The sequence below is a fragment of the Rhinolophus sinicus genome, linkage group LG15 (genome assembly GCF_036562045.2).
Source record: "Rhinolophus sinicus isolate RSC01 linkage group LG15, ASM3656204v1, whole genome shotgun sequence".
Classification (NCBI taxonomy): domain Eukaryota; kingdom Metazoa; phylum Chordata; class Mammalia; order Chiroptera; family Rhinolophidae; genus Rhinolophus; species Rhinolophus sinicus.
In genome coordinates this window covers 48,831,016-48,888,441 of record NC_133764.1, presented here as the reverse complement: position 1 = coordinate 48,888,441, position 57,426 = coordinate 48,831,016, and the positions used below count along the sequence as shown (strand labels likewise).

Genomic DNA, 57,426 nt, shown 5'->3' with positions numbered 1-57,426 from the left:
TGGACACTTTATAAGTCTCCCCAACTTCTCTGGACTCCTGACCAACCCAAGATAAAGTGCCTTCCTTCTACAAAGGGAAAACATAGGTACACAGAAACTAAATGATTTGTTTAGAGAAATAGAGAAAGAGCTAGAAATTTAGTTGAACCAGAATTAGAACCTTCAGATCCCATTGCATCTAAAATACAGTAATCAACATGACTTCATTCTTAAATAAAATGTTTTAATAAAATACTGCACACATATGTTTTTCTCTTCAAAGATGTTATGACCAGGATGTTTGGTGTGAATGATAATATATGGTGAACTGTATAATTAGTAGCAAAAACAAAGACTCTCAAATAAATAGGCTTCAGCATATTTTTTTAAGGACATATTCTGCAAATCCACTGAGACTAGAGAACAGGCAAGGAGGCTTTCCCTCCAAGAATGTGCTCCTGGTTGACTTGGGCTAGAGAGAGAAGTCATGGTTACCCTCCAGGCATCAAAAGTAACATTGGAGTGACCTTCTGGAGAGCGGAATCCTTGCTTCCTCTCCTTTCCTTCCCCTTGCTTTTTGCCCAAGATTTCAGATCTTAACTAAAACATACAAAAGCACCACCACAGCATTGCCCTCAGGCATCTCAGTACCCAACAGGGTGGGCATGGAGCCAGTGGAAAATTCTGGGGAAAGCAGAGCTGGGCTAGTAAAGAGGAAGATCTAGTGTGATAGAGGAGAAGCTGACTATGCCTGAATATTCAGACTTTAGCACAAATCTAGGTCACTGCAGCCCTTCTGAAATCCTAGTAAATAAAATGACTATAGGTATATAGTAGAAAAATACAAGAAGCAGAATTATCCCCACTTATTACCTATCAATTATACTTTAAGTTGGTGCACCACTATTGAGAGTCCCTTACCTAAAGATTTTAATAAAAGCCACTTAGGTATTATTTAACATAATTTTCATGATATGCAAGATACTGAAAAATCCTCCTTAATCCATCCTTCTTTCCCTATCAAATCCACTTCTCCTTTCTCCTTTGCTGGGTAAGTATAAGCATAGGTAGAAAATTCTCAGGTCAATCCCCAGCCTGGGGTTGTGCACTGAGCCTACCTGGGAGTCTGGCTTTTGTATCTGACAGAAGAACAAATAAGTCTTCAGGGAAAAAATCCAGAACTACCCAACTTCTAACAGACAAGTCTTTTTCAAATAGCCTTATTAGCTTTTCACAAAAACATCACGCAGTACAATTAGAATTGCAAAGGAAGAAGGAGGGTCACCTGAGCTGACTCTGGCACTTCTGGCCTCAAAGTGGGCTGGCAGACGTCGCTAGTTGCCCTTGCTAGTTGCCCTCACTCGTCATCACAGTTATTGACTTTAAATACTGAAGACTCCACATGCCTTACAAAGACTTCTTGTCTGGCTGGCCCAGGACCCGGGCAAGGCAGTAGGGGATGAGACTGACAGATGCCAGGGGCACTGCTGCACTCTTGCAGAAGGATAGAACATAGAAGATCAGCTCGTTTTGGGATGGGGGTTTCAAAGAGTCAAAGAGGTGCAGGAGGACAAGGGAGGCCACGATGCAGCTGAGGCGGAAAGGGAACCACTTGCTAAGCTTGCCCTTGCAGCTCTCCTTGTACATGTTGGAGTTGAGAGCCAGCCCCAGGCCAAAGAGGGTCCCCAGGTTCTTCAGGAGGCTGGCAAAGGGTGTGGTGTCGATGTGGACCCATTCTGGCCGCTCGCACCATCTCTTGGCTTTCTCTAGAGTCCACAGGAGGTCTACACCGAGCCCCTTCAGCAGCAGGTAAAATCCAATGGCAAAACTGAACAGGAAGAAGGTAATGAGAAAATATTTCTTGAGACTGGCATTGTAGATACTCTGGATGTGGCAGAAAGTTTCAGCAACAGCAATGCCTGAGTGGAAGAACAAATGACTGTGAGAAATAGGGAAGACTTTGGACCTTCAACTAGAAGCCAGTTTGGAGCCTGCGGGTCATCTATCCTGCTATTGTGGAATTAATCACAAATGCTAGTTTAAAGGGTCACCTGGTTTATTCCCATCTGTGACTCCAGCCTGTCCTCAGCCATAGACTCTTTCAGATGGAAGTCATGTCACATACATCCTCCTATTGTTTGCATATTTCCTGTCAGGGGGGGTCCTCATGTCTCCACTTCAATACCCTTTGGGGTGGACAGCTCACTTGGGCTAACTTGGAGAGCTAACTTGGGCAGCCCATTTAATCTTTGAATGGATTTGATTATTTAAAAGTTTTTTATTGTGCTGAGCTGAAATCTGTCCTCCTCTAATGCCATCCGTTGATCTCAATTCTTTCTACAGGAGTCAAGTTGTAAATCTAGAGTCTCTTTAACACATTTGAAGATAGTTATTCTCCTCTCTAACCTACACATTCCCAGGTCTTTCGTGTAACATGGGTTCCAGACTCTTTCTCAAACATGGAACCCAGTACTGAATGCTGTGTTACTTTCGTGGTTGCCATGAAAGCATCATCTGCCTTGTTCTCAGCACTGTGTTCTCTTCTGACAGATTTCCAGGGGGAAAATTCCACAATTCCCCTAAAGTTTTATACTCTGGTGCCTCCAACAAAGTAAAAAAATTCTTTCTTATACTTTACCTAAATCTTTTTAACCTAGACCTTATTAACTGGATCTAAGAAAATGCAAATATTCAAAATTCTGAACCTATGAAAAGACCAACTGTGGGTATCTATTAGGTTTGCAAAAGAATTTATTTAAATTAAGAGTTTTCCTAGGACACTGTGTTAATTTGTTAAATTTGGTAGAGCCCCTTAAAACAAAACTAGGGGCCACTTCGATTGAAGACCAGTAAGAAATAAAGAATGTAAAAAGCTCAGAGATTTCAAGCTAATTCAATTGGGCAAGTTAATTTGATGTCTTGCCAACATTTCTGGAACATACTTAATTGTGTAGATCTGGGCACACCTATAGAAAGTAATCATTTCAAATCGTCCATCCTTGACTTTCAACCCACTAAAATGCAACAGCATTGATAACCACAGAACGTGGTGGGAATGCTGGGATTTTGTCCTGATTAAGGAGAAATAGGATAGAAAGGGAAGAGGGGGAGAGAGCCACAGCAGCTGATACCTGACAAGACTCCAGCAACAACCTGATGGGGAAAATGAGCAGCAAGGTAGATGCGTGACAGACAGACGTTCAGCTGCACAGCCCAGAATCCCAACCACAAAATGACGTTCAAGCACCTGCAATGGAAGAGGCAACCATAACAGAACCCAGATCCAGATCCTTCAGCAAAGAGAACAGTCCTGGCAGGAATGTTGGAGCCTGGATTCCTGCCATCAGTGGAATTTTTGTAAATTGAAGCCCATACTCAAAAGCTCAGAGATGCCTGTGGCTCATGATGAAGCCTTGCATATGTGAATTTTAACCTCCCTGTTTTATATGTTTGAAAATTAAGGATTTGCACAGTGGCTGCATACCCAGAATTCCCTGTAGTAGGAATGTCCTATGTTTCTCTCTCTCTCTCTTTTTTAAACCTGGATGGGACAACTCTATGGTCGATATAGAAATGGGTCTTTATTTACACCCTGCCACTACCTCACTACCTGATCTCAAGAAGCCCCTTTCCTGTGTTAGGGCTTGTTTCCTTATCTGTAAAATTAAGGGTTGCACTAGTGGGTCTCTTCCAGCCCTAACATTCTGTGTTCACCCTCAGCAGAAATGCCACAACTCTTATCAGTATCAACCAAAGTGTGGGATGGGCGAGGGGAATGTGAGGAAGAGCCAGTGGTGTGTCAGCTACAGAGAGAGCCACCTCCTGTCCTCTACCACCCACACCCCATCTCTGAGTTCTTACCGATATCTGTAGGTCGGCTTTTTCTTTCCCCGAAAGATAGAGAGGATGGAAGTGACCATCACGTAGTACACACCTGCTGTACCCATGGCATGGCCGGAGGGACTCCCTAAAGGGCAGGAAAGAGATTAATAAATGGATTAAAGGTGAAAAGTCTCCATCTGGGAGACTGCTAGGGGGTGTCATCTTCCCATCCAGCCATCCATGCATTCATCCATACGTCCATCCATTCGTTTATCCATTTAGTCTTCTATTTTAACAAATGTCTATTGAGCTCCTATTACACGCCTGGCACTGGGCTCTGGGAGTAAGTGGTGAGCAAAACCAGAGAAGGCCCAGCTCTTGTCTAGAGATTACACAAAGAGCCAGTGTACTGGATGCATAATTACAAACCAATCTGCCCCCCAACACTTCTCTTCCACTCTCTCCTTGCTCCCTGTGCTCCGGCCATGCTGGCTTCCTTGCTCTCCTTTGAACATGCTCCCACCTCAGCGTCTTGGCATTGTTAGTCTTTCTGGTCAGACAGCTCTTCCTCCAGAAATTTACTGGCTAATTCCCTTGCCTCCTTCAAGTTTTTGCTCAACTCGCACCTTCTCTCCCTGACCACCCTCTTTGATTCTTCAACCAGCTCCCATTCCTGATCCCTCTACCCTGAGACATAGAGGGTCTTGAGCTGCTCACCTAGATCCCTTTCTGGACTGAAGGACTTATTTTCTCAGCTCTTGAGAGTGTGGTCACAGAAACTCTCAACTCTCAGCCTTCTCTGGGCATTGCCCTGGACCCTGGACTGAAGACAGCTGTCTTGAGCAGGGTTACCTTTTCTCTGGGCGTAGCCCACAGCCAATCACTGGTCTATACAGGGGTGTAAGGACCTGGTCCTCTTGATCCAATTCAGGGCAACTCTGCAGGGCCATCTCCAGCGTCAGAGCTCCCTGTGGGGTTGGCCGAGACTGAATGGCAACTGGACTTCTCCTTCTGCCCAGTGGCTTCTGATCCTTCCCTCATAAGTGTTGCTCCTACGAGTAACTAAACTCCTGCATGCTAATCTCCATCTGAGTCTGCTTTCCAGGGAGTCCCATAGGTAAAGCCTTGCCTTTGCTTTTTCTCTTTCCCTTTCCTCCTCCTCTCTCCTCCTCTTCCTCCCCCTCCATTTCCTCTTCCTCTTCCTTCTTTTTCTAAATTGTCATCTTTTAATATCCTACACATTTTACTTGTCTGTTATGATTTGGTACATTGTACACATGTACACACACACACACCATTCAAATTTCAGCTCCACGAGGGCAGGGATCTTGGTCCATTTTATTCACTGAGGTATTCCAAGTTACTAGAACAGTGTCTGGCACATAGTAGACATTCTGTGATTCGATAAATCACATCTGAATTAATGAACATCGTCCTAAGTGAACAAAGGGTTTGTGAGAGCAAATAATTACGGGCTATGCCCTAGCTTGGGGGTCAGGGACAGGGTTCTTGATGAAGGGATGCCAGCACTGAGACCCAGGGGAGAGCAAAAGGGTTGGATATTCTGATTATTTACTGAAAAACAAAATCTGTCACTTGGTTAAACAATACCTGTCTGGCTGTAACTAATAAAATACAGGCAGGATGTGGGCTTGGATGGTCGGCTCAGGAGGACACATCAGCTGGGCCAGGCCTCCGGGAAGGACAGTAGGGGGCTCAGGCCTCTAGCCCTTTCCCTTTCTTGGACCAAGAGCCATAGCACAATCACTCTCATGAGCCCTAAGAGTATGCCCTTGCCTCTCTGGACTAGCAATTTAGGATCCGGCAACATTAGGCAGATTTCCAAAGCAACATGCTATTCAGGAAGGCCTTCCTGAAGTGAATTAGAATGGAATTGGACCAAATCGAAGACCATGACAAAAAACTTGAAGGAGTAGCTCTCATGTAACCTCAAAGACAGCTTCATCTATAACACATGTTAATAGGTGTCCATAGGGAGCAAAGTCCACCCAGCTTCTGTCTCTACAGGGGCTGGGACTCACCTGGTCCAGTCTCACAGGTGACCGGGAACTGCTTTATCACAGGCACAGAGGTGGTCTTGTAGTAGTCAGTGTCCAGGACCCACCAGTAGGGGCGCTGTCCAAAGAGAATCCTGTGGAAAAACAGAATCCGTGTCTGGAGTTATTGAATGAACCCTCGGGCCTGAAGTCCACACCTTTGAGATGAGAGAGTAATGTGAAAAGAAGATCCATGTCACCCTAAACAGAAAACCGGTAGCACTGGCGCCTCCCAGAAGAGGGACTGGGTGGCTGGGGAAAGGCAGGGGAAGGAGACTCTTTCTGGTACATCCTTTATATGAGTTTTGCATTTTTAACTTTTTGAATATATTATTTATGCAAATATAAATAAGTAAATCCCAAATCCTAAAATTCATATTCATGGCAGCTATGTGACCTTTTTCTTTCTTTCTTTTTTTTTAATTGGGGAAGGGGAACAGGACTTTATTGGGGAACAGCGTGTACTTCCAGGACTTTTTTCCAAGTCAAGTTGTTGTCCTTTCAGTCTTAGTTGTGGAGGGCGCAGCTCTGCTCCAGGTACAGTTGCCATTACTAGTTGCAGGGGTCGCAGCCCACCATCCCTTGCGGGAGTCCAACCGGCAACCTTGTGGTTGAGAGCCCACTGGCCCATGTGGGAATCAAATCGGCAGCTTTCGGAGTTAGGAGCATGGAGCTCTAAATGCCTGAGCCACCGGGCCGGCCCCTATGTGACCTTTTTTAAACTCCAAGAAAAATTTATCCTGGAAGGATGAATATGGGACTATAGTTTGCAACTTGGACTTGCATATCCTATCAGGTGCCTTTTCTCTTTCTTCAGGCCTCAGGGATCAGAGAATGAGCCCCAACCCCAAGGACAAGCCCCATCAGAAGACGTGGCCTCTGTTGCCATCAGAATCACTTTCTGTAAGGACATACATAGCTTCAGATGCTTGCTCTGTAACCTCTCTGCTTTGTAACAAAATATCTAAGAGCAACCACTTCCCCTTTAAAAGGGCTAGATATCTTTTTATTGTGGAAACAGGTGTCAAAGTTCTGTCTGGATGCCTCCTTTTCCCTACAGGGGTAGAATCATGATTTCTCATGAGAATCAGGGACAGCCACTCACTCTGACCTCTACCAACTCAGAGAAAATCCATCATTCCTAAACTGAGGTCAGATGTTTGGAATAACCCTTTATCTTTTTATATTTTAGGGTCAGGCTGTTGAATAGGAATGTTACAGACAAAACTTAGTAGATTTTTCAATAGAAGTTTCAGCATCCCATCAATATGCCTTGGGCTTCTGAGCCCAATATTTTTTTTCTTCTCTAAAGGATTTTTATTGTTCATGGCCAAAGAATATTAGAGTTGGAAGAGATCTTAAGAATCACCTGACAGTAGACATAGATAGCTTTAGGGATGGTAAAGGTCGTAGAGGGCAGCTGGTCCAATTCATTTTCTAGATGAGGAAATACAGGCCAAACCAGCAATGTGTTAGCGTCAGCTGGTACTGGCTGACAATTGTAAACTATTCAGGATTTTTGCAAGCTGGACCCATTGGTAGCTTGAAAGTGACCATAATGGGAATATATAAACAGTAGAAATTGGCAAATGCTAAAATCGGGGTCCCCCCCCAAGAGTCTGATTATCAGCACTGAATATAACATAGTTCTTAAAGAGCCTTGCCTCCAAAACCAGCCTGCGTGACCTTAAATCCTGCCTCTGACATTTACTGCCCACGTTGGCCTAATCACAGTCTCTTCACCTATAATACAGTAAGTACCCACAGAAAAGCACTTAGCACATACTAAATGTTCAATAAATACGAACTATAATTATCATTAAGGTCCCAGAGATAACCTAAGTTCACAGATTATAAACAGCAACTCAGAGAGTTGCTATGACTTGCTCAGGACATACAGCTGGTAGGAGCCTGAACGAAGGCTGGACCCCAGTTCTCTGGATTACTTCTCATTACCCCACACAAAAGGTTTTAAAATTATCTACGTGTTTCCTTTTTCATACATCATTTTTCTTCCTTCATACATCTATTTTTATGTTACCTATTCTGCTTTAAAGTAATAAAACTGTTTCTTTGCTTATATTCAGTTTTCATTCAGTCCACCTGGACTTCCATCCACATGAAATAGCCTTTCCTATATCTCCAACTCACTGACAGGGTTTTCTCTGTCTTCTCTTTATGACCCAAAGTCAGAAGGGGAGTAACCTGTTGCTTCCTGAATAGCATGGAGAAGGCAATTTCTGATGGACAGACATTTCCAGAGAGAATGCCAGCCTCCTTCCTTTCTTGCCGATCTCCTCTCTGTCTGGCTCTTACTCACCACTTAAAGATGAGGTTAAGCCAGTCTCCAATCACAGCTACCCAAAGGAGTTTGATGCCCACAGCTTCTCGAAGATGGAACCAGATGGGGAAGAGGACATAGAAGGCATTCCTGAGGTCTGCAATCACGGACACCAAGATGAACCAATCCTGGGAGTCCTGGTAATTCACCTGGAGGTAGTGTGTTGACTGGATCCCAAAGTCATGGAGAATGTTCATTGCTTCCTCCATCCTCACTGCCTGGCCCCTCGGGAAGCCGTCAGCTGAGTTCTTGCAGTTATTTCAGACTTAGTGGTAATTGCTCTGCTATCAGCCTGCGCCTTGCCCATTTTATATGCCCTGTAACCAGTCTGCAGGTCAACCCAGCCCTGATCTTTGGACTAAAAAAACACTTTTGTCTAAAATCTATTGATCAAAGGTGCATCATCAGTAGGTTGATGTAAACACGTTCAGGGTGATTTACGTAAAATAGAAAAACAGGCACATGAAAACTGCCTGATCGGCCATGGACTCGGCAGGGCCAATTATTAACTTTGGCATGCTGCTTGACAGTGCCAGGGGCTGCCCTCCCGGCTCTGAAACCCAGCCAGAGACACGGGACAGAGTCTAAATTGCTCACCATGAGTCTTACACAGATGCCTCATATCTTAAGTCTGCGAGTGCACTTATTTGGGGACACAGAAAAGTCTTGGTGCTCTAGCTAGTCAAGTTTTAAGTCATTAATTTAGAAGATAATAAGTTCAATTGTACTGGGTACTGTCACCTTGCTGGGCCTTTCTTAACTGCGTTAGCTAGGAAATGCCTCTGGTTTGGGAGATCAAACCCTCTTCCCATATGGCTTCATAGCACAGGGCCAGAAAATAATCACCTTCAAATGCACTAATTAAGTCATTGATTTCTTGAAAATTAAGACCTTTGGGATTTTAACACGTAAGTTTAAGCAATGGAATGAATGTGTGTTCGTGCAAAAACAGTATGAGGCCTATGTGGGTCTAAATGAAAACGCCAGCAAATTGGTGATTAGGGGACTCTGGAAAGGGCTTTTGTAGTTTGAGTTTTCTTTAATTTATACTGGGAGAATATATATATATATATATATATATATATATATATATATATATATATATATATAGAGAGAGAGAGAGAGAGAGAGAGAGAGAGAGAGAGCCAAAACATGTATACACATTTTAAGAAAGGAAAAAAACTGTATTAAAATTGTAATACTCAATATATACCAATAATAACAGATGAATACAAGTCATGTTTGACTTCTGCAATTAAAAAAAGTACTCAAAGTGTAATTTTAAGTTTAATACACTTTAATTTTAATACACGGCATAATTTTAATACAGTTTTTTCCTTTCTTAAAAGGTGTATATTTTTTTTTTGGCACCCTATATGTCTCTCTCCATATAAATATATATATTCATATTCACCAGAAAGTCAATACAATTTGATTATAGTCATGGATGTAGAAAAAGAACAAATAAAAGTAACAAATGCTCAGTCATGAGAAGCAATGCTGCCTTCTCACTTGCACAAGACCAAAACCTCACACTTGGATCACTTAGGACCCTGAAGGAAGCAGGGAGCTGAATTGGGTAATAAATTGATGCATTTTCAAGGATAAGAGCCAGTGGCAATAAAACTTTTTAAAACCCACCTAAATTTCCCATTGGTAAGTTCATATTGCCTTGTAAGGGGTAGGTTGGGGACAGGGAAAAGAAACTCAGAGCTAATGAGTCTGTAGCAAAGGTTGACAACATTCCATGTTGGAAACGATTAAAACATCATCTAGGAGGTATTATCTGGAGTCTTATCCCAAACCCCCTGAGCTCCCACCCACCTCAAGCAGATGCCAACTGCCTTTGACCACATAGTCCCTGCTGGTCCAAGCAATCCTGTCCTACTGTGAGTAGCCTGGAGAGCAGGTAATGGTGGTGTTGGCTGTGGGCGGTCGGTACAGGAAGCATGTACCCGGCAGTGTTGTGGGGAAGCCTGTTCTGTGTTGTCAGGACTGCTAGGCCACAGGTAGTAGGCTCCACCAGAAGAGACAGTCCCTTCCCTCCACTCACATAAGCCTTCCTTGAAAGTATTGAGTAACTATCGTAGTGATCCCTGGGGACTGAATTTTCTATGATCTGAGGTGAGTCAAGGGCAAATAGGGCAAATCCTTTGACAAAATATTCAAAGGCCACTGTCTGGTTTTCCACAGGGCTGCTAGGAGCCAGCCAGAGTCTCTGAGTCCACTGGGGTTCCATCATGTTCTCAGCATATGGGGGTCGGGGGTGCGGGTGGGGAGGTGGTGGAAATAGAGATCCCTGTCTTCTGGAGGAACCTCAGGGAGAATGCTTATATTGATAAGAAGGTGTGATGTAGCTGATATCTGCACACAGGGCAGAGGAGGAATCTCTCTCTGGAAGGCTGCCTCCCTGGCAGGGGACCTCTTGGTCAGATCAATTGTGTATCATCATGAGACTGTTTGCTAGTTTTTACCTTCCTACCTTCCAGACCCTTCTGCTGCCTCCAGCAACTTTTTATCATGTGCAGGAAGAGGTGAGACCCTGAAGGACCTGAGCCCGCTAGAAAGTTGACTGAAGAGAGGAATCGTGGCGTACTCAAAAGCTCAAAGGACTTGTGGCTATTTGAGGTGAATAATGTGAGCGAAGTATTTGAGTTGCTAGAGGTTTTGATGAGCATTCACTCATTTAAAGAACTCTCTCCAGGGAGGGGATTCCATCATCCTCTAACCCCCGTTGTCTTCCCTTTCAAGAAGTTCTTCAGTTTAATTCAATGAACATTTTCTGAGCAAAGCGCCACGCCTGGTTCTATGAGGAACTCAAAGTTAAATCTTGGTTGTCCTCTGGGACCTTGACATTCTAGTGGGGCAGGGAGGTTAGATATTTGCACGACTAACTTTGTCAACTGGGGAATCCTTAAATCAAAACTGAATCCATTTGTACAAATATCAGTCAGCTCCTTGTTATTTTGTCCCTCGTGAAGATGACTCAAGACTTAATGATGGCCTCTGGGTAAAGGATCAGCCGAGTCTGTGAGGCAATGGGGATGGAAAGTTAGATGGGCCGCTCTTCGACAGGAACACGAGCTGGGCACTCCTGAGGCACTTTCTCCACAAACAAATTCAGAGGCTTGGGAAATCTTGGTTTGGGAGGAACATGAAGGAAAGGGGCCAGAAAGTACAGTCTGGTTTGCCGTTAATAAGTTCAGCTGGTTCCAGAGTCCTGGCACGTTCTAATCCCAGAGCAAGGTTGACTCAAACAAGTTTACACGCTGACAGGAAAGCGAAGAGGGGAAGGAGTCCTGATTTATCCTACACCTCAACCCAAAATGACATTTATTACCAAGAAGAAATGCTGACTTTTCCTGTAGCCAAATCCTTTATTCTGGCTGGGGCTCTGGGTTCTACTGAGAGAGGAGCTGCTTTTTGGCTAAGTTATGGTCACTAGAATGGGTCTTGTCTGCACATTGTATCGGGGATGCAAAACCCAGCTTCAAGCCAAGGCTTGTCTGAGCAGCAGGGGAGATTCCTTCTAAGGGTTAAAGCCCAAACTGCAAGATGTACAGTCTTTTTTTCTTTATTTCTTTTTAGGTACCTTTTTTCCCCCCCACCAAGTGATCAGTGGGGGAGGTGTTTAGGGGGTAGACAGTGAAAACTGGCTAAATCAATTGCTGTCACCTTTAAGTGAGTGACCTCGTTCATTTTTTGCAAAAATATGTTGGGGAAAGCAAGTGAAGGGAGAGGTGGATTAATTATTGTTAGCCAGTGAAAATGGCTAACTAATCTCCGGCATGGTGAGAAAGTTCAGCTTTAGGACCTTGAACTGTGCACTTCTTGTCCAGGTGAGGGGAGCATGCTGCCTGTCTCAGAATGGGCTGGACACTTTGTCCACAGAAAAATACCAGAGTGCATTTGCTTGCTTGTAAACAGTCAAAAACTCCCCGCTCACTCCCTTTTCCCTGCCACTCCAGGATCTGCCTTCTACCAAAATCAAATGAATCATCGGAACATTTACAGGAAGCACAGACTGACCAACCTCTCGGCTTTCTCCATCTTCTTTAACTCCCATCCCCCCAAAAGCTCTTGTTTCCTCCAGAGAATATCCTGTTTTCCACAAATGGTCAACCAGTTCCCTCACAACCAGATGGTGACACTTCTCCAACTTTTGGCAGTGCCAAACTACCCTAGCAGCTAGGAAACATTCTTGCTGTTAAGTTCAATCCCTCCTGCTAGGCGTTAAATTTTGTTGATGATGCACAGCAGAGGCAGGGGCAAGGGAAGTAAGCCTACAAAACAGTGGCTGGGACTATTTGGAAAAAGCTCATTGCCCCTTCTTCCTGGTCTGTACCCCAGAGGCAAAGAGGGGTTGTCCGAGGAGAGACAGGAAGTGTGAGCTAAGGACCCAGCCCCAACATGCTTTCCCTTCTTGCTTCAACTCACGATTCTTTGGAAGAATTGGGGCCAATTAAAGGAAAAGGGGAGGGAATATGTCATCAATCTCTCAGTCATAGCTCAGCCTGGTTGGGTGTGGAATCGAGGTAGGGATTGTGGGTGGGGGAAGGTAGTAGCTTGGTGTGTTTTTCCTTAGAAGACCCTCAAGAAACATCCTCAAGCTTCCTGCAGGCAGCCCATGAGACTTCTCCTCCCCCGCTGCCATCACTAGAATTTATAAGGTAAAAAGAAAAAGAATAGGAAGATTAAAGAGCTGTGTGACCTTAGCCAAGTCCCTAGAGTTCTGTGGGTTTTACTTTTGTCAACTGTAAAATGAGACTTGGTGACTTTCACCCTCCTTTCAGTTCTAACATTGTCTAACTCTGGGGTACCCCTTTGAAAGTAGCTCCAATGAGGTGGTGCCTGAGTTTTAATGACGAAACAGAAATACTTCATTACTACCAGAAGGAAAATTTGGTTTTTTTAACTAAAATATTTTCAAAAGAGTAAGAGTTTGAATGAGTATTCATTGAAGTCAGTTTTTCCTACCTCTGGACACCTTCCAAACACTGGTGCTGCCTGAAACCAGCTGAGACCTGAGGTGCACCCAGAGTCAGAGAAGCCCCCTACAATTCTCAATCAGAAGTCAGCTCCCTGCGTAGAATCTGGCATCCAGCTGAGATCTAGATTGGGGGTGGGGTCATGCCTTCCACTCTCTTCTCTCCCTACCCATTTTTTCTCCCCCAGCTCTGCCCTCTAGTCCTTTAATCAACTCTTTCTTTAATAGCTGTGGAATTTTCATCCCAACCAAAATTCGCATGTTGTACAGTCAGTTATTATCCTTCCCTCTTCTGGAGTCCAGTTAGGGGGGACATAATTAGGAAATTAGTAGTCTTGGACCCTCTTAACCCACAACTTACTCCTTCTGAGAGTTCTCAAATGGGGACCATGATGCAGAGAAAGAGGAAGAGGTGAGGCCCTGAATTGTCCTGAAAACACACAGTGAGGTTTTCCCCACCCCCCAGGCCTGGAGAGGGCCAAGGAACTATTCTGAGCTATGAAAACACAGCAGAGCTCTGCCTGGAAGTAAACAGCCGTCTATCCGCCAACGCCTGTCTCCCTGGACACCAGTCTTCACAGTGCCTGATCTCCAGCCAGTGGGTGGGAGAGAGAGGGAGACGGGCAAGGAGAGTCTCGCATGCCTCCGTCCTTTAGGATAGAAAGAAAAGCCAGTGTTTGTTTTCAGATTTTAAATATTTTCTTCACTTTAGTAGGTTTGGAGTGGAAGGAGGGCAGCCCTGGAATCATGTAAGTCCAGGGGATCTCTCCAACCTTGAATTCCAGAGATCAGGATGCCCATTGCTGTCTTCAACTCTGTGCAACTTCTGCCTCCTCTGCTCTTCTGGGAAGTCATCATGACCTTCTCACTGTCAAATCTGCGGGTTGGCCTTTTCTCATCCTTCTTTTTCCTTAATCTTTTGGCTACATCTGTAACTTTTGACAGATAACTGCTTTGAAATGCTTGCCCTCACTGTGCTCAGCAAGCTCTCTTCTCCTTTCTTCTCTTCCTCCTCCCATAGTCACCGTGATGTTAGACCCCACTTGGGTACCACCTGAATGTCCCATGCATTCCCCAAATGTACAAGTTCCTTCCAGACCTGTTCTTTCTCCAGACTTCTGCTTTGTAAATACATCTCCTCCTCCACTGCCATCCCATAGTCAATGAGCCTGGCAACCCTTGAATCATCCTTGATCAGGTTCTGACTTTTGCTTGATTTTCTACTCTTGCTGCCCTTTGTCAATCCCTCTGCCCTCCTACTCCTCTTCTCATGCCCCAACCCAAGCCATACTACGGACTGCTGGCAAAGGAGCCTCATAATACTGTTCTTTTCACTTAACACATAAAACATATCCAGTGGCTCCCCATTGCACACAGAATGAAGTTCAAACTCACCTACAGTCGAACCCCAGGTTATCTTTCCAGCCTTATCACTTGTAACTCCCCTTCGTGGACCCCTCACTCCAGATATACTAATGGATTTGGATTTCCCAACCATGCCTTGGTTTGCCTAACTTGTTCTTCCTTCCACCTGGAATATCATTTTCTCCATCTCCACATGTCCAGATTTTAAACATATGTCAAGGCCAAGCTAATAAAGCCTTCCCAACCCACTGATGCTTACCCAGCATCAGCTATAAGGAATCACTCTGACCTGAACTCCCCTAGCACTTAACCATTCTTAGGGCACTCAGCATGTTCAACCCTTGTATTACAATTATTTTACATATGCCTTAACCCTTTTTCTGCCATCCTGAACCCTGAGGGCCAAGAAAGCATCCCTTCCAGCATCCAGAACTGAGCTCTGCTTACACACTTGGTGCCAGTGTGGTAAATTGTTTAGGTGGCTGTGATGGTTTCTCCCAGTGCTGCCACATGCCCCTTTGCATTGTGATTTTGCCTCTCTTCCCATCAAGACAGGAAGTTTATGTCTCCATCCTTTGAATCTGGGCTTGATCTTGTGCCTTGGCCAATGAGACATTAGCAGATATGATACAAGCAGAGGCTTGTAGAGCATTCACTCACTGAGGGCTTGCCCTCTTTGGGCTACCATTGGAACCCTGGACCACAAAGGGGAGAAGTCCAGGCTGGCCTGCTGGAGACAGTTTGCTGTAACATGTGGCCTGTCTGACAGCCAGCCCCACCAGTCAGACGTGAGTGAGGCCATCTTAGACCATTCAGCCCCAGTCTCTCTGCCAGATATCTGCCATGAGTGATCCCAGGCAACTCCAACAGAGGAACTGCCCAACTAAGCCGAGCTCAAAGAGCCAACCTACAGAATAATGAGCAAATAAAATGGTTTATTGCTTTAAGCCACTATTTTTTATGGCGGTTTGTTATGCAGTAACACCCAGTAGATGTTGGTTAATAAAATACTAAATAATAGCTAGCATTCATTGACCATTTACTATATGCCAATAACTAGTCTTGGAAAATTACACAGATTAACTCACTTAATCCTCATAAAAATCCTGGTATAGATTTTATTACTGTCCCCATTTTCAGGGGATGAAAGTGAGGCCCAGAAAAGTTAAATACGTTGCCAGGTCCAAACCTCAGCAATCTGGCTCCAGAAGCTGCACTATAAACCATTATACCATGTTGCAGAATGAGGAAAACATTAACTCATTGATTTGCTGCCTCAGATACATACATGCTGAATTCTATAGCATTTGGGGGTCCAATGCCCAGCCGATGCTTCTAACCTTCCCACACCATGTCATCTTAGGTTTGCTCCAGGTACTGGGCCCCTCCTGCCTGCTTCAGGGAAAGCCCAGCATGGGGAACTGATTTACAGACATGCCATCTGTCTGTCTGTCACATCTCCTTCTTACAACCTTTGTTGGGTTGCTGGTTCCAGCGGTACAGGTTTCATCTGGAGAGGAAATGCTCGGGCTCAACATGTCAGTGTTGCCCTTTTGCGCTGTGTCCTAGCTTAACCTGTGCAACCAGGGATATTTTTCACTCGGAATCTTTGTATTTCCTTAGATCTCCTTTTTTAGAGGTAATCAAAGGAGAAACTGGATATGAAATGACTTTTTACAAGACAAAGAATTACTTGACTATAACAACTGTTATTGTTTGTTTAGATTTTAACAAAGATGTATTTAAGCACCCATAATGGGCATGACAGCATGGGCACCATGCCACCAAGGCCAACAGGATATGGTTCTTGCCCAGGAAGCTCAGGTTCTATGATGAGGAATGAGGGGAGGACACATGTAGACAATGAACTAGAGTTCAGTGTGTGAACATCCATTGGAGAGTTTTGTTTAAAGTACTAAGGTAGCAAGGAGAACAAAGCAATGAGCAGGAAAAGATGGAGGGGGTGATATTTGAGTTGGGTTTTAGAGGATGAATAAGGTATCACTAGATGAAGACGGGAGGAAGGGGAAAGAGGAAGGAACCAGAGGAAGGGGGGAGGGGAGTGCATGGACGGAGGCATGAGTGGGTGGGGACAGCCTATGTGGGGAAGGGCACAAGGTTGGGACAGTCTGGAGTGCAGGGCATCAAGATGGTAGGGGGTGTGAACCCAGTTTATAGACAATCTAATGTGCCCTGGAGAGTGGGACACTCTGAAGATTTATAAGGGGCAGCTGGCCAAGCAAAAACTATAGGAGGGGGAGGGAAGGAAGGTGGGAATTCGCTTACAGTGAGTCTCTGCTCAGGTAGTTAGACATGAAGTCCACGGCGAGGCTGGTGTGGATTGTGTCATGAGAGTCTGGCTTTCTCTAGGACACCTCACAATGGTTTCTTGGTGTGGGGACAGAGCCCCAGAAAGCAGTTTCCAGGCTCTCGGCCTCACATAGAAAGGTGCTGGCTCAGGTAGTAAATGGCCATCAACTGTGATTACATGGCCATCAGCTGCAACCAGGGAGCCATTGGCCACTAATATAACTGCTATGGCTACGCTAGCAGAAAATGGGGGCTACCAAAAAGATGGTGGCTGGGCCTGCAAGCGGCACAGTGAGGGTTGAGAATTGTGTGGCTCCCACTTCCTGTGTCTCCAACCCAACCGCCAGCCCAGCGAGAATATAATAGTACGACTCCCCTACCTATGGCTCCTTGGGTGTTCCTTTTTGGCCTCACCATGTCCTGTGAGATCCCGCATGACACCCCGCAGACCGCCTTGCATAACAAATGGCGCAGTGAGCAGGGTGCCCCACATGACACTTGGTGAAATCACCACAGTCCCAGGGCGGTGGCGGTGGTGGTGGTGGTGGTGGTGTGGGGGGAGGGAGCTGCCTAAATCAGAAACCAGGTTTATCAACTCACCAAGGGGGATTGTCTTTCCGGGAAGATCTAAATTTACCAAAGTAACATGTGAAGGTTAATCTTCATTTACAGTAAGTGTCAAGAAAAACAATTATGATCAGAATACCAATTAGTTGATTTACACAAGAGATTTAACTGATTTGCCCATTTCTTCCCATGAGCAAGGTGTGGTGGAAAGCTGGCCCATCAAGCTGTGAACCAGAATCAGCAGCTGGTCATGAGACAGGTTTGATAGGGCCTGGGGCTGCCATCTGTGTGGCTAATGTGCCTCCAGGGCTGAACTGGCCTTGGGCGCGTCCTCTGCTCCAGACACGGTTGGATTGTCACTGCCAGGGCAGCCTCTGTAATGCTCCTTTTCTGTGCCTTCGGACAGACACATTCTTTATGTACCTTAAACCCCTGGCCAGCTTGGAACTGCATTGCTCTCCCAGGGTTTTCTCAACCTTGGCTACATGTTAGAGTCACCTGGGGGAAATTTACGTTGCTAATGCCTGAGCGACACCCCCAGAGATTCTGATTTCATTGGTATGAGGTGCAGCCTGGAAATGTGGAGTTTTTACAAGCTCCCCCGTGATTTCAGGTACAATACAGGTTGAGCTTTTGCTTTAAGGCAATTGTGCATGTTCCTGCTCAGGTCCACTGAGTGTTGATTTTCCTCTTAGAGGATCACTTACCATGGATCAGGTGCCAAGTGCTTCTCAAGCATTACCTTGTTTAATTCTTTAACCAGGCCTGCCAGTCAGTGACGAAGGGCAGGGGTACAGGGGACGGCAAGCAGGTATAATTCCACAAAGACCTAATTTCAATCCCAGCCCCACCACGTAATAGCCAGCTGACTTGGGGCAAGTTACTTAATCCCTCTGAAACGTAGTTTCTCTTCTGTAAAAAGGGAATAATAATATTCTCAAGGTTGTTGTGAGGAATAAATGAGGTAACAGAGGGAAATCAACTAGCTCATCATAGTCTCCACCATATTGGCTCTATTTCAAAGGGAGAAGTGGGAGAGACTGAGACATCACATTCTTTGAGGGTCCTCGAGAAAGGGGAGCCCCTATCATATTCTGGTCAAGGAGTTCGAGAAACATGCAGTGGGAAGGTGTCTGAAACCAACCCCCGTGAGAATGCTATAATCTATTTCCCTTCACAGGATCCAGATGTGGGAAGGAGGAATGTTACAGAAGATATAGAACCCACCTGAGCCTGAGCAGAGCACACGTGGCCAACCATTGGCCACAGGCCAAGTGTTGGAGTGGGGATAGGAGGCAGGCGCCCCTAAGAGGCCAGGCCAGGGAGGTCGCACGAATACTCTGTGTGTGTGTGTGTGTGTGTGTGTATGTGTTCGAGGCCCCTTCAACGGGATCTGTAGGTCCTCGAGTCTCTGGAGGGCCTGCATTCCCCGGGGTACCCTCTCACTTGTCAGGTTCCTGCTAGATCTTTGCTATTCTGACCCTTTGGATCTCTCTGGGTTGCATTCCTCAGGGTCTGCTTGCTTCTTTCTTTCTTTTTTTTCCTTCCCTGCAATTTTTTTTTTAATTTATTGGGGTGACAATTGTTAGTGAAATTACATAGATTTCAGGTGTACAATTCTGTATTACATCATTTATAAATCCCATTGTGTGTTCACCACCCAGAGTCAGTTCTCCTTCCATCACCATATAATTGATCCCCCTTACCCTCATCTCCCACCCCCCACCCTCCTTACCCTCGCTTGCTTCTTTCTTGTGGCTGGAAGGATATGTTCCCAGGAGAGCTGCAATGGGACTGCCTCGGGGTCTTCTCTTGGGAGTTGTCTGTGCACATACCCCTTTGGTGGGCCTCAAGCCTCAGTGGGGAGCCCCACTGCACACACATCGGTCAGCAAGCGAGCCACAGCAGCAGAGTCCCCCATGCAGCCGAGGGCCACAGGTCCCCTCTCTTCATCCCTGCACCTGGAGAAGCAGAGGTGAAACAGCCAAGAGAAGCCTTCTTGGCTCCCCCACAGCTTTTGTTTTGAGGACAAGATGAGAGCATTTACATCCATCTTGGTCCAAATTTCTTTAAACAAGAAAACACAAGTCAAAACATGATATTTATTTGGGCTGAGAGGGTAAAGAGAAGCTAAATCACTGATCTGAGAAGCAAAATAGAAAGAAGAGTCAGTAACAGCAAACCAGCTCTGCCTCAACCCTTTCCCATCCGAGCACTTGTTACCATATCCTGCTGTTATTCTTGAATCGAGAATGTGGCTTCCCTGGTATTTATTTTTTGTATGACGGTCCCTTTGCCAGAACTTAGTTCCTTTCCAGCTCCCTTGGTTGAGCCTGGGGTAGTTCTTGAGGGACCCACAGGACCCCCGTGGTATCTGAGTTCCCAATTTGCCATTTCCCTCTAGTCACAAGATGAGCTGGACCCAGATCTCTGTGCCCTGAACTGCCCTCTTGCCAGTGCCTATTCTGGTCAAGCAGTGTGAGAAACATGCAGCGGGAAGGGCCTATCCAGGCAGTGCCCTCCCCTGTGGCTGGGTCAGTGCCCTGGGCTTCCTGATGAGGAAGAAGCCCCCTTTTTTCCTGACCTCATGCCCCACTTTCTAGAAAAGACACTGACAGAAGTGGGCAAGCTATTGAAGCAGAGGTGTGGACACTTCCTACCACATGGATTTCTCTGGCCTGGAGGCACTTAAGAAAGCTTGCTCTTTGAGCCCTACCTCCTCCCCACTTTACTCCTGCCCCCACTCTCCTTTCTGGAAAATATCCCAGTTCTTATTTATGCCCATCCAAAGTCCACACCCCAGGAGGAACATCAAGGATGTGAGGCCCTGGGGCCTGTGGCCTGACCAGGCGGGACTGATCCCCTGGGACGCCCCGGCTCAGATGCATGCCAAGCCCTGATCAGGCAGCTCCTGGCCTGGTTGCCTGAGCTCCTGAGGGTTTTTGGTTCCTACCTTCAGTGACATTCTGGGCATTTATGCTGGCTGCTGCCCCTTAATGCAAGCCACAGTCACCGATGGCCCTAGGAACAGATGACCCTTAACATTCACCCACAAGACTCCCTGAACTGCTGCTGTCACGTGACCATCCTACCCCCTCTCATCCTTCCCCACATGGTCTATATAAATGGCAGGAAATTGGAAGAAGATTATTTGGCAGCGTAGATAGATGACAAGGTGACAGGAGGAATCGTTTTGTTCAGATCATGAGAGGCAGAGAGATAAGATGAGGAAAGCTGTCCAGGGACAAATGTCGCCCACAAGGAAACAACCAGGGATTGTCCTTCTCTCACATAAGACAGCCGCCTGCATGTCCAAGGCTTTTCCAATCCAGGGATGGAGGCGGACACTGGAATTGAGGGATGGGGGGATTATAGGACCCGAGGCAGCAGAGACACCCCCACAGGACCTCAGAGGGAATATCAGGGAGTAGAAGCTGAAGTAAGAGGAAAAGGAGTGAGAAGAAAGGGCAGAGAAAGAATGTGCTAAGACTACAGGGAATGAAGACAGACAAGCACCTTCCCAAGATCTGGGACACAGACCCGGTGGGGACCCTGCCCCGGGCCTTGAGAGAACAGCTGGTCTCCAGCGGCCTCACCTCCATATTCAAGACCCAGGGCAGAAAAGGAGCTGGGCAGGCCCAAGAAAGCTTCTGAATGTACTTAATGCCACTGACCTGTACATTTAAAAATGATCCAATGGTAAATTTGACCACAATAAAAAAGAAAGAAAGAAAGAAAAAATGGTGCAGTCACTTTAGAAAACAGTCAGACAGTTCCTCAAAAGGTTACACATAGAATTACTATATGACCCAGCAATTCCACTCCCAGGTATACACGCAAGAGAAATGGAAACATAAGTCCACATGAAAACTTATACATGAATGTTCAAAGCAGCAGTATCTATAATAACCAAAAAGTGGAAACAACCCAAATGTCCATCAACCGATGAATGGATAAACAAAATGTGCTGCATCCATACAACAGAATATTATTCAGCTATAGAGGAATGAAGTCCTGATTTATGACACAACATGGATGTACATGCAAAACATTATGCTGAGTGAAAGAAGCCAATCACAAAAGACCACATGTTATGTAGATCGATTTATATGAAATGTCCAGAATATAGGCAAATCTACAGTGACAGAAAGCTTAGTGGTTGCCCAGAGATGGGAAGGGGCTGAAGGGAAATAGGAAGTGACTGCTAATTGCTATGGGGTTTCCTTCTGGGGTGAGGAAAATGTTCTGGAATTAGATAGTGGCAATAGTAGCACAAATTTATGAATAGACTAAACCCACTAAATTATACACACATGTTAAAAGGGTGAATTCTATGGTATATGAATTATACCTCATAAAAAATAAGATTACAAAATTGTTAGAAAAACAGGAGTCTTCTGGGGAAAAGCTTGGCCCTCACTCCAAGCTCCCAGCTAGCCATTCCTCTCCTCTCTGGGATGGGAACACAGCAGGTTTGGTGGCAGCAAAGCTGAGTCCCTGTGTATCAGGCATCACAGGCTCAGGATGCTCTCAATAGAGAGGGGGATGAAAAGGAGGGAGATGGGAGAGAGAGGAACTTGGGGTCAGGGAGGAGGGGACCTCAGGGTGTGAGAAAGAAGACGAGGGCACCAGGCTTCCTGGCCCAGTGCCCACTGCTCCCCCTACCCAACACCTTGACCTTCGGGCCCCAGACACATTCCCCATCCCAGGCACCGCCTACTCATGAGAGAAGCCCCCGTGAGAGAAGGCAGGGAGGTCAGGGACACAGGCAGCAGCCTGGGGGAGGCAAGCCAGGGGGTTGACCTCACAGGCCGTAGCATCCTGGTCCCCCCGGAAGAAGATGGAGTCAGCAGAATCAGAGGAGGGGTCCTGGTCAAAGAAGTTGTAGGGTCGGAGGAAGAAGCCCACACCATTCCCCACAGTCACCGTGTTGGGGATGTCCTCTGCATGTGGGATGTGCAGGAAACCGGCTGTCACCCAGGCCACCAAGTCCTAGCAGGGGAGAAGGGAGAGGATCATGAGGCCTGGCTTTGCTAAGGACACGCCTGCCTCCCACAGTAGCCTTGTGTGTAAGGATCCAGCTCCCTAACCCAGGAGAAATGTGAAATCATAAAGCTTCATTTCTTAGTGGGTTCTGCAGACCCCAAGGCACCTGGCTTGGGAGAGAGTGAAGTGGCTCATCTTTGCTCTTTAACTGACCTGCCCTGCAACAGTCTCATTATTGATGAAGTCACTGAAATCCACAGTCGGTGTCCAAGGGTCGTTCAAATTGTAGATGCTGGTGCTGCTGGGCTCCTCCTCCTTCCGCTGGGTCACAGCCAGCTGGTACCTATAGGAGATTTGGATTAGACCCACAGGTCATCAACCGGTCCTACTGTCTGAAGCTGCACTGAAAACACACAGGAATAACTGAGCACAAAGGTCGCAGGGTAGCAAGCCTCTTCATTATTCTCTGTTCAGTTCCCATTTCCTCTCTGTCTCTCTCTCTGTCTGTCTCTCTGTCTCTCTCTCGTTCGTAGAGTTTTCACATTTATTCAATATCCTGTATCTCAAACATCAACTGGCCCATTGTTCAGACTTCAGGTCCAAATGTCACTGGTGCATCCATCCAGATCAGAGCCTGGGCCCTGGATACTTGTGCACGGACGGGGCCTGATTCCTATTTTAGTCAATGGCAGTATTGCAAATGCCTGGATTTTAGGGAATACTCCCTCAGATCTGTGTTTCTCTCTTACTCTTTGTTTTTCCCTCCAACTTTTATTGTGAACATTTTATACCTACAGAAAAGTTGAAAGAATAGTATAGTGAACACCTATAACCCAGATTCTACCTCTAACACTTTATTATATTTGATTCCTTATGTAACTCTCCATTCATCCATCCATCCATTAGGCTTTATTTTAAATGGCTAAGGATTGTGGCCACAGGACTGTGTGTGTATGAGTGTGTGCGCATGAGTGTGTGTGTGTGTGCATGCACACCCATAGGAGGTGGCGAAACCTGGTTTCCCAGCAACACCTGGCTCTTCTTACAGTCCATCTTCCCCAGCCTGACACCTCCCCCTCCCCCCACTCACCTCCCCCAGCTGAAGGCTCTCTCCATGGAGCTGTTCTGGGGCAGAGGCTCCCCAGCAAAACTGAACACCTGGATGCGGTAGCCCCGCGGGTGACCCCACTTGTTGCTGTGGTTGCTGGCCAGGTACAGGTAGCGAGGGTGGGTGCTTCCCAGAGGAAAGGCGGCCTGCTCCTCTGTCTCTAGCCGCTTCCGGGTCACCTGCAGCCTCTGCATCTGGTGCTCAGGGCTCCAGGGTACCACCGTGGGGACAAAGGCCATATCCTCAGCCCAGACCCAGTTCTCCAGTCCTGTGGGTGCGAGGGAGGGACAGGAGGGGGGTGGAGGGAGGAAGAGTGGAGTGAGGTCTGGTCATGCAGCTGCCCTGCCCCCACCTGGCTTCAGAGGCGGAGTCAAAGAGAAGCCGCGAACTCAGTGTGCCCCTTCTTCCCTTGCCTCTCCCCAATATATTCCTGATGCAGAGATTTGGAGAAGGTCCCTCTCCCTGATGTCGTCTCTGGTACCAATCCTAGATGCCTTGTGACTGGGCCTTCTCTGACCTCCCTCTGAGGGGCTCCAAGGGGAAGGGGCTTCACCTGAGTTTGGAGCAGTCTAGCCGCAATATGCAGAGTCACGATCTTTCTGACCTCAGGAAGAGGTCTGCACCTCATATCTGAAGCCCTATGGCATCACCAGAACCACCTTATCATGAAAATAATAACAGCCATAGATCACATTTGTTGTACCTGAAGGCGCTCTGCACAGGCAGCGTGCTTTACATGTATTGATGATTTACTTGTATAACAATCTTAAAGAGGAGCTACAGTTGTCCCCATTTTACAGATGGGACAACTGAGGCCTAGAGAATTTAAATAACATGCCGTGTAACCAAGGGTACATGGTTAGTATTGTGACAGTGCTTGAGGACCCAGGTCTTAGTCTGGCTCTACACTGCCTGCATGTCAGCACATAGAGGAAACAAACACACAGTGGCCCCACCACACATGGGCAGTAGACACGTGGGCCAGAGGGAAGGTAAGTGAGACTCTGGGCCCAATGCTGCTGGAGCTTGGAGGTGTTTCCCATAGTTTGGAGTTTAGAGTAGAGCCAAAGACAGTCTGTTCAACAGAAAGTTTGGAGTTTTGAATGATTCGTTAGAGTCTAACTATGTCCCATATTAGAAATTAAGTTAAATAATCCGTGACCAAAGAGCAGTAAACCAAAACATGCTGGACGCTCCCTCCATACCTTCCAAGACCAGAAGAGAATAGAGACTGTTTAACCAACCCCTCAGTTCCCTTTTGTGGATTCACTGCCCGTAGTTCACACCCCAGGGTTTCCACATGTCGGTGACAATTAAAGGCCAAGAGTTCTTTCTGGTACAGCCACACAAATGGACTCCTGTAGATAATACAACAATAGCTAGTACTTCTCACTACGTGTTAGGCACTATTCCAGGAGCTTTAAGAGTCATCATTGCTTAGATGCAGAATAAAGAGATGTGTGTGTTGGTCAGAATATACACATACATATCTTAGCTAAGTCCAACGACAGAGCCAAAGAGCAATAAGATCCCAGTCATAGTGAGCACACCTGGGACCCAGATCTTGGTTTCTAAATACTGTTCTCCAATGGAAGGAACCAGAGCTCCTTGGAGAAGTGGTTGATTGACTCCAGGGCTGGAGCAGGAAAAAAACAAGATGGAATTGGAACATCTGGTGGGGTCAGAAAATAAAGAAGTGCTCAAAAAAGGGTGGAGGCATGTCAAAAGCACACAGAAACCAAACCGAAAGATGTCCCAATGGCCAAAACTGAAATAATTTAAGAAACAAATAAATGATAGTTCTGGGAGGACTGGATTACAACACTTAGAACAAAATAAATATCTATGAATCCTACAATTATGAATAAATCATTACATGTATAAATAAGTGAAAAGAGAGGGATAACTCTTTCTTATGGAGAATTCCTATTAATAAATGTATAGAGAATAGGGAAGAAAATTTAAACTACCAGGAGGGGAACACTACAGTAATAATTGTTGCAGGAAAAATCCACTAATTGATGCTAAAATTAGTGGGCAAGAATTTAAGAAGAAAAGAAATAGAGTATTTGCATAACATCAAAGTAATTTCCCCCAAGATATTTATTAATTGAAAATGGAGGATGGTGAACACACAATGGGACTTATAGATGATGTAATACAGAATTGTACACCTGAAATCTATGTAATTTTACTAACAATTGTCACCCCAATAAATTAAAAATAAATAAATTTTAAAAAAATTTAAAAAAGAAAATAAAATGTAAAAATATTAACTTTTACAATGGAGAATGTCAGACGACATCACTGTAACCAAGGGATTGAGGTCAATATCACTGATAATAAAATATATCGACAGCATGTACCCCTTGATATGATGCAATGAGAATGACAAAATGACATACCATCATGTTTCTCCTCCATTACAATGTAGGCCTCCTGAGAGCAGGAATGTCATTTCTTTTGTTGAATTGTGTTAGTGAAGTGCTTGGCACAAATATGCATTCAATATGTTTGTTGTTTGCATGAATGATACGTTATTATGTAAAAAACCAGAAGTAGGGGCGTGGTGGGGTGGGAGATGGGGGGTAGGGGGTGGTTGATGAGGGAAAGGGGGATCAAATATATGGTGATGGAAGGAGGACTGACTCTGGGTGGTGAACACACAATGGGATTTATAGATGATGTAATACAGAATTGTACACCTGAAACCTATGTAACTTTACTAACAATTGTCACCCCAATAAATTAAAAAAAACCCAAAAAACCAGAAGTGGCAAAACAAATATACATTATGATCCAAATTTGGTAATAAAAAAAATCTAAATATGTGTATCAGTATATCATATTTATACATAGTATACAATATAGTAAATTCTGTAATTGCAGATGCAATATTTTAAAATATGGAAGAATTTTTTTTTCCTACCCCACCACTTGACTAGAACTTTTGAAAGAATTTCTTTTAAGTGTGGAAGAATAACTGATCTGCTAAGGGTGAAAATCTCTTAGGAATCCAATGACTTTCACATTTATGTCATATACTTTTACCTTTTTAATGTTTCAATGATAATTTTTAAAGCTTGGTATGGAGACTTCGGCCCCCTTTTCTGCAATCCTTGCCCACAGGGATGTCTTACCTCCTACATCCAGGTCCACCTTGAAGTGAGCGCTGTGGGTGTGGGCGGTGCCCAGCGTGTGCTGCCCAACCTGGTTCCCGTACCTTCGGGCAGCACCAAAGAGGAACGCTGAGCTGATGTAGCCCGTGGCATGGAATTTGACTTCTATGGCCCCACTGGGGTAGAAGACCATATCCCACACATAGTCGTAATTGAGCATGGTAGACACAGATCTGACGACCAGCACTGTCTCTGTAAGGCCCCCAAAATAGTGGGGGTGAATATCTGAGTGGTGTCGCCTCAAGGGCAAGCCCTGGTTCTGTTCAAACACACAAAAGGCATCTCGTATTGTCTTGGGGGTTTGGGACTCCAACAGGAAGTGCCAGTCCATGTAGGTTGCCAGGTAGGGGCAGTCCACCCCACGCGTCAGGGGCGAAGAGAAGTGGCCCAAACCAAAGCCACCATCTGTGTACCGGCTTCTCAGAGCACAAGGAGAATTGCCACCATAGACCGTCAAGGCCTCCTGGACGCTGACTTCATAGGCCACTCTCTCCCCTTGGAAGTGGATGTCAAAGACCCTTGGGCCACTGAAAGCTCCGAGGCCAAAGGAGAAAGTCCACAATGACGAAGCCACTTGACTCCCCTGGACACTGAAGCGGGGGCCCTGAGGATAGAACTGCAGAGGGGGAGCCGGGCCTGGGGGCACCTGGGACTTCAGGGACCAGGACGCACCTGTGCCATTGTCTGGGATCAGCACCACATTCACCAGGCCGGCTTCAAACTGGTCCTCCAGCTGGGCCAGACTCTCATAGTAGCGGCCTTGGAAGAACACCTTCCGGATGGTCCAGCGGGCAGGGTCCAGAGCCTTGTGGTCTACCAGCAGCTCCAACCCCACGGGGTGCAGGTAAAACCCAGCCCCTGAGATGTTGTAGTAGAGGCCAAACCAGGTGGCCCGGTCCCCTGATTGTAGACCTCGGGGGGCTGTATTCATTGTCACGAGGTTCCTTCCTTGGCGTTCATAGAAGCAGCAGTGGTGGAGAAGACCGTAGCCTGGGGCAGCTCTCTGTCGAAGATCATCTGGTCTATGTCCAGGTACTCTCGCATCAGCACGGGGCGTCGGTGATAGGGCAGGGGGCCCCCGTGACGCTCCACGGTCACATCCCGAATGTAGGAGGGGTGCGGAAGTGGCCCCACCACCAGCTCACTCACGTTGGGCTGGGCCTGTCCGCCAAAGAAGACGATGGCCAGTGCCTCCCGGGGAGGCGGAGGGCGCCCCCGGTCCAGGTGGGCCAGGGCTGCAGCCTTGGGGGGCAGCTGCAGTTCCACCGAGAAGATGCAGTTGTCTGAGGGGCGGGCATGGGCTGCATCGACCAGGCCTGGCCCCAGCTGCTGGGTCAGAAAGCTCATCACGGCCGTCAGCTCCTCTTGGCTCAGGTCTGCAAACAGCTGGCTCTGGCCAGGGTGTGTCCAGGGCTGGGCACTGGGAGTTACGGAGGGGCAGTGGGGAGGCTGAACAGGCGTACATTCCCTCTCAACTCCTTCGTCACTCCCAGTCCCACCTTCACCCACGCCTATCACCAGAACACTACACAAGGACAAAATAATGAAGACAGCCATAGCTAAAGCTTCAGGGCTGTCTTCAGGTTCTTGATTTGGAATGCAGAATGGGAGACAGAAAGCTAAATAGACAGGACCTAGATGCGGGATGCCTCTTATAGTCTCTGGAGTTTCCTGGTCTCTGGGTGGTGCTGCTGGGCCAGAGGCATGTTGGGTACATTGAAGACAATCAGCCAAGGCCAGAGGGTTGGGTGGGGGTAGAGCTGAAGCTGGAAGGGGCCAGGGTCAGGCCAGGCTTGGGAGGTGGGGCCGAGGTAGAACCCTGGACTTTAAGTGGCCCACGTAATCCTCTGTCCGCCTGTTCCAAATCAAACACTCAGGGTCAGGGTTGGGGAACTAAGTGGGGGAGGGGTTGGCTTTGGAGATTACACAGCTGGAGGAAGGCAAGAGGGAGACATGACAGGGGCAGAACGGGCCTACTCTTGGGTTCTTCCTCCACCCTTCACGTTGAACCTTTCTCCTGACCACCAGGCTGCAAGTGAAACTCACCTGCCCACACCTCTCCATCCAGATTCCCTGCTTCCTTCCTCTAGTTTGTGGTACAATCCAGGCTCTGTTCCTCGGCAATCTGTCCCCTATCGACCAGAACTCTACCAGCAGCCCAGGGATGCTTGAGAATAATCCTGAGAACACAAAACACCTGGGAGGAGCTGGGGGCCCAACGGGCTGAGCCAGGTCAAAAATGTGCAGGCCTTGAGCACCCTAAGTCACTGGAGCATGCAGGGTGTGGGGCCGGTTAGAAGTTGGAGGAGTTGTAAGGGCTGCAGAGTGTAAGAGATACCACCACCACCACCACCACCACCACCACCACCTTGAGCTGGACTGATGGGCCAGGTCAGAGGACAGGGGGCCTGGAAAACTGGCTGGAATTAACCTAGCCGCCCACAACCCTCAGCTCCAGGAAACCCTTCTCCAAAATGTTGCAGAGGCAGAGAGCAAAGCCGCCTCCATTCTCTACCAGGTGATGTGCAGAAGACCACCATGATTGGAGAGCCAGGTCCTGAAGGGGACTGAAAGAGACTAAAGGTGCCAGACTGGGGACATGCTTCTCTCGTGAGCCTGAGGGAGAATCCTTTCCCAGCTGGATATGTCCAGGAAGACTTTCCTACAAACAGAAATTATTCTGACCTTGCAGAGAGAATGGGATGACATTCCAGCTGAAGAGAACAGAAGGTACAGAAACTTGAGACAGCCTCAGCATGGGCAGAGAATGGCCAAAAGGTCAGAGTATTCAGCGTGATGTGGGGACAGGAAGGAGGGCAGGCAGAAGAGCTAAGGAAGCCTTGTGTGGTTTGTGTTTTAAGCAAGGTAGGTAGTAGTAATTCAAGGAAGACAGTGAGACATCACGGAACCTGGACAAACGAAACCAGGTCAGCCAATCCCAGAAAGGTCAGATTAGCCAGAAATATTTATGCAACCAGCTCTATTTGAATACGGAAACTCAACAGGTTTTCTTCTCTCTTGTTCTTTAAAGCAGTTGAAGGAGTAATGGGGCTCGTTCCAAGGTGGTGAGAAAGGCAGGGACCCTTTTTTCCAGGATGGAATTTAAACAAAATAACCCCCTTCTCCAGGGAGGTCAGCCCTCCCTGTCCTTGGAGAAAACAACAACTAGCTTTGCTTTTGCTGATCTGGTTAATATGCTCTGCAGATGCGCCTCATGGACAACAGTATTTTAAATCTTTTTAATTAAAAAAACATTTTTGAAACATTTGGTGAACAGACAGGAGACAATGGGGCTTATGCACGGGGGGGGGAGTGGGGGCGGGTCAAACCCTCCTCCCATCCCTGCCTTGGCAAGTTTGGCCTCAGGGCAGCAGAAAGTGAGCCTAATAGCAGTGGCTGCTGTCAACTGAAGACTAGCCAAACATCCCCCGAAGTCCCAGACTACAGAGTTTTACCTAATCCTAAAGATGAGCGCCCTCCCCACACACAACATGCCCATAATTGAATTTCCTGCCAACCAGGAGAGCGAGGGCACAGAGCTGGTTATCTCTTATCAAAAAATAAAGAAACATAACATTTAATATCTACTTCCAGTGATGGGAGTAAAATTCACACCCAATATTCCCACTGACTGAGCAGAAAGATGGAAGTGAGGGACTGGGGAGCTTCTTGCAGTCAAGACGAACAATAGATTTGCTATAAGTAAGGCGGAAGGGGTCATTGGAAATGGGTCGTGTGACCCTGAGAATAAGGGGGAACTTATGTCAAGAATCTTAACGTCAAGGCCTACCCCTGGCCATAAGGCAACTATGAGTCTGGGCCTTTGGGAAGTTACATTCTTAGCTCCTAGCTAAGATCACACCGTTAAGATGGCTAATGTGTTTTGTCCTGAGCAGTGTTACCAAGCAGAAGTCAAGAATATTCATTCTGGTAGGGTATCACCAGGTGCTCATGTCGGGGAGGTGGGTGATGATCCAGGTGGGGGAGAGCCCTTTGCCTTGACTCGTGGGGAAACTGGTAAATAAAAAGATGCCACCCTGACCACCTTCCCTCAGTGTCTTGCTGTCACATCATTTGCTCTGATATTGTTTCATCCTAGCCTTCACAATCATCCCATTAAATACCTTAAAATCTTGTAAAAAGTTGTCCCTGTCAGAGAATTATCCAGGAGACAGGACCACACATTCTGCTCCCCCACTAGGTCTTATTTCCCTTTGAGTAAACTTGGCCCCTGCCTCTGGGAATATATGAAGATGAGTTTATCCCTGGGAGCGAAGTCCACGCCGCCCCCTCAGCCTGACAACACATGCCTCAGTAGAGCTGCTGCCCCAGAGGTCCTGTGCGGTCAACTCAACCGTCTCGCACACCAGGTCACATTCTGCTCTGGTCTGCATTCTAGGGAGATGGCTCTGGCTTGAGTGGGGGGCAGACTAGAGGTGAGGAGACCAGGCAGGAGGCAAAGGGCCAGGATGAGGCCAGTGCCCTGGAGGACAGAGAGGAAGGCATGACTGTGAGAAATGTGTAAGGGTAGACTTGACAGGACTGCGTGCCCAGTTGGGTGAGGGTGGAGAGAGAGGCCACAGTGTCTTACACGACACCAAATTTTCCTGTTGGGTGACTGGAGGGGTGGCGGGTCCTTTCACCAGAAGAAGGACATGCCTGAAGAGCAGGAGGTTTAAAGGGGAAACTAACAAGTTTGAGTTTGGGGTGCTCACGGGAAGCCACCATACAGATGCCTAGGAAAAGGGCAGTTGGCTCTATGGGTCCAGAGTGTAGGAGAGATGTTGGAGGCTAGAAATACAGATTTGGGTTCAACAACAAACATTAGCCGTTGAAGTATGAGAGTATGAGGTCACGCAGAGGGGAACCTCTGGAGAGAGAAGAGAAGAGGGTCAAGGACAGAGTCCTGGAAAACGCCAAGGTTTGGGGCTGAGTGGGCTGGTGGGCGGAGCACAGGTAAAGGAGTCAGCGTGGAAGACTGAGAAGCAGCAAATACAGATGAGGAATGGTTCAAATACGGGGAAGTCGAGACAGGAGAGTTTCAAGAAGGGAGTAGTCCGTGTTGTTGAATGCCATTGAGGGGTCCAGAAAGTCAGGAAAGGTCTATTGATTTCGCATATAGAAGTCACTGGTAACCTCTGTCAGAGCAGTGTCTGGCTCCAGGGTCAGCAGAGGGAGGGCACCAGGTTGAAGAGTGACTGAGGGAGGGCAGGAAGTGGACCCAGGACCTGTGGAACACTCCTTGGAGGAAGGCTGAGAGAAGACCACTGCTCAGGAGATACAGCGCCCTGGAACAGCTTCAAAAGATGAGAATTGAGAGGAAGAGCCAGTCAAGAGGGAGAGGTTATAAATACAGGGAGAGGAGTGGATAACTGAAAGAGAATCTTCTGGGAAAAGCTGGAAAGGCTGAGGTTCCCCTTAAAAAGGTAAAGAGGCTGTAGAATTAATGAGTCATTCTCACCACCAAACTCAGTCAAAGAAGCTATCAGGAGGCCTTCAGACACCCCCGCTCCCCCTTTTTTTTTGGGGGGTGAGGATAATAGGACTTTATTGGGGAACAGTGTGTACTTCCAGGCCTTTTTTCCAAGTCAAGTTGTTGTACTTTCAATCTTAGTTGTGGAGGGTGCCGTTCAGCTTCAAGTTGTTATCCTTTCAGTCTTAGTTGTGGAGGGCGCAGCTCAGCTCCAGGTCCAGTTGCCGTTGCTAGTTGCAGGGGGCACAGCCCACCATCCCTTGCGGGAGTCAAACTGGCAGCCTTGTGGTTGAGAGGATGCACTCCAACCAACTGAGCCATCCGGGAGCTCAGCGGCAGCTCAGCTCAAGGTGCCCTGTTCAATTTTTCAGTTGCAGGGGGCGCTGCCCACCATCCCTTGCAGGAGTCGAGGAATCGAACTGAAGGTTGCGAGCCCACTGGCCCATATGGGAATCGAACTGGCAGCCTTTGGAGTTAGGAGCATGGAGCTCTAACCGCCTGAGCCACCGGGCTGGCCCATCCCCGGCCCCCCCTTTTTTTTTTTAAAGGGATATAACTTTTTTCCAAACCCACTATGCACTGTATGACTATTACAAGAATAATCTAAGCAATTATCACGTAACCACACTAACTACAAAGGTGACCGATTGTTGGGTAAGATTAACTTTAATCTGCAACTGACTTTCAAAGTGATCTCTTAAGTGTTCAGTGAATATAATGCTGAGGCTCTTCCATTCATGAGGTCATGGGCTGCACTGAAGCCAAACAGACCTTCCTGGGCCAGATCTTCCACTGTCCTCTTGGAGGCCTCACTATGCATTCAGGCCACAATTGTTTCTTACCTCTGAGCCACCTCCCTGTGACGAGGCCTTCTGTAAACTCTATTCTTCATGTCTGGGCCACAATGTCCTAAAGGAATGTCCTAAAATCTGACTCTGTCACTCTCTTGCTTAAAATCCTTCTATGGCTCCCCATTTTTCTTAGGGTAACCAATCATGCTTGCAAGGACCTGTCTCCTTGGTCCTCTCCTTGTCCCTCCAGGCTCTCCTCACAGCCCACCCTTCTGTCCAGGAACCTGTGCTCTTGGATGGTGCCATCTTGTGAACTTCCTGGCCTTGGAACATGCTCTTCTCTTTGCCTGGAACATTCTTTCCACTCTTCTTTCTCCCTCAACCTACTTCTACTCCTCTGCCAGGATCAGTTTAGACATCAGATCCCTCAGGAAGCCTTCCCCAACTCCTAAGTCTGAGGGAGGACGCCCTGCTGCTGTCTTCTTCCCACCTCCCCTCTACAGTCCTTGTCTGTAATTGCCCCTTTACTTGCCTCTCTTGCCCCTGAGGGCAGAAATTGTATCTCTTATTCACTAAAATATCCTAAGGCCTCCAATGCTGCCTGGCACTTAGATGGTACTGCATAACTTTGTTGAATGCATGGAGGAATCCTTCTCTTGCACTCTGAGCTGGAACCCTTCCCAGGGGCTGCAGGAGGACAGCAGAGGCAGGGGAGCAAATCTTGTGCTCCTCACAGGGGGGGTTCTGGTGTTTATATTCTTGGGGAAGTCCCAGTGATGCCCTCTGACCTAAGCCCAGGGGGTCCCTTGTCCAGCTCTTCTTAGGGCAATGGCCTCTGACCTGAGTGCCTTGTGGACACTAGTTCTTTCAGAAGCTGACATCCTCAGTCATTACTCACTCTTATCACTTGACCACAAGTCTCAGGCCAACACTCTAGCCATCCTCAGTTTTTTTGGGCTCTGGGGTACTGCTGTGGGGACAAAAGCCATGTCCTCAGCCCACACCCAATTCTCCACTCCTGCCAAGATGGAGGGTGGTGTGGGAGAGGGCGGGAGAGAGGACTGGTCATGTAGCCCTTCTGACCCTAGCTGGGCTGACACTCCCACGATCTACATGTCCACTGAGGCCTGTGGCAGGTGTCATTCCTATGGGGAGATGCAGAGAGATACAACCACAGTTACATTTATATACACACACGCACACACACCCCACATACAAACACTCGTACTCTTTGGGTGGAGATAGGTTTCAAGGTAATGGGCCTGATGTTAGTAAGACGGGGTCTGAGGAGGGATAGACACCAGCGTTTCTTTATTCCTTTCCTCCATCACTGAACATCGAGTAACTGATCGTAAGAAGGAACCATAGGAGGTAGAAACAAAAGGATGTGCATTTAAAAGAGAAGTTGAGTTACTCAGGTCAGAAGAAGAGGAAGCATGAAGTCAGTATCAGAGCCTCGGCTGGCCAGGACATCCCTTTTTCTCTCCCATCACAGTTTTCAGTCTCCCTGTCCTCAGTCTCTTTCTGTCCTCTGGCACCCTCGCTTCCATCCCAGGCTGTGTTCTAAATGAATCCAGCCCTCACTATCCCTCTGCTCTTTACGAAAGTCTTCCTCTCTCCCTGTTCTTTGGAACCTAGTTTCTCTCCAGCTCACTGACTCGACTCCTCTGCATCCACTGTTCCATTGACCCGGAGGTGAACTTGAGCTTTGGGCCTCACACCTGGATAGTAACAGAAGCTGATGTCTAAGCTCCCTGGAGAGATTTCCCTCTGGTCATAAGATAAGCAGCATCTAAAATCCATTTCCTGCACTTCATCTCCTGGCCTGGGCTGAGCTGCCAGCAGGCAGGAGTTGCCCCTCCCCATTGCTTCTCATTGCTCCCTCTTCAAAGAGAGACAGAGTGAAAGTGAGCGAGAGAATGAGAGATTGATTGAGGTTTAACATTTTCTTCAAAGATAACCAAGCAAGAGAAGGCAAAGGAGTTACTGGAGGCCATGCCTATTTCTCTCTGTCTCAAAACTTGAGAAATTTGAGTCCCTGGGCCCATACCTTAAGTCACTTTACCCTTTTTACCCCTCATCCAGTCCTAAAAGATGTCAGTTGAAAAAAAAAAGTTGGGGACGGCCGGATGGCTCAGTTGGTTAGAGCGTGAGCTCTGAACAACAGGGTTGTTGGATCGATTCACACATGGGCCAGTGAGCTGCGCCCTCCACAACTAGATTGAAGGACAATGACTTGGACCTGATGGGCCCAGGAGAAACACGCTGTCCCCCAATATTCCCCGATAAAATTTATATATATATAAAAAGTCAAGTCCTGTTTGGGCTCATTTATTATTTAATTTGAATAAGTAACACAGTCACATGGTTCAAAATTCAACAAGTACAAAAGGGTATACAGTGCTAATCCCCTCCCTCCCCTGTCCCCAACTTCCCAGTTCCCTCCCCAGAGGCACCAGAGTTACCCGGTTCTCCTGAATATGCATATATAAGCAAACACAGGGGGTGCCAAAAAATGGATACACATTTTAAGAAAGGAAAAAACGATTAAAATTCTAATACTCAATATATACTGATAACAAAAGATGAATGCAAGTCACATTTGACTTCTGCAATTACAAGAGGTGCTCAAAGTGGTTACCATCAGCGTCCAGACACTTCTGATTATGGCGAACTACTGCTTGAGCAACGTTGACCAAAGTGTCTACTAGTATACATTTTTGGGGCACCCCGGTATGTGTTTATATTCTCCTCCCTTCTAAACCACAAATGGGAAGTGCACCATACACACTTCTGCACCTTGTGTTTTTCTTTGGAAGATTATTCCCTATTAGTATAAAAAGAGATATAATTATAGCTGCATAGAATTGCATTGTAAGGTGGTACCAGAAATTATTTAACCAGTACTCTAGGGAAGGACCATGCAGTCATTTCCAAACTTCTGCTGTTTGTATTAACATATCCACTCCCAATCCAAGACTTGCAGAGGGATCACTTAGTGGGAGGCTCCTCCCCCAGAGGGCCAGGCTCATTTGCATGCCTGCATGTGATTGGACAGCCCCTGGCCCAGTCCTTTGCTGGAGTCCCTGGCTCTTCCTGCTTCTCAGCCTTGGTGCCCACCCAGCCTCCTCTGTTGGCTGCTACCTACAGAGGTCACTGGTCACACACAGCACTAGCACAAAAGGACCATTCCTCATTACCACTGCATCCAGAAAACCACCTAAAATGCTAACTTGAGCTGCTGCTCTCCCTATGACCGTTCTCTGCTGAGAATGGAAGGCAGTGGTAAACAAATGGGCAGAGTGAACACACCTGACCCAGGACTAGAGTGAGGGCAACTCCTACTCCCCATATATGACAGACACACAGGGGCCGACTCTCAAATTAGATGTCCCTTGCACTTTGAGTCTTCCACAGGCCTAGGCCTACGAGAGGAGGCTTAAGCTGAGAAATGAGGGCTAGGGGAGCATTAGGGCAGAGGAACATCCACTCAGGGCTGGGAGGGAAATCCCAGGATACAAGAATTGGTAGGAGCAGGAGGAGGCAGTAGGCAAGAGGAAGAGGAAAAGAAGGAGGAGGATTTGGATAAGAGGGAATAAGGGTCAAGAAGCCCCTTCCAGCTCATCCATGGAGGCATAACCTTGGCAGGAACATAGCCCTGGGGCCTTTAGGGCACTATCCCCATTGCAGACACCCAAGGCAGGGACTAAGAAGGTCAGGAGGGACCGGGAGAAGGCCTAAAAAGATTTGGGAAAACCGGAAAGAAAAAAGGTGGTGGGGGGGGTGTCTTCTGTGGAAAGCTTGGCCATCACTCCAAGCTCCTGGTTGGCCATTCCTCTCCTCTCTGGGACAGGAACCCAGCAAGTCTGGTGGCAACAAAGCTGAGACTCCCCTGTGCCCCACCCCCCCCCAGCAGCCCAGTCTCAGGATGCTCTCAGCAGAGAGGGGGATGCAAGGGAGGGTCATGGGTGGAGGGGATCTTGGGGGAGGAGGTGGAGGAGACCTCAGGGGTGTGAGAAAGGAGACGAGGGCACCAGGCTTCCTGGCCCAGTGTCCACTGCTCCCCCTACCCAACACCTTGATCTTGGGGCCCCAGACACATTCCCCATCCCAGGCACCGCCTACTCGTGAGAGAAGCCCCCGTGAGAGAAGGCAGGGAGGTCAGGGACACAGGCAGCAGCCTGGGGGAGGCAAGCCAGGGGGTTGACCTCACAGGCCGTAGCATCCTGGTCCCCCCGGAAGAAGATGGAGTCAGCAGAATCAGAGGAGGGGTCCTGGTCAAAGAAGTTGTAGGGTTGGAGGAAGAAGCCCACACCATTCCCCACAGTCACCGTGTTGGGGATGTCCTCTGCATGTGGGATGTGCAGGAAACCGGCTGTCACCCAGGCCACCAAGTCCTAGCAGGGGAGAAGGGAGAGGATCATGAGGCCTGGCTTTGCTAAGGACACACCTGCCTCCCACAGTAGCCTTGTATGTAAGGATTTGTCATGCCCGCACACCTTCCCTCAGAAGGATCATAAGTCTTTAAATGTTTTTCCTACTGTCCGGAAGTCAAAGCATAGTTAATTTCATACTCATTGGGAACAACATCTGGCTCCCTGTACCAGCCTGTGCTTCCGTCTCTGACATTTCCCATCACATCTCTATCGGCCTCCCCACCCCAAGAGGAATGATAATGCCACAGGCTACTTCAGCTCCTCTGCTCCTCACTTCCCAAGAGCCCCAAACTATAACTGAGGGAAGGAGGATGGAGGAGGGAAGATCAAAGCTTGGGAGGCAGAAAAGGCCAGCATTCAGAAATTAATGCTGTAGTGGTCAGGCCAGGAATGAGCTTTAGATACAATAGATGTGGTCTTCCCTGGTGACTTCCAGCCCTCCTTGAGTCCTAGGGCCTGAAAAGGACTCAGTTCACAAAGCTGAGATTTATAGGGCTGCAGGGTCTTGAGGATGGCCCCGGGGCCTCAGCCAGCATCTGCAAATGAACTCCCAGCTTGGGAAGATTCCCTTGAGAGGTAATGATGAGATCCATGAAATAACAGAAGGCAGGAGTCAGCTCCTGAGAAGACCAGGCATATTTTAGGGATCCCCAAGAGAAGGCGGGGCTCATCTTCATGCCCCTTCCCCCTCCCTCGGCCCTGGCATAGTCAGCTGACCTCTCCAGCAATGGTCTCATTATTGATGAAGTCACTGAAGTCCACAGTGGGGGCCCAAGGGTCGTTCTGATTGTAGATGCTGGTGCTGCTGGGCTCCTCCTCCTTCCGCTGGGTCACAGCCAGCTGGTACCTAGGGAGGCACTGGTCAGGCCTCTATGGTCACCAACCCCATTCTGCTGCCTGATTTTGATGGAAGGGAGCTGAGCACATAGACCTCAGCTTTTCTATCTCATTCACACAGTGACTCTGATGCCACCCTGCTGAGTCCTCCATCACTCTTCCAGGTCCTCCTGTTCACCCCCCCACCCCCCGCCCCCCCGCCCCCCCACCCGCCATCTCACAGCACAGCCCCTCCCCCATAGGAAAGAACAGTTCTCAGCCTTGAGCTTCAGCCCTCCACCAGGACAACTTACCTGCCCACTGCGAGTGTCTTCTGATAAGCAGGAACCCTCTGGGCCTCACACCTCACTTCACCGAGTTTGCACTGAGTTTCCAATTGCCCCTCCGAATGCTCCCTTCTCAACTCTCGTCTCCCTGACACCCCGGGGTCTCTGTGACACCCCGCAACTCACCTCCCCCAGCTGAAGGCTCTCTCCATGGAGCTGTTCTGGGGCAGAGGCTCCCCAGCAAAACTGAACACCTGGATGCGGTAGCCCCGCGGGTGACCCCACTTGTTGCTGTGGTTGCTGGCCAGGTACAGGTAGCGAGGGTGGGTGCTTCCCAGAGGGAAGGCGGCCTGCTCCTCTGTCTCTAGCCGCTTCCGGGTCACCTGCAGCCTCTGCATCTGGTGCTCAGGGCTCCAGGGTACCACCGTGGGGACAAAGGCCATATCCTCAGCCCAGACCCAGTTCTCCAGTCCTGTGGGTGCGAGGGAGGGACAGGAGGGGGGGTGGAGGGAGGAAGAGTGGAGTGAGGTCTGGTCATGCAGCTGCCCTGCCCCCACCTGGCTTCAGAGGTGGAGTCAAAGAGAAGCCGCGAACTCAGTGTGCCCCTTACTTCCCTTCCCTGCCTCTAAAGATATCCCCAAATCTTTCAGCTAAAGCTGTTGAGCTACAAAATATTTCACCAAGGATTTCATTCATTTATTCACTCCCCATTCATTCATTCATTCATTTGTTCACTCATACTCATTAGTGGCGAGAGAGGGCACATTTAAGATTCAAGGTTATAGGAAGAGAGGTGTAGGCCGGAAAAGGGGCCCTCCCTGGGCAACTTTTCTGCCTGGCCTTAGAGGATATTACCAGCAGAGATGACATAGTAGGGCATTCTGGGCAGGGCAAAATATGAGCCAAAGCAAAGAAGCCTGACTGTAACGTGGTGTGTGTGTGTGTATGTGTGTGTGTGTGTCTGTGTGTGTGTGTTCAGGGACAGGGTGGGTTTCGATGTGGCTAAAACAGGACACAGAAGAATCTGAGAAGCCAGATGGGAAGGGCATTGTAGGCTCTTCTGCAGATGGGATCCCATAGGTGATGGGGAAAGTGGGAGTCGTATGAGGGAGCAGGCTGGCATGGGCTAGTAGGTACCTCTGGGCACAGAGTGGATTCTGGACCTGAGAGGAAGAAGAGAGCGAATAGCAGAGAGAGATGGCACCTACAGGAGGAGGGCAGAGGGGCCAAGTGAGATGTTTGAGACACTTCAGGGGGAGAACAGACAAAAATCTGATCAGCTCAACGTGGGAAAGAAAGTCAAAAGACAGACTCCAAGACAGCTGTGTACCCAGCCAATGAGCTGAATACATTCAGATTCCAACACCCTCCCATCAAGCAAAAGAAGAAGCATGAAACTCCAAAAGCGCATACTCAATTCTCAAATCCTCCTTTCCTGCATACCCACCATAGACCCAAGACAAATAGACACAACTCTCCAGTCCCTCTTCTGCAATCCTTGCCCATGGGCATGTCTTACCTCCTACATCCAGGTCCACCTTGAAGTGAGCGCTGTGGGTGTGGGCGGTGCCCAGCGTGTGCTGCCCAACCTGGTTCCCGTACCTTCGGGCAGCACCAAAGAGGAACGCTGAGCTGATGTAGCCCGTGGCATGGAATTTGACTTCTATGGCCCCACTGGGGTAGAAGACCATATCCCACACATAGTCGTAATTGAGCAAGGTAGACACAGATCTGACGACCAGCACTGTCTCTGTAAGGCCCCCAAAATAGTGGGAGTGAATATCTGAGTGGTGTCGCCTCAAGGGCAAGCCCTGGTTCTGTTCAAACACACAAAAGGCATCGCGTACGGTCTTGGGGGTTTGGGACTCCAACAGAAAGTGCCAGTCCATGTAGGTTGCCAGGTAGGGGCAGTCCACCCCACGCGTCAGGGGCGTGGAATACTTGCCCATGCCAAAGCTGCTATCGATATAGCGGGTCAGCATTGCTGCAGGGGAGTTTCCACCATAGATGGCTATGGCCTCTTGGAGGCTGATCTCGTAAGCTAGCCGTTCTCCCTGGAAGTGGATGTCAAAGACCCTCGGGCCACTGAAAGCTCCGAGGCCAAAGGAGAAAGTCCACAATGATGAGGCCACTTGACTCCCCTGGACACTGAAGCGGGAGCCCTGAGGATAGAACTGCAGAGGGGGAGCCGGGCCTGGAGGCACCGGGGACTTCAGCGACCAGAACGCACCTGTGCCATTGTCTGGGATCAGCACCACATTCACCAGGCCAGCTTCAAACTGGTCCTCCAGCTGGGCCAGACTCTCATAGTAGCGGCCTTGGAAGAACACCTTCCGGATGGTCCAGCGGGCAGGGTCCAGAGCCTTGTGGTCTACCAGCAGCTCCAACCCCACGGGGTGCAGGTAAAACCCAGCCCCTGAGATGTTGTAGTAGAGGCCAAACCAGGTGGCCCGGTCCCCTGATTGCAGACCTCGGGGCGCCGAGGTCATTGTTACAAGGTTCCTTCCTTGGCGTTCATAGAAGCAGCAGTGGTGGAGAAGACCAGTAGCCTGGGGCAGCTCTCTGTCGAAGATCATCTGGTCTATGTCCAGGTACTCTCGCATCAGCACGGGGCGTCGGTGATAGGGCAGGGGGCCCCCGTGATGCTCCACGGTCACATCCCGAATGTAGGAGGGGTGCGGAAGTGGCCCCACCACCAGCTCACTCACGTTGGGCTGGGCCTGTCCGCCAAAGAAGACGATGGCCAGTGCCTCCCGGGGAGGCGGAGGGCGCCCCCGGTCCAGGTGGGCCAGGGTTGCAGCCTTGGGGGGCAGCTGCAGTTCCACCGAGAAGATGCAGTTGTCTGAGGGGCGGGCCTGGGCTGCATCGACCAGGCTTGGCCCCAGCTGCTGGGTCAGAAAGCTCATCACGGCCGTCAGCTCCTCTTGGCTCAGGTCTGCAAACAGCTGGCTCTGGCCAGGGTGTGTCCAGGGCTGGGCACTGGGAGTTACGGAGGTGCAGTAGGGAGGCAAGCTGGGTTCATTCCCAGTTACTCCCCTTCCAGCTAGCAAGACACACACCAAGATAAATATAGTGAGGACCGCCAGAGCGAGGAGCACCAGGGTGGTCTTCTGGTTCATTGTCCCTTGAGCAGAGGGACATAGGATTGAACCAGAGTAGAGGCGGTATTCTCAGGCCAGCAGAAGAGGGTCTCTCTTGGGCTCCTATGTGAGGGGCTCCTGGACTCTAGTTTATGTTCGTTCCTTGTATTCAGACGCGTAGGAAACTGAGCGTGGGAAGGACGGGGAAGGCTAGGGAGGAGGCGGGGCAGGCCAGGGCTGGGGGGTGGGCCTGAAGCAGGGCAGCAGAGATTTCCACAGACCTTACATGGCTTTGTCTTCCAGGTTCCAAATCAGACTCTGTTCTCTGGGTCAGGGTTGGAACTGGGGGAGAGCTGGGGTAGGGGAAGGGGGAGAAATTTCAAAATAATGCATCTGACCAGCCTGAGCTTGGAAATGCACCAGCATCAAGGAACCGGGTCTGCAGCTTCTCAGCCCTGCTTCTTCCCCCCGAGGCCCACCTTCCCAGGGTCAAATGTTCCCTTTCCTGTAACTTGGAACTATTGTTCTCCTTCCAAGGAAACCCCCACCCCAGCCCTTCAGCTTCCCAAGCAGCATTCCTTGGCCAGGTCTTTCCCTTGTCCTCCTTTCCATTGCTAATTTCCTTGGCCAGAATCCTTAATAGTCTCTGGGGTATTCTAAATGCTTCAAAAGTCACATAGAAGACATTCAAGTAAAAATCTCATAATATTTATTATAAATTGCACATAACATCTATTTTTACAAAATTCGATTTATTCTTCCATTTCAATACACATCGATAAAGAAATGTCTGCTATAGCACTCACCAAACGTGAACACTAGCTATTTCTGAGTGGTAGGATTTGTGTTTTTGCTTGAATAGTTCAATAATAATACCATTTGTATAAATTCATCATTAATAGGAAACTGGAGATATGAATTAATCGAAAGAATATATGGGGGTTTAGTGTAGGAGGAAACATTAGGAAGCCAGGGGAGCAGGAAGTGGGAACAGAGAGGAAGAAGGCTTATATGTCTTATCACCCACCCATATCCACTCTGTGCCCCACCACACCCTTGGGGTTAAAAGTCTTGGTAAGAGAAAGGGGGCAGGTCCGGGACACAGGCCGCTAGGTGGGGGATGCAGGCCACAGGGTTGACACTGCAGAGCCCAGCATCCTGGCCCTTCTCAAAGTAGATGCTGCCAGGGGAGAAAATGGAGGGGTCCTCATCAAAGAAGTTATAGGGTCGGAGCAAGAAGCCAACTCTGTTCCCCAGAGTCACTGTGTTGGGGATGTCCTCAGCATGGGGGATGTGCAGGAAGCTGGCTGTAACCCAAGCCACCAGGTCCTGCAGGAAGAGGGAGGAGCTGGAGGACTTTGGAGGAGGGACGCAGAGAACCACCCCTCAGCCACAATCCCCAACCTCCAGCCTCAGCCCCACTTCTACCTCCTCCCAGCCCCAGGCCCACATAACAGGCATGGTGATCCACGTGAGAAGTTGTAGGGTGGTCAGTGTCCCAGGGCTAATCTCACCCCAAGAGACATGACCCATGTTGGTCGTCAGAGAACTCCGTGACCCCTGAATCTGAGAAGTGGAAATGTACCATTCCCTCCACCCTATGGCCAGGGGACGGGCAGCCAAGACACCAGACACAGAGGAGCCGCCCTCCTCTGCCCCTAGGGCTACGAACCTCTCCTAAGAGAGTCTCATTATTGATGAAGTCAGCAAAGGCAATAGTGGGTGTCCAGATGTCATTCTGGTAATAGATGCTGCTGCTCTGTGACTCCTCCTCCTTCCTCCGGGTCACCACGAGCTGGTATCTGACCAGGAATGTCGTAAGACAGTGGAGTCAGAAAATTCAAAGGCCTTTACTGCCCCAGAAGCCCTTTGGATCAGATCCTGTGTGAGACCATCTCCCATCCCATATCTACTTGGATCTGAGAGGAGGTACAGGGGTGAATGTAAGCCAAGGATAGTGAGTTGGGGTCTTCAGGAGCTGGAATGGGGAAGGGGACCCGTCATTCCCTACCACCCAGGGCCCAGGGCTCTCCTCACCTCCCCCAGCTGAGGGCCCTCTCCATGTCGCTCTCCAAGGGCATGTGTATGCCAAGGGGGCTGTGGACTTGGATTCGGTACCCACGCTGGTGACCCCACGCATTAGTCCTGTTACCAGCCAGGTAAAGGTAGCGAGGAAGGGGGCTCCCCAAGGAAAAAGCAGTCAGGTCCTCCCTTCCCAGGACCTGCCGAGTCAGCTGGGGACGCTGCAGTTGGTGCTCCGGACTCCAAGGGGCTGCCACAGGTTTGAACACCACGTCTTCAGCTACCACCCAGTTTTTCAGCCCTGCCAGGGTGAGGGGAGGGAAAGGAGTTCCACACCAGGTGAGAAGTCTCCTCATCGCTCCCGATGTCTCTGCACTGGCCTGACAAAGGGCAGCAGAACTCATTAGAGAGCACTCCACGCTGGGAGCTAGGAGGTCTGCATCTGAGTGCTAGCCCATCTTCTTCGAACCTGCCCTGTCCAATAAGGTTACCGCCAGTCACAGGTGGCTATTTGCATTGAAATGAAAAATTCAGGTCCTCAGCCACACTAGCCACATGGACTAGCATATTGGACAGTACAGATATAGAACATTTCCATCTAGCAGAAAGTTCTATTAGCACTGGTCTACCCAAGAGACTTTGGACCAATTGTTTGCTTCTTTTATTCTTTTTCCAAATCTCTACACTGGGCATCATAAAAGCTATTCTATGGTTGAGCTTTGTAAACGGAAAAGCACATGCAGGTGGCTGGTAACATTCTTGCAACTATGAAAGGGATATTTGTCTTGGAGAAGCTGGCTGGAAAAACAATCCCCTTCCAGGGTGCCCTGCATACCCTTCCCAACTCTGAGAATTTGCTTTTTTTTCCCCTCAACAAGGCAAGGACCATTTTCAATCTTTTTCAGAAGCGAGATTTACATCTTTAAATTGTCTGGAAACTCCCCAGAACTCTACTGCATTCGTAACCTGCACTCATCCCCCCCACTCGGTACTTGATCATATATTTTCTTTCTGCAGGTCCGGACTGTCAGTTCCTTTAACCGTGACCTATGTGAAGGCCCCTGGCACACAGCAGCCAGTGCCTCCGCAGGTTGTCCTGTGCACAGCGGGCCTGACACAGACTCAGGCCCACAGCACCCGCCTGTGCTGCCCACGCTAGGGATCCAATAAAAGTTATTTGATTTTACTTCCCAAGACAAAGTTCTTTAATACCAAAAATGCTGAAGAGAAACTCCAAATCATAAAATAGTCATATTCGAAACATGTCAAAGAATATGCCATTTCAATCATGCTATTTTCTTAGTTCTTCTCCCATCTGCCCCATACCACACACACACACACACACACACACACACACACACACACACACACACACACACACATTGTGTCTTTGTACTTGAGAGAATAAGAAAATGTTTCACAAGAAATAGCCTCCGTTACATTTGGGGAGTCAGTCGCTTCCTGTCCCATCTCTCCCCACCCTCCTTAATTTCCCTAACTATAAAATGTAGAGGTCCTGTTGGATCTCTAATTTTCTTTCTGGGTTATCATCTGGGATTTGATAAGGTGGTTATTTTCTGTCCTCAACAAAAACGTTAGAAGCAGCAAGTTCTCTGTGCTGAGCCCTACTCGATCACTCCTTTTTGCACTTGCAGCAAGCCTACTGCATGCCATGTCACTGGAGAGCCCACTGTGATGACATGTGCTGGCAGGAATGGGATGGCCCTCCCCAGGAGGGTGGGGCCATTATCCCATATCCCGTTGTCTGAAATTCTGCGGAGCAACTCCCAGCTAGAACGCACCCTTCTCATGCCCCTGGACCACCTCTACTCTGAAAAGCTCTTTAGACAGACTGCTTCCTACCTCTGCTCAGGCCTCTGTTTTCCCCACTTCCACTGACCCTCAGAATTAGTTAGGAAGAACTCGAGAACCCCAACTCCAGTCCCATTCTCCCTCGGGGCAAATTCACCACCCAATGTCACTCAAGGCTAAGGCAGCCAGGCACAGCCATGACATTTAAACTAATTTCACAATCTCAGCAAGTCAGAGGGGCTGGGTGATGGGGCTGAGCAGGGGAACCGTTCCTTTCTACCTTCTGCCAGATACCCAGTAAACCCAGTATTTCAGGCTGACTGCACACAGATGAACACACTCAAATCAGTCCCCATTCTGTTGCCACAATGAATTGTGGTGCTGGAAGGCCACCTTCTTGCCCTGTCCGGCTTGATTTGGGGGTCTCCCTTCCCTCGGACCCATCTCAACCCTCAATTCTCATCCCGAGCACTCACCTGCCACATCCAGATCCAGCTTGAAGTGGAAGGCATGTGTGTGCACGGTCCCCAGCACTCGTTCCCCCACACGGTTCCCAAACAGGAGGCTTTCCTCTCCCCCACTCAGGAAAGCTGTGTTGACAAAACCTGTGGCATGGACCCGCCCTTCAAGTGCCCCATTTGGGTGCAATACAAAGTCCCAAATGTAGTCATAGTTGCCTACAGATGACACAGACCTGACTACAAGGGCTGAGCCGGCCAAACCACCATAGAAATGACTCTGAAGGTGATTGTGGTGCCTTCGAAGGGGTAGTCCTTGGGCCTCCTCAAATACACACACAGCCCCTGGGAGCAGCTGAACTGTCCCTTTGCCCACTAATATGTGGATGTCCACCATTGTTGATTGATAGGGGCAGTCCACTCCCCGCACCAAACCCCGGCTGTGACGGCCAAGTCCATAGCTGCTGTCCAAGTATCGGGTCATCATTGTCTTGGGTGAATCGGCACCATAGATAGATACACACTCTTGGACACTGACTTCATAGGCCACTCGCTCGCCCTTGAACCGAACATCAAAAATCCTCATGCCAGTGAACACCCCATGGCCAAAGGTAAATGTCCAGAGGGAGGACACCACCAGGTTCCCCTGGACACTGTACTGGGAGCCCTGGGGTGAGAACTGAAGAGGGGGCAGAGGACCTGGGGAGCTCCGGGGCCGCAGGGATGAAGCCCCATTCGGCAGGGGCAGAGGCACTCTGACCACTTCCAGCCGGCCTGCCTGAAACTCCCATTCCAACTGGGCCAGGTCTGCATAGTAGCGCCCAAGGTAGAAGACCTGCTGGACAGCCCAGCGGGCAGGGTCCAGGGCCCTGTGGTCCAGCAGTAGCTCCAGCCCCACTGGGTGAAGGAAAATCCCAACACCTGAGATGTTATGGTGCAGGGCTATCCAGGTAGTACGGTCCCCCGAGCGTAAGCCACTAGGGGTGGCCTGCAGAGGTGCCAAAGTGGAGCCATTGTAGTTGAAGACTGAAGCAAGGAAGACTGGTGCCTTAGGTAGCTCCACCTCTTTCAAATGCTTCCACATCTGGGCAAACTCAGTTCCCATCATGGGGCGTCGGTGATAGGGCAGGGGGCCCCCATGACGCTCCACGGTCACATCCCGAACATAGGAGGGGTGCGGAAGTGGCCCCACCACCAGTTCACTCACGTTGGGCTGGGCCTGTCCACCAAAGAAGACGATGGCCAGTGCCTCCCGGGGAGGCGGAGGGCGCCCCCGGTCCAGGTGGGCCAGGGCTGCAGCCTTGGGGGGCAGCTGCAGCTCCACTGAGTAGATGCAGTTGTCTGAGGGGCGGGCCTGGGCTGCATCGACCAGGCCTGGCCCCAGCTGCTGGGTCAGAAAGCTCATCACGGCCGTCAGCTCCTCTTGGCTCAGGTCTGCAAACAGCTGGCTCTGGCCAGCGTGTGTCCAGGGCTGGGCACTGTGGGATACGGAAGGGCAGCGGGGAGGCTGGCTGGAGCCCCCTTGGCTGGTCAGCAAGACATAGGCCAGGGCAAAGATGGTGATGAGGGACAGTGCCAGGAGCACGAGGACTACCTTGAGATTCATGGTGAGAGCTGCGAGCTGAGTCCTACCAGATGCTCCTTCAAGTTCCAGACATCAAATCAGGGCTTATATTCAGTAGGATGGACAGGAATGGAGAAAACTCCACCCTGTGGGTTGAACAGGAAATTTCTGACCTTGATTTATATAATTCTGTTCCAATTTTCTGTTCTGTGGTTTGGCCTAAGGTACTACTTCCACGTGCACAGCATCTCCCCTGCCCCTGAGCTCCTACGGGCAGCACGCTCAGTACTCAATACTGGTTTCCATCATTTAGACCAGATTAGAGGGCATGTGGAGTAACATTAAACTACCTTCCACCCAAACTGGATCTGAGGAAGCATGCAAATCTCAGATGACCAACCAAGACCTGTGTGCTGCATGCGGGCACTACAACTGTCCATTTTCCTACCTCCTGGCAGACACTACCCCCCAATATTTCCAGAATCCACTGCCCAGTTCAGCAGCAAGCACTGCGTTCTGCCAGGTGTCTAAGGCCAAGCGCTTGATCTGTAGTCTCAGGCCTCTTCTATCTGGTCGGTGAGAGAGGAGTGGTAAGCCCCTGGGCTTAGCAGTCAGATTTGTACACCAATCTCAGGTCCCTAAGCTGTGTGACCTCAGAGAAGGTACTTATCACGAGTCTGTGTCCTCATCTATGAAGAAGGGTTAAGACTACCCTATAGGTTCATGAAGATTAAATGAACGTCATCATGCAGAGTGTTTAACAGAGCCTGACACAGGGTCAAAAACTGTTAGCTACTGGTACTGATCTCTGAAACAGAACAGGGCCGATGTTTCTCCACTCTTCAAGGCCTTAAGTCTCTTTTGGCAGAGACGATGAGAGCATCATTGGATAGCAGAAGGTGACTTTACAAGGTGGGAGTTGAGGAAACTTTATTTCAGAGGGAGCTAGGGTCCTACATATCTCTCCAAGTCATTTGAAAACCAAAACCAGGAGTCCCCGGGCATCTCAAGAAATTTAAGACATTATTCAGAGGGGAGAATTAGTATAAGGTAAAGCAAACGACAGGGTAGAGTGCTCCTTGAACCCGGTGACTCCTCACACGGAACTAGAGCAGCCTCTACTGGCAGTTCATGGGTATCACTGGGAGGGAGGGAGGGAAAGACGGAGGCAAGGATGGAAAGGAGAAAAGGAAAGAAGGCAGGAAAGAAGGAAGGAAGGAAGGACCTGGGATCTTGGTGAGGGTAGGAACAGAAGGCAGCTTAGGTTTGGGAAGAGCTAACGTTTACATAATTCAGACTAAACACAAATGAATGACACACCCTTCCCTCTTGGTAGGCAGAAGCCTCAGTCTTTCCGTTATACCAGAGAAAAGAGGATGCTCAATTGGTACAGACACCCAACAGTGTGGCCGGAGGTGCATGTGGAGTGTGTAGCCCAATGTGCACACATTGAGTATGGGTATGTCCCTAGCCACCAGAGCATTGCACCACGGTCTGCGGCTTTAGAAAGAGGTCCAAGTATCTGTGTCTTTAATAATTTCTTGACATGGTAAAAGAATTTTACATTACAACCATAGGAGGAGGAGGCTCTATGGAAAAAAACAACCCAACAAACAAAAAGGGAAATTGAGAAACGCCTGGTGGGAGAAGGGAAGTTTTTTACCCGGAAGTGGACTGGAAGGTAGGTACGGGCATTGCCCAACTAAAATGCAATTGGTTTGTTACTGAGGACTATTCATGGGAAGACAGCATCCTGACTCCTTCTCTATAGCACATTGGGAGTAAAAATGATGCATCCAGGTAGAAATATGACTGGGGGTTGGAAGACCGAGACGGGAAGAATAAGTCAGAAATAGACATGAAGAGTCACGGGCAGGCTGGCTGCAGATATCGACTACCCAGTAGTGGTAGAATAAAAAAGTGGGGGATATCTCTGGCAGATCTGAGAGCTAGGAGGCAGCTCCTCTATGCTTTTCACTTGCCCAGCACATATGCACATACACATGCTGTGTACGTGCCCATACACACAGTATGTATGTGTATATACTGTGTATACATACCGTGTGTATGGGCACGTACACAGCGTGTGTATATGGAGATCTGCTGGGCAAGTGACTGCTTTCCCTGGAAGCACAATACTATAAATAAGAGAAATATTTTTCCCAAAGGGAAAGCCCAGCAAGAGCAGCAGCATCGGCCCTCACAGCTGTAGACATCCCCACCCCAATTTACAATTGGCCAGAAGAGGCAACCAGGAGTCAGACGACTGGCCTTTGCAATAAAAGGACCGAGTCACAGAGAAAGGAGCCTTCCCCAATCCCTCTGCTTCTCACCTCTTGGTTCTCCTCCAACTCACCAGCCTCTGTGCACCAAGAGGCTGTATTATCAGGAGACAACGGGCCCCGATGGATGACAACTAAGACAACTATCACCTTCTCAACGGTGTATGTGTGTGTGATAGCGTTCGTGGAAGGGTGGGAGGATGGTAGGTAACAGAGTAGGAAGGCAGATGTGTGTGTGGCTGTATGTGTGTGTCTATCACGCACGTATGTGTATGTGAAAATTCTAGTTATGAAACATGTGAAGGAACTAGGGCCTTAGCTGAGGTCTAAGGTGTTTCTTGTCATGATCAGGTTCAAGGTGGGAAACCCGAAGTCATCCCAACAACTGTAGCAGGAAGGATCTAAAGTCCCACAATGGCAAGAGATATTAATGTAAGGAAGAGAGGAGCTGGTTCCCCCGACCCTAAAAAAACATCTAGCACTTTCCCTCAGCTTCTAACCAACTAAAAATCAAAAGAAAGAAAACACAAAGCCTAAGACATGGCGGGGGCAGGGGGAAGGTGGGAGGAAACTTTTAAGGATTCTTGTGCCTACATCCTGCGCACAAAAACCTGGAGTGCTCCAGAAATTAGGTCAGGTGGGGCATGGGGTATTAGGGAAGGAAATAGAAGAGTTCCTGAGGCCTGAAAAAAGAGGTAAACACGTCACAGAACTACATGAGAATTTCATTAGACTCTAACTAAAAACAGAGAGGTGTGATTACTATTTCCAGCCAGTTTCCCCATCACGATAGTCACGTAACAAACCAAGGCAATGTCGGTCTTGAGCCAGACTCACAGAGTCCCCTGGCTCTGGCCCTGGCCTCAGTACAGTGTCTCTGCATTGCTGCTCCGGGGCCGTTTGATCTTCTCGATATTTTTCAGGATCATGTCATGTAGAGTGACCTGGAAGAAGAAAGATCAGGGAATCACACATCTGTTCTACACTTACCTTAAAAAAATAAAAGCAAGACCCTTCCCCACCAAATCCCCAAGCAATCATTCACACAAGTCCAATCTCCCTCATTTGAACCTGAATTCAGGGTGACTGCCCTACCTCGCTTATACCCCAAAGCTGGGTGTACCTGGGCCTAATAATAACTTTTATTAAGCACTTAACATACCAAGAGTTGCACTGGGTCCTTTAATGTGTTATCTCACTCATTTTAAAAAACCATGTTGTGCAGTAGATACTCTAATGTAAGTTCCATTTCAGAGATGAAGAAACTGAAGTCTGAGGTTTAACAACTTGCCCAAGGTCACAGATTACAGGTAGAGTTGATTCTAAACCCAAGTCTGTCTAACTCTAACCACCGCATTTTCATCCCTATACTACACTGCACCCCCTCCCATCCAGGTAGAAAGAAGGGCGACACCCAGCTAGATGGCCTCATGGCTTCACAGTTCTCAACACTCGACGGATGAACAGAATTTGTTCTACTTATTTTACCTCCGTCCCCAGACAGTGGCAAGAAATTTATCACCCAAACTAAGAGAGGCCAGGGCAACTGAGGCAGGGGCCAAAGTTACTTACATATTGATTCCTTAGTTCTGATATGATGAGGCGAAGGCTGATATATTCCTTCTCATCAATCTCTGTCACTGTGCGGCGATAGTCCTCCTGAAAGAAGGGGCAGAGAAAGGCCAGGTCCCAAGGCCTGACTGTCCACAGACAGCTCTTCCCCAGTAATGGTCACTCCTCCCTATCCTACCACGTCCACCCTCAGGCCACAAAACCCTTACTTACCACATGGGGATATTTAGCTATTTTAGAAACCAATTTGGCTCTTGTAATATAATATCTGGAAGGAGAGAGAAGAGGAAGCTGGAGACCTTGGACAGTGCTTACCACCTCACCAGCCCCAAATCCTGGGCCAACCCCAAGCAGCCCTACCTAGAAATCTGGTCCAGGTAAGATGCAGCTTCACTCTCAACAGTCCTTAATTCTGCAACTGTCTCCTCCTGGAAAAAAAACACACAAAAAACCAAAACACAGTTAGTCAAAAGTCACTTCCACATCACCCCACAGCAGACCAAAGAGAAAGGGAAAACAGATTAAGCAGGGGAGATGGAAGCATCTCTTAAAACTTCCTCTCCAGTGCATAATACAAGCACATTACCTGAATGGACACCCCAAAGTTGTTCCCATCTTCTATCCTAGGAATCAGGAGCTGTACCCACATTTTGACCTGCAGGGTGAGGAGACCACAATACATGAAGACATGGCTTTTTCTACTAATGCCATTAAGTATACAATTCATGCTGCTGGGGTCAGATGCCAGGAGCTCAGGAGCCAAGATACTTAGTCTGCCAACACCCATATCACCAACATGCTTCCAACCCCACCATCCATCATTTTTCATAGTTCAAGCCAGGCTGTTTGAAGTCAGCCCATAGGTCACTAGCCTCTGCCTCACCGTGTTGCATTTCTCAATCAGCAGCCGGATCTCAGGTTTCACTTTCTCAATAATGTCGACCAGCTGCTGGTTGCTTTTTAGCATCCCATTGGGCATCACAAACACCTTGGTTCCTGGCAGGGACATGAAGAAGGCCAGATGATTGGGGTGGGGGGCAGGACATAGCACCCCCCGACCTTTCTTTCTCCCCAGGCCCATGCGATGCCACGACCTCTGCCTTTTATCTGTCACAACCCTATCTACAGACCATGACACCACCAACAGAATCGAAAAGAGAAAACGTATGGATTAACAAATGAATGTCTCAAGTATGCTCAAAGTCTGAAGAATAAGGAAATTAAAATATGCTCTAAGGACTTAATGAACCAACTATTATTGAAAAGGAAAAAATAACACAAACTGGGACTTCTGTGAAAAATCTGCAATGTGTAGTCACCCTCAACCTCTCTCCTTTGGCAGTTCAAAGTCAAACCCTCCGTTTACTGGAAAATTAGATTGAGAGTGCTAAATCATGACCATGTTTGGAAGACTTGGGAATGGTATCTCTGGGAAATAAAATCAGATTCTGCTTCCAGGCCAGGAGAACACCAGCTCCATCCTGCTTCTCAAAGCTGCAAGCCAGGGCGTGGGTGGGGTGAGGCAGGATGGCTCTTACCTTGGAAGGCCTCTTCACGCTCATCCAACCTTCGCTTCTTGTAAGTGGGCTAAGGATGCAAAGAGACAGGAATTAGCCTGCTCTCAACACTTATATCCCTATCACAAGTTACTCTTCAAGCAAGTTTAATCCTTTCTTTGACCCCACAGTTATCTTATTAATTTATGTACAACTTACTAAGCATATACAAGGCTTTGGGAAAAGGTTCTTGCCACAAAGCAACTTATGTTCTCACTGGTAAAACCAACCTTTCAAGAAATATTACCATATTAAGAAATTAGAGGAGATGGGTGGATACTATAAACAATAGGAAAAAAGAACTAGTCAATGTAGGGTAAATAAAATTAAGGGAATATGTACAAATCTGCTGGTTCCACAAGGAAACATAATAATCAACAAACACGTATTTAGCCCCTGCTATGTACTAGGAACAATCCTAGGTGCTGGGGATACAAAGATGATTAAGTCAGTTTCTGCTTTCCAGTGAGACAAAAATGCAGACAAAGAACAAGACAGTGTCATCGGTGTTATAGAACGTGGACATATAACTGATAAGGACTAGGGACCAAAGATGCACAGTAAAGATAGGGACTACAGTTATATACCAAGAAAAACTACTGATCCCATAACAAGACTCAAGACATTGAAACAGATATGAAAAGTCTTGCTTAGAGCCATGAGGACAGACCAGATAACCTGAGGAAACCGGCAGCTATCAGTCCTTCTTGAAACTCACGCTAACACAGAGTAGCATTAGCAAATTCACCCCATGCTATAAATGAAAATCAGGGTCTAAAGTGGGTGTATTGGAGTCATCATGTCTGTGAGAGTCCTCATTCCCAGATCCAAATCCCACTGTCTCCTTTGTACATGTTCAAACTGACCAAGAAATAGAGGACAGAACATCTATTGCTTCAGAACACAAAGATAAATATAGGACACTTACACCGTCCAGTCCATCATGGCTATTGGTGAGAAGAATGGGGTCAGGGACGGGGAGATTCATATCTGAGTGGATCTGAGTTAGGTCATGGATGTTTAGGATTTGTTCCTAAAAGAGAGAAGCCCACCCCCCAAAAAAAACATTAGTCTTTTCAAGATGAATAAAGAACGTGAAGGGCAAGAAATGAGAGAGCTTTACAGTACAAAGCAAACAGAATCAACACATGATTTGTCCCATTTGACAGGACCGGGGCCAAAAAAATTGGGGAATCTGCAGAAAAGAAAAAGGTCTCTCACCTTCAAAAAACTATCAAGTTCTAACAACTTCTTTGGGAAAAAATTTGCCACCAAGTCTTCTGCCTAAAGATGAGGGAAAATACAATAATTGTGGGATGGTCTCTCTCTAGTCATCTCTCCTTTGGGAAACTCCCAATTATTAACCAACACACATTCTTCTATTTATTTCACTCACCTCACTTGTGATCCGCTCCCTGAAAGAATCAACCTAAAATCAACAAAGAGCAATTCAGTAACAGAAAGTCAGTACCTGGCAACAAAGGTATGGGCTGGGTAGGGAAACCCAAATCTAGCTGTCTTTCCCTCACCTTGTTATTGTAATGAGAAGCTGCGAGGCCCCCAGATTGCAAATACTTTATTTTTTTGAGGACCCATTTCTCCATCTCAGGAGAGGGAAGCAGGGCTTGAGGTCAACACCTGCCGGTCTTCCCTCCCTCCCTCCCTGTGTCTGAGGCTGTCTGAGTTTGAGAGCAGACAAAGGACAAGTAGATAGGGGAGGTGTGAACTCATAAACGTGCCAACCCCCATCCAGACCTAGCCTATGACATGAGGTAGGACTGACGCCAATGGCAGGGGCAGCGGCAGCATCCGGAGGCGGGGATGTTGCGGGCTGGGGAACATCCAGCTGTCACTAGCATAAAGCACTGAGTCGACCACGTGTCCGCGGAAGTCTCCCCGGGGCTCTCCATCACCAAACGAGGTACTGAGGGCCACCCTATATGATCCTCTCCCCCGAAGCCATCTCTGGAGTGGGGGGTTGGGCTGAGCCCAGCGGAAGCTCAGAGCTGGTGTCCCCAGAGAGACAAAGACGCCACGGGGTGTGGGGAGCCGGTCAGATTGCTCGGGGATCGAATCAAGGGGTACGGAGGCCCAGACCGGTGCCGCTACCTTGAGCTTCACTTCCTGATCCACCTTCAGCAGCGAGGCCATGGCCGGGCCGGGCCGTGTCCGCTCCGCTGGAGACCGGAGGCGCTGTGGGCTCCGGGGAGGGGGTCAGAGAGACGGGAGGAATCTCGGCTGCTCTTGGGACGCGTCCGCCCTCGCTGGCTCACTCACTGTTCGCTCGATCCCCCCCCCCACTCTGCCGTCTGCCCGCCCGCCTGGGGCCAGCTGCCTGCTGCCTGCTCCCTCTTGCTCGCCCTCCCGGCTTTCGCCGCTCACGACGGAAGTTACGTCACAGCCAATAGCCGGGACTCCGGGGAGGATGCGCACGTGCTCTGCGCAGCCGCGCTGAAGTTCGGTGCTGGACTGTCCCGCCCGGCGTACATCTCCCGGGATCTTGTGCCGGGTAAGGGGGAAGTAAGAGGAAGGGTGGTGGAGACTGATTTACTGAGAATTGAGTCTCAGAGAGACTCGGGAACTGTTTGACTCTCTGTTAGCCCGGCACCCGTCTTCACCGAAGAGACCTTCTTAGCCGCTGCCTCTTCGAGGGCAGGACCGACGACGCCGTCGCGCCCCAGTGACGTCAGACCCAGGAAGCGGCGGTCCCGGCGCTGTCTTCGCGGGGTCCAGCCTGCGATTCCTGCTGCCTCCTCTCGTTAGCCTCAGCTCTAGTGTTAGGCTAGAGCCAAACAGAAGACAAGCTGTGTTGTACCAGGCTTCCCCACCTTCCTCCGCCACTTACTCTCATACACTTTCAGACCTCTGACATCAACTGCCTCATGGGCAAATTGACGCCCAGAGCAGTGTAGGCTACACAGTGATTCCAGTAAATCCTGGACCAGAACCCAGATCTCCTGTCTTCTAGGACAATCCTGTATCCATTTTCCTAGTGGGAGGCAGAAACTCTATCTCTTCATTCACCCATTCATTCGGTCTGTCTCTTCACATTGGTTATTTCAATAGCTCAGTAAAATGGGCCAGGACACTGCTAGGCTGTGGGACAAGACTGCCTTAGGGCCTAGAAATTTAATCTGAGTCACTTACGTAAGTAAAAAATCTTCTAGTAACCACACTGAAAAGTAACCAAGTGAAATTAATTTTAATCATATGTTTAGCCCAGTTTAGCCAAATAGCATTTCAACATGTAATCAATATAAAAATATTAATGAGATAATGTACATTCTTTTTTCATACTGAGTCTTTCGAAATCTGGTGTGAATTTTACACTTCATTGCGCATCTCAATTCAGAAGTGCCACATTTGCGGTACTAAATAGCCATATGTGACTAGTGGCTTCTGTATTGAACAGCACAGCTCTGGGAAATCAAAGGTAAACAAGACTCAAGTTCTCCGGTCTCATGGGGCTTAATACTGGGGAAGGACACCAGAAAGTAAACTGATGACATAATTACAAAATTTGGTAAGCGTTAGGAAACAAATGACTGATGTAGAAAATATACCAGGGGTCTATTTTAGATAGAATGGCCAAGGAAGGCCTCTCAGATGAAGTGACAATTATGCTGAGGTCTAAAGGATATAAAGGGGTTAGCGTGGGGAGAGTGAACGGATGAGCCTGCAAGGGTATATGTGCAGCACAGGCAAATACTTGAAAAGGGTCCTATTGAAGAAATTGAAAAACTAGTGAACTTGGGATAGTAGGGAGAGTGGGGTGGGGAGGGTTGTTAGGAAACAATTTGGATTAAGTGCAAAGGTAGGGCAGGTCATCTGATTTACATTTTGGGGTCACCGTTGCTGCTGAACATTTATCCTGGGCAGGCCTCTGTGCTAAGTGCAAGGGAAATCGTGGGAATACATAGTTAAATGAAGTGCAACTGACTATGTCCTTTGGAATCCGAGAGACATGGCTTCAAATCCCACCTCAGCTCTTTACTAATTGTGATATCTTGATAAAATTACTGAAATGCTGAGTGTCAATTCCCTCATCTGTCAAGTGGAATTTCAATCATTAATAAATAATATGTAATTCTTTAAGGCTGTCGTATTGGAAATCATATATATGTAAAAGAACTAGTGCAGTACCAGGACACAAGGCAGGTACTAGATACATAGTAGCCATTATCAAATAAGCTACCTGTTAATACTTAGAGTGAAGAGGTTACCCCTTGACTATATAATTATCATCCCTGCTTTCAGACTCAAAAGTCCTTTTCCAGTTATTCAAGGCTACATACAACATAGCCAATATTACCTATGTTGCTTATTAACATCTAATGTTTTCCCCTTTTTCCTCTTCTTTCTATAACACTTGTCCCTAGTAATTTTTAAATTCTGATCTGGAACTTCAGGAATGCTTTCCCAAATTAACTTCACCTTATTTTAAGTATGCCATTATCCTGCATTTCTTTCAGAATTAATAACTTCAACTTGAAAACTTACTGTTTGTGCTTGTTGAAATATGGCTTTGTTCTCAAATAATTGTGTTTTGTCTTCTTCAAGTAAGTTGTAATAAGAC

At 48.3% G+C, this 57,426-nt stretch overlaps 5 protein-coding genes across 6 annotated transcripts; all 5 read right to left on the bottom strand.

The window, feature by feature from the left end:
* Window positions 1-202: 202 nt before the first annotated feature.
* G6PC1 (glucose-6-phosphatase catalytic subunit 1) lies at window positions 203-8,503 on the bottom strand. Of its 2 annotated transcripts, none has more exons than XM_019747651.2 (5): window positions 8,349-8,503; window positions 5,844-5,953; window positions 3,841-3,946; window positions 3,111-3,226; window positions 203-1,898 (listed from the first exon to the last, which is right to left on the bottom strand). In XM_019747651.2, exons 1-5 carry the CDS (start codon window positions 8,381-8,383, stop codon window positions 1,387-1,389), a joined length of 879 nt encoding a protein of 292 aa, XP_019603210.2. In that variant the 5' UTR covers window positions 8,384-8,503; the 3' UTR covers window positions 203-1,386. The 2 variants fall into 2 exon arrangements, with proteins under 2 accessions (XP_019603210.2, XP_019603209.2); XM_019747650.2 differs by having other exon boundaries at window positions 8,179-8,492.
* Window positions 8,504-21,517: 13,014 nt separating this feature from the next.
* LOC109455815 (amine oxidase [copper-containing] 3) lies at window positions 21,518-28,422 on the bottom strand. The gene is given in 5 exon segments (XM_074319816.1): window positions 21,518-22,420; window positions 22,628-22,757; window positions 23,505-23,790; window positions 26,663-27,653; window positions 27,656-28,422. Coding segments are annotated over 5 exon segments (2,286 nt in total). The 5' UTR covers window positions 28,259-28,422; the 3' UTR covers window positions 21,518-22,144.
* Window positions 28,423-35,277: 6,855 nt separating this feature from the next.
* Window positions 35,278-42,001, bottom strand: AOC3 (amine oxidase copper containing 3). The gene is made up of 4 exons (XM_074319780.1): window positions 40,024-42,001; window positions 38,691-38,976; window positions 38,119-38,248; window positions 35,278-37,362 (listed from the first exon to the last, which is right to left on the bottom strand). The coding sequence occupies exons 1-4, from the start codon at window positions 41,621-41,623 to the stop codon at window positions 37,087-37,089; spliced, it is 2,292 nt and encodes a 763-aa protein (XP_074175881.1). The 5' UTR covers window positions 41,624-42,001; the 3' UTR covers window positions 35,278-37,086.
* A 499-nt stretch (window positions 42,002-42,500) lies between these two features.
* Window positions 42,501-47,627, bottom strand: AOC2 (amine oxidase copper containing 2). The gene is made up of 4 exons (XM_019747648.2): window positions 45,895-47,627; window positions 43,622-43,907; window positions 43,257-43,386; window positions 42,501-42,913 (listed from the first exon to the last, which is right to left on the bottom strand). The coding sequence occupies exons 1-4, from the start codon at window positions 47,480-47,482 to the stop codon at window positions 42,647-42,649; spliced, it is 2,271 nt and encodes a 756-aa protein (XP_019603207.2). The 5' UTR covers window positions 47,483-47,627; the 3' UTR covers window positions 42,501-42,646.
* Window positions 47,628-48,953: 1,326 nt separating this feature from the next.
* Window positions 48,954-55,230, bottom strand: PSME3 (proteasome activator subunit 3). Its single transcript, XM_019747653.2, has 11 exons — window positions 54,960-55,230; window positions 54,247-54,279; window positions 54,072-54,134; window positions 53,779-53,883; window positions 52,833-52,881; window positions 52,178-52,290; window positions 51,881-51,949; window positions 51,655-51,722; window positions 51,508-51,562; window positions 51,295-51,381; window positions 48,954-50,666 (listed from the first exon to the last, which is right to left on the bottom strand). The coding sequence occupies exons 1-11, from the start codon at window positions 54,999-55,001 to the stop codon at window positions 50,586-50,588; spliced, it is 765 nt and encodes a 254-aa protein (XP_019603212.1). The 5' UTR covers window positions 55,002-55,230; the 3' UTR covers window positions 48,954-50,585.
* Window positions 55,231-57,426: the final 2,196 nt, after the last annotated feature.

What these genes read in the sequence shown, in the direction of transcription:
- G6PC1 (XM_019747650.2), bottom strand. Translation starts at nt 8,408, where the DNA reads ATGGAGGAAGCAATGAACATTCTCCATGACTTTGGGATCCAGTCAACA. An exon ending in CTTAACCTCATCTTTAAGTG is followed by an intron (nt 5,954 to 8,178) that starts GTGAGTAAGAGC and finishes GTTTTTCCACAG; the next exon opens with GATTCTCTTTGGACAGCGCC. An exon ending in CACCTGTGAGACTGGACCAG is followed by an intron (nt 3,947 to 5,843) that starts GTGAGTCCCAGC and finishes CCTGCCCTTTAG; the next exon opens with GGAGTCCCTCCGGCCATGCC.
- AOC3 (XM_074319780.1), bottom strand. Translation starts at nt 41,623, where the DNA reads ATGAACCAGAAGACCACCCTGGTGCTCCTCGCTCTGGCGGTCCTCACT. An exon ending in AGAGCCTTCAGCTGGGGGAG is followed by an intron (nt 38,249 to 38,690) that starts GTGAGTTGCGGG and finishes GTGCCTCCCTAG; the next exon opens with GTACCAGCTGGCTGTGACCC. An exon ending in ATGAGACCATTGCTGGAGAG is followed by an intron (nt 37,363 to 38,118) that starts GTCAGCTGACTA and finishes CTCCCCTGCTAG; the next exon opens with GACTTGGTGGCCTGGGTGAC.
- AOC2 (XM_019747648.2), bottom strand. Translation starts at nt 47,482, where the DNA reads ATGAATCTCAAGGTAGTCCTCGTGCTCCTGGCACTGTCCCTCATCACC. An exon ending in GCTGGATCTGGATGTGGCAG is followed by an intron (nt 43,908 to 45,894) that starts GTGAGTGCTCGG and finishes TCACCCTGGCAG; the next exon opens with GGCTGAAAAACTGGGTGGTA. An exon ending in ATGAGACTCTCTTAGGAGAG is followed by an intron (nt 42,914 to 43,256) that starts GTTCGTAGCCCT and finishes CTCTTCCTGCAG; the next exon opens with GACCTGGTGGCTTGGGTTAC.
- PSME3 (XM_019747653.2), bottom strand. Translation starts at nt 55,001, where the DNA reads ATGGCCTCGCTGCTGAAGGTGGATCAGGAAGTGAAGCTCAAG. An exon ending in GCCATGATGGACTGGACGGT is followed by an intron (nt 52,882 to 53,778) that starts GTAAGTGTCCTA and finishes TTGCATCCTTAG; the next exon opens with CCCACTTACAAGAAGCGAAG. An exon ending in ACTTTGGGGTGTCCATTCAG is followed by an intron (nt 51,723 to 51,880) that starts GTAATGTGCTTG and finishes TTTTTTTTCCAG; the next exon opens with GAGGAGACAGTTGCAGAATT.